Below are 72089 nucleotides of genomic sequence, written 5' to 3' on the forward strand. Positions count from 1 at the left end.
TTTTTCTTGTCCTTTTTTTTTTTCAGCAGATCACCTAGATCATTGTTCTGGGTCATAGAACTATTGTCTCCACATGCTGCATCTAAGCATCGTCAGATCTTGTGCCCTATCGTACACAAGGATACCGAGTGGAACGAGTTTGACAAGGATGTAGACGTTGCCCTCAAAGTTTCAGTAAGAGAAGAAGTCAGTCAGGGTGCCACGATCAGTCCCTCCCAGGTTCCGTGTTCCTCGTTTTCCCTGACTTGTGTTTTTTAGTTCCGTTCCATAGTTTCGTTTTCTCCTCCCCTCGTTTGATTTTCCACACCTGTCCCTCGTTTCTAGTATTAAGTTCATGTATTTAAACCCTGTCTGGATCCCAGTGTTTTGCTGTTCATTTGAATGGTTGCGGTTTTGTGATTGTGATTGTGATTGTGATTGTGATTGTGATTGTGATTGTGATTGTGATTGTGATTGTGATTGTGATTGTGATTGTTCTTCGTGTTTCTTAGCCCTGAGTTTTCCCTGGTCTTTGTTATAGCCTGCTTTCCCTGTTTGCCTCCTTGTGTTTGTTCTGCTAATCATGTATCCCCGTACTCTCTGTGTCGGCTCTTTGACCCTGGACTGCTTTAACGACTCTGATTTTGGATTTGCCCCTATTAAATCTCGCTCTTCTACACACGTGTCCTCCTCCTTACTGCTCAACATTACACAGGGGCTTCAGTTGATATTGTCAGCATCAGCACCAAGAGATTTAGCAAAAAAAAAAAAAAAAAAGCCACAAACACAACTATGTGAAAGTGGTAGGAGGCCCGGATTACCCAGCTCAGGAAACATCTGAAGAGCAGAAGTCTCTGAAATTTTGGTACAGGAGAGGGGGATAGATGAGCCTTAGTTGAGCTTCATAACATTGTAAGAGGGGTGTGCTCATGCAGTCTCTATGTGCACAGAAAAAAGAGCCCAAAACATGACCAGCAGTCTTGCTTAATCCTTCATATCCTTCATGCCCATGGTTGCATCAAGCACTTTGTTCATCATTCTGGCTGGGCCTGGTGGAAGGCGAACGCTCCTCTCACAGAGGATACAGTTGCACGTTGCAGGTACGCAACATGACATGCAGTAGCAGCACTTTTCTGCTATGCAATGTGTGACCACATCACAGCCCCTCTCGCACAGCACTTTAAAGCTGCATTATACAGCATATTGTTAATTGTTTTGTCTTGTATTTGTATTTAGAAAGCATTAATGCAATTTGAATCATCCTAAGTTACTAAAACATTAAAGTGATGTAGAGTGCAGTAACAGCTCACTAACTGGATTCTGTTGGACTTTTAGTGGGTGGCATAAAATGCTGCTGTTTTACCTTGATTTTCATTAATCTGGCTAATGTTTTGTACTGTAATAATATGGTAATACTGACAGTTTAGGCCTATTTGCAAGTTTAGCATACAGTAAAATTAACCACACTTTTTGTGCGCTACCAATTTGTTTATATGTATATGAACACATTGGACCTGCTGCTGTAGGCGGACAGTTTCTGAACAAGCCCATACATATATTCAAACCAGAATGCAAATCAGTAACAGCTGGTTTTTGATATTCGTTTGTGCAGGGAAATGATACAAGGCAGGCAAAATATGTCGCCTATGTTAGTGTGTCTGTGTTTAGTGCCGGAGTGGGCAGATCGGGTACTCTGATCGCCCTGGTATATCTTACTGCAGCAGATGAAGGGAGAGGGAGCCATCAGCATCGCTGCTCAATATATATCACTTGAGGCTCAGCTGGCTTCTCAGGGTGTAGGCTGAGGCACAACCTCTCACCATGACAGAACAGCTCAGCAATGGAATCTGAAGATGAAAAATCTGAAGATGTTTATATTAATATTTATTTTTTCTTTCTGCTATAACTAAAAAACTTATCCATTATGCTACATTTAGAGGATTCTAATTAAATGAATTATACAGATATAGTAATAATCAACAAATACAATAGAATAGCCTAGTCTATAAGCCCCTGACATGTTTGGTCGAGAATGTTCCCTCTCTCTCAGGATTATTAGAATGTGTTCTTGCACCAGTGCATCATGGATTCTTTGCAAGACAAAAACGCCCAGGCAATTGAAAAAGCTGTATATGTAGATTCAGATTTATGTTAATGGTATGGACCCATGTTAGTTTAAGCATGTCAACACAGATGTCAGAACACCTTGTGAGGAACAATGTTCTCCTGCACACTATGCAACTACACTCTATGCTATTCTGTACTTCTTGATTTCAGGAAACAGTCACAGATAATTTTCTTTTTTCCCCTTTCACCCACTGGCCACACATTTCTGGAACATACATATTAGATCATTTGTTTAGGTTTTACAATCTATACTAGTTTTTAGTTACAGATTAAACCAGTTTAAAATTAAATTATCCTTAATAAAGAATTCCAAATTGCCAGATACAATTAATACTAATCTAGGCTTAATGTGAACATGCAACATCAATCAGATCACATACACACTGGATAAGACAGAAAACCACATTAGATAGTGTGTTCATAAAGCTACGGTGCTACGGCATCACAGCATGAGTAATGAACTGAGGGAGTCTGTTTAGTTCAGTTTTTCAAGGGTGCAAGAAGGCAATTATATTTTTATGTCTTATATTGTTGTGGACTGAGATGAACATGCACTGTCCCTTTTTGTTGTATGGCTCAGTTCATTAGTTACAATGTATGCTTGCACTAATATAGATTTTTTTGAAGATTAATTTATTCAGATTGATAATTTATTGGTATTTTTATTATTTAAATAATTAATTATCTTTAAATTAAATGTATAGATTTGTTACTTCATTTTTTTTGTCTGATTTTGTCATGCTTTTACATATTTGTGAGCGTAACTGCTCACAAACGGTTGAAAAACAGTTGAGGGGGAAATGACCTTTCCAGGCCAGAATAAACCAAAAAACTAAAAAACTAAAACAAAAAAACTAGACAAATGAAACAAACAGGTCTCCAGAAAACGACTAACGAAACAATCCGGAGTTGAGCAACTTTTGGGAAGAGTCAAAACGCTCTGACCATACAGAGTGGGAATTGAAATCACCAAACGCCACCAGGCTATAATACATAGTCAAATTGGTTTGCAACGTAATTAACAGGCTGACTGGCAACGTACCGCAAATTGGATGTTCCTTAAAAGAAACAGTTAACCCTTACCCAGTCATACTTTAATCAGTTACAGAGTTTAGTGCATTTCCATCAGGCATTCCATGTATATCTAAAAATGTAGGTCTACACATTTTTTCTTTGGCTATCCTGATATTTCCAAAGGGGATCCAACCCAGTATTAGCAAGGTGTACACAATAAAGAAATCATTCATATTTCAGAATTGATATACATTGCTAAACGGAATCACTCATTAAGCAGTATTATAATAGCAACTGAATACTGGATCTGAAGCAGTTATAGGTAATGTAAATTTCCACACTAAAGTTCACAGTGCCATGTGACAGATCACATTATCAACTGATTAATAAGTTAAACATATCATTTAGGGTCTATGGACAGTATTTCGGACAGTATAGCACCATCTTGCCTGAGAGATACAATTTATTAGAAGGTTTGTCCTAGGGTACAGTAAATGATTACGTATCATCAAATATCTGGAGATCGATATTGAAGACAACTGACAAATAAGTTAGAGGCCTTCTGAATAGCTATAGCTAGTATAAGTAACAGAAACTATTACATCAGGCTCATGTTACAGACAGAGCAGTTAATTTTAAAAACTGGCTAGAAAGCAACAAGAACAATATTGAATTCTTATTTATTATAATATCTATCATTTTTCCAGATCTTAATAACAATAAGTTGTTAGATTTATTCAGTAAGACATCTGAAGCCATAAGGATTAGAATTCTACATCACGGAATCACTCATTAAGCAGTATCATAATAGCAACTGAATACTGGATCAAACACTGATAACGAGAGACTTGTGAAGATACTGTTACAGTGTATAAGTACACATTGTCCGCTATAGTTTACTGAACTGTAGATGGCGCTGTTACTCTACAGCCTCATAAACACATCCTTCCACTCTCGGTGCATCTGGTCAGCATAACGATGACCTGGGGCTCCTCTTACCATTCGTATTAAGACATAGAACCTTCATAGGTTAAATCTAATTATGATCTTGGCATTGGTGTTGTCAAAGTACTTACTGTTTCTGTGGAGGGAGCAGTATCTGATCTTGCTTTTGTAGGAAGCATGCGCTTGGGTGCTTTAAAGTTGAAGCAGTTATAGGTAATATAAATTTCCACACTAAAGTTCACAGTGCCATGTGACAGATCACATTATCAACTGATTAATAAGTTAAACATATCATTTAGGGTCTATGGACAGTATTTTGGACAGTATAGCACCATCTTGCCTGAGAGATAAAATTTATTAGAAAGTTTGTCCTAGGGTACAGTAAATGATTACGTATCATCAAATATCTGGAGATCGATATTGAAGACAACTGACAAATAAGTTAGAGGCCTTCTGAATAGCTATAGCTAGTATAGGTAACAGAAATTATTACATCAGGCTCATGTTACAGACAGAGCAGTTAATTTTAAAAACTGGCTAGAAAGCAACAAGAACAATATTGAATTCTTATTTATTATAATATCTATCATTTTTCCAGATCTTAATAACAATAAGTTGTTAGATTTATTCAGTAAGACATCTGAAGCCATAAGGATTAGAATTCTACATAAAGCTGCTAGAAACTCATTATGAGGTAGGGTTCCTATATCTCCTGATAATAAAAAGTCATGAAGCCTCACTTTCCAAAAACATTTAAGCACATCAGTTCCATTGGGTGAAGCAAGATCTAAAACTTGATGCCTCACTCAGGAAAAAACACATATATACTAGATTTAATGTCATCTACATTATTTCTGAAATGATCAGTGATTAGGGGCCTTAAATATAATTTATTTATGTATTTATTATTAAGTCAATTTGAGCTATGCACTTAAATATTTCAAGTGCAGACATTAAGCTTTTCTTTAAGAAACTGTATCTTGACCCCTCTGTGCTTTTCGATTACTGTCCAATTTCTAACACATCTTTTTCATGAGATTTTTGGGTAAAATTGTTATCCAACAGCTTTGCTCCGCTTTAAGGGCAATGCATTTCAGTCTGATTTCCAGACGTATCATTGTACAGGCTATCAGAATCAGGCTAGAGCAGTCAATGACCTACTGCTTGATTTGGATTACAGAAAGTTTTTATTTTTATTTATTTATTTATTTTTACTGCTGGAGCATTTGTCACTATCGACTTTGATATTTTCAAGAACAGGTTTGGAAACATGGGTTGTTCAGCTAGACAAGTCCTTGCATGGTTTCAGCCTTGACAAGGTGTTAAAATTTTGTTGGTGGAAATAGATATTTTTCAAAGAGTACAATATATTGTCCCAGAAGGTTTTGTTTTAATCTCATTGCTTTAAACATAGTTTGTTGGAGTAAAGATGTATAGCGTTTTTAAGTTTCTCTTGGCTTTGAGAGAGGCTTCAGCTCATTGAGAAACTGCTTGGCTTGCGCCAACTCCTTATGTTCTTTCATGAACGCTTCCTGTGGGAGGTTTAAACAGGTGCTTGATTCAGTTTGTTATGTTTTATTTCACAGTGCTCCTTCCACCCATTGAAACACTGGATTTGTGAAGAAGATAAGTTGCTGTGCTACTGGTAACTGTGTCAAGCTGATATGCAAATAAACTCTCACAGTTCTTGAGACAATTGTTTTTTAGGTTTTTGTTTATTAGTTGTGTATTTTAACCATATTGTTTTAGAAAGTTAATGAAATTACATTGTAACAATTTTAAGATGTTACTAAGAAAAAAATTCCATCGTTAAGCCGAAATAAAACACACCATAGTAAATATAACAACCAGAAATAAATATAATTTATTTCTAAGTCAGTTTGGGCTTTGTACTTAAGTATTTCAAGTGCCTTTTGTATATGCCAAAGTGAAGAGTAGTCAATCTGTAGATTCAATACATCAGTGTATACTTAACCCTCTGGATAAATGATCTGTATTTGTTCTCCAGTATTCACATACCTCCACTGAGAAGGTTGCATCTATATATGAATCTAACCCTATTTTCACCAAGGCCTTTGATTTCTATTGACAGTGTAATTTGTCAGATATTCTGTAGCCAGTGAGTTTGAATAATCATGCCTGTGAAAATTCTTCAGAACTGCTTCACATGTTAATCAGCTTTTCAGTCCACTACTGTTCTCTTAACAGTGGGAGAGTGGCATTAGACAAATGTACATCCTATAATTCTCTGCCTTGACTGAAATCATAATCAGGTCACCAAAGAAAGTATGAGAAACCCATATGAGTATTGGGAGCATTGACCTTTTAAAACATGGTTTCAGTATTTCTTATTTCCACTGAATAAAAAAAGGTCTAAAATTTGCATGAGCCCAAAATGCCCGAGGATGAATGAATGATTCTTGATGCTCAGAAGCTGCTGCTTCCTTTCCCGCAGCAAGCCCAAGCAGTATTAGAAAAGAAGCACAATACATGCAAACTGCTGATAAAGGAGCCAATTTGTTACATGTGAGACAGTTAAAGGAAGTACATGCATGGCAGTTAAAGGAAGTACAATAACAACATATCACAAATGCCAGGAAATGATCAGTGCAAGTCTAATAACATGTAACACAAGCAACATAGTCCTACTTATAGATAATTCTAGGAAAAATCAAGTGTAAAAGTACAACAATAATAATTATGGTGTTTTTATGCTTCACAGATGAACTATGCATAATTTTCACAAAGAAACACAATTTACTATCACTATAGCAGAACACCTACATGGTACAAAGGCTGAAGGAATTGACCACACCAGGATCTTGAACCCAGGTGCTATAGATGGAGCACATGTGCTCTGCCCACTTGACCAAAGAGCTAGCTCTCTGGCACAGCAGTTCACCTTCCTGAATGATGGTCTCCATCATACCACCCTCTCCTGCAGGGACTGACAGTCTCCAGCACACTACAGAATACTAATGTTTTTTCTCTTCCTTTCCCAGGGCTTTTGCTCTGTTTCACTCACACTGGAACACATTGTTACATGTGATCCTACTCCAAGAGGAGAAACTGAACCATGCTTCCATTTGGGTAAACCTTATTGACCAACTGTAACTGAAAACATTACTAACATAGTAGATGGGTGCACTGCAACATTGTGGCAGACCTTATAATAAAACAGGCCTGTATTGACATGTATATTTATTGATGACTGAGTCATTGCTGGCTTGGTCCATTGACTGCCTCAGTACTAGCCAAGCAATTATGTAATAGAAAGATCAGCCAGTGTAAAGTGGCTATCAGCATTGATAAGCAGTAACGTTTGCTTAAAAGAGAAAGCTTGGAGATTGGCTGGTGTTTGTTCAATGTGACAGTATGATCAGTGCAAAGGTAATCCCTCAAAATTGTCACCTTCTATTGATCCAGATATAATTAGCCCTAGCACTGTAACTTCTGTCTATCTGTGAACCACATTGTTTAGCCTTACAATGACCAAGAATGTTTTAAGCACTTGTCTGATGGCCTTCTCTGCCTTTTGCTCATAGTTTTCCTCACAGGCAGTCCAAGCCACTGATTTTGGCAGTGAGTGATTTCACTGTGGCTGGGTGTTAGGCTAGGTAATCCTAAGAATTAAACATTATAGAATGCTAGCAGTATATGGAAAGTGTATATCATCTAAAAAAAGCAGACCTCAATCAGGAAATCAATTTTGAGGAAACATGTCTCATCGGCTCCATACAGGATCTTGCGGAAGGTCATCCACAGCCTATTTCCTTCTGCCTTTAGTACCAGCCCATCCCTGCCACAGTGTTATAAATACTGCCACGGTGTTTATAAATATGCCAGCTGTGCTGTAATTTACTACTGCCAGCAACTGATTCCCATGCTGCCCGTTTAAAAAAAACAGGGTCATCATCATCTTTCTCACTCTGTCATTAAATCGAGCATTCTTACATTGCTCACGTCTGCCTCTGTGCCCTCGTCTGCCCACCCAGGAATCTCACTCCTGCCCTGTTACCAGCTCAGTTCCTGCAGCTTTTCCCAAACACTGGTTTAGTGACATGGCACAGGCACCAGCATACTACTGCAATCGAACCTAAGCCTGATTAAAATGTTTGGAAAAAGTCTGAAATCAATGCCGACTTTGTAGTCCATAGTGTTTGGAGGTATACAGTTCTGATGTCCAATTATGACATTAGCCTATATGGATATGCATTTCATCTGACCTACATGGTGTCAGTAATGAAGCATATGATATGCACACCAAATGTTCAGCAGACTTCATAGACCCTTTCATTTATCAGTGGTTTGAACTGCCTCTCTAAAACTGATATACCAGTAAAGACATGGGGCATTATAAGTCATCATTTACAACACAACATGATATATGCTAATGCATTTATGTGATTACCTTATGTGAGAGAATTAGTGAACACTGGAATGCCTTCAGACCAGGTGACACTAGAGGCCCAGTGACATTACATCTGAACTCTCACAACCATGTTTTCTGTCTCAGATCAATGAACATACGGAAGGCATGTGGGGCAGATTTAGAAAATGTCCTTCTCTAATAAGAAACATTCTGGATTTAATACTGTTATTTTTGCAATTTTATTACTTTCGGGTTTAATACAGACTTTCACTTTGGACCTTGTTTTATGAGTATTACCAGTACTATATTTATATCTGCTGCATCTGGTTCTTTTCTATGGTATGGTATTTAGTCTAAGTGTGATGATGGATTGTTTTGTATTGAGTTTGTGGCTAGTTACATTCCAGTTATCCTAAAGAAGGTATTTCCTCACTTATCTACATCCACCTATGGTGAAAAACCATGTCACTCCGATGTGTCAGCAGGATTCCAGGTGTATGTGTACACAGCTCTTCTGAGAGCATTGAGCACAGAAATGTTGCACTGAAACAGCCATGGCTTTAACATAACGCAGATATATGTAAGTCTTTTTGTTTCTTATGAGAGCCTTGAATGTCTCTGGATTGTCAAATTTGTTGTGGTGGTGCTTTAAGGAAGCTTTTAGGACTTTGGTTCACATATACTGTGACAAACATTATCTTGCTGCATTGCTTTAAGATAGCTTACTGCTCGCATAATTAAAATAAATATCTCTCTTGCCACATCTATTTAAAGCACACTTGAATGTGGATTCAAACATTTAATCTTTCTAAAAAAAACCCAAAAACATTCAAATGAGCTTTTAGCCATTGGTCAAAAGGTGATTGATTAATAAAGAATTATTTCTTAAAATACTCCTAAATATCCCCAAAATGTAATGTTTTTGATTATGTGCTACCAGTCTGCCACCCAACAAATCTGCATTGTGTTTATTGCTAGGTTTCTTTGGCTTGGTGGAACTGCATTCCTTTAACCTAACTTTAAGATTTGTAATTTTTTTGTGAACCAACCTTTCTCTCTCTGTCCACAAAACTGTCTTTTCTCCTCTTCTTTGCCTGACGTACATGGCAGACACTTAAACACCAGCCATTTACAGTAATAATTCATTTGACTTCCTTTGGTGGAAAGGATTTATTTTGGGATTCCAATAGTAGGATTCTTTACTAAATTTTGTTTTGGCAAGAGTAATTTTGAGATGGAAAACCATATGGCAAACCCTGGGGAAGTCCCCCGTGTTGAGAGAGAGAGAGGGAGAGAGAGAGAGAGAGAGAGAGAGAGAGAGAGAGAGAGAATGAATATACATGGTACAGTTCTGAAACCTCTGTATGATGTGGCCAAATGTTTGCCTCATCGCCATGAAACCATAGATTCAACACAAATTTCCTGGCCCAGATGAGAGAGAGAGGAGATTTCCTACAGTATACAGTGGGATTTCTTGGCTTCCATCCTGTTTGGGCGCCCTGAATAGCCTCTTAATGTTTTACATACTTTTGGCATTTTCTTGTATATTATTTATAATGATCCCATGTGTTTGACCACAGTAGTAGGAACTGATCCATAGATTTTGTAGTATTTAATTTAGTCAGACATGCAGACGAGCCTCAGAGATTTTACTCCCACTCTACTCTAACTGTTCTTCCTCACATTTGAGTTCATTATTAGGATATACTATCTAGGGTGCGTCCTGTGAGTCTATATTCCCTCTACAAAACCAGCAGCTTTTTGGATGTGTGTCTGTCTCAGGTTAATGACATCACATCTACCTCTGTAACAAGCAGCCACTGAAAAAGAACCATACTCTGCTAAAGCCTTGCTCCCCATTTTCTAGGTTTAACACAGAGCCTGCAAAATACCAGGTCATCTGTTCCTGTGCACATTAAACAGAGGGTGCTTCATTCAGTTTCCCTCAACAGTGAACCTTTGCAAATGGTCATGTGCTCTGCCATGCTGTTTCAACCTTTATCCCTTTTGATTCTCTCTATTCAGATCCAATAATGCAGATTCCAGCTAAATCAATTATGCTGACACATTTTATTGATTCTCAGAAATGAATGACTTTCACTAATCTGTTCCATTTCCTAAGTTTGTGCCAATTAATATGATCTCTTAAAGTAGAACACATTAAACCTCAACATTCAAGATCTTTTTCACAGAACAGAAAACTCCTCATAAGAGATGCTCCCCCTGCCTGGTTTTGGCATGTATCGAATGAACAGAAGTAAGCCCAACGCAAGCTGCGTTGTTTGTTTTCATGTATTTGTGTATGCATGTGATTGTGTTTGATTTGTTGAATCTCTGCTTCCTACGCAGTGAACAGAATGGCTTTGTGTTATTTTGGTGTATATGTGTGTGTACCTGTGTTTTTGTATTTGATGTGCGTGTGGTTTATGCATGTACATTTTCTGTGAATGGTTTGTGTCTCCAGCAACAGTGTGTTGTGTCTGGCTCCTGGCTCTGCAGGCTGCCCCGCCCACCAGGTGTGCTTCTTAGTGACGGGAGTATGATATGCTTGCTGCAGCTGAGCACTGGATTCCAGGCCATGGACATCGCTTAGACAGGTAGCCTTGTAGGAGCTCAGAAGGTGCTGGCATGTTGGTATAATAGTATTTAGATATTATGTTACTTAATATTTTCTCTTTAGTAAAGTCATCTTAAATTCAGCAATAATCTGTGTTTTACATTTTGTGTACTGAGGCTTAAAATAGTGTAAATACATAAACTCTTATCCTAACATATTCTTATCTTATCCTAACATATTCTCATTATTTACATTTGGCAGGCACCCTTGTCCAGAGCAACTTACTTATTTACAGTGCTTTGTAGTCTCTATCAAATATATATTCTCTCTGAGCAGAGATAAGTCAATGTAAAGAATAATATCAGGCCAAAGCCATGGCTGGAGTAGAAAAGAAGACAGTAAAACTTTTTTAAAGTACATATTTAAGTACATAGTGAGAATCTGCAGTCTTTGCTGGAAGACAGCCAGTGTCTCAGCTGTATGGACAGCCAGGGGAAGTTCATTTCATCACCTGGGTGCCAGGACAGATTGTAAACTGTGATGTAAATTGTAATTTAGAAGATTCCTTTTATGAGTGTGTTTTGTCCTTTCCATATAAAAGCCTCAAGGCTGTAACACAGGCAACCACAGTACACGTTCCAGTGGGAATGTCAGCCAGTTAGGGTAATAGTCCACAGTCAGGTCATGGCTCAGGCAAACTGAACTCAGGCTAAAGAAAAGGCTAAATGGATTCAGAGTTGACCTCTGTATTCACGAACAACATATTCATATAGAAAAAAAACCCAGTTATTTATTTCATTATTAGATTATTAGGTTTAAGGATATTAAGTTTATTTAGAGTAAAGGCTCATTTTTACATGTTTACCAGCATTGAAAGTAATCTGACTGACCAGGCATTAAGCTTTATACTTTGCTGGCACCTGACTACACCTCTAATGTGACCTGTGCGATATTCGGGCTATCATCGTAGATGAGCTCTAGGGTTTTTGATACATTCAGTTTAGTCATACTTATTTCTATCTATTATTAAGTTTCTATATAAAAGAATAGCAATAATAAAAAGTTGAAGCTTACAAAATTGTGTTGAGTGCCAAATTCATAAGCATACTTTTATTGTGTGGCACAAGACTGGAACATCAGCTGAAAACATACAATACAGAGGCCCACTCTGGCTATGCTAGAACGCTCATTCCTGTTCTCAGCAGAGGGACACCTGCAGTCAGACGCTGTGCTATAGAAGAAACATTTGCTGCCTTTGATCGTACAGGTGGGAAGCTCTGTCAGGCAGAAATAGAGGAGATTCACAGAGATGGCATATTGTAATCAACTAAACTGAATGAATACAAATATGCATTATAATATTCAAAAGTGAAGGCTCGTCACACAAGAGAGTGACCGGTTTGCGTCAAATAAAAAATACAGAGGTCAAATAAAAAATACAGAGGTTTTGTGGACTTGTCACTTGAATTAGTTAACTCAGCTGGTCATGCCATGTGTTTGAATTATATTGTGCAAATTACATTATAATGGAATTTTAAAGCCATTTGACAAAAAACACTCTGTAGGTGAAGGTTTGGTGATTAGATTAGAATATAGGGGAGGAACTTAATTAAAAGCATGATATGTACACATACACATACATACACATATACATATATGTACATACACATATACATATACATACATACACATATACATACTCATACATTCCCATACATACATATAGGCATACATACACATGCCTATAAATACACATTTACATACATGTATACATACACATATACATACACATGCAAACACATATACATACATACACATACACACACCACGTGTGTTCCTTAATTAGGGTGAAGCTCTGTCTAGACTATATGATGACAGGACAGTCAATCTGTTTACCAAACCTTTCTGCTTCCTACAAGCACACATAGACACCCACACTCTCTAATCACTTACTCTCTCTCTCTCTCTCTCTCTCAAATGCATACTTGCTTTGACCATGTGCCATTTGACTGTTTAAAACAGTAAATGGATGAATGTGGATGAGTGAGTAAAGCTTTTGTTTTGTTTTATCTACAACTTAGTGGCTAAATCTTTTAGTAGCTGACTCCCATCATATCATCAAATACACTAAACACACACTCTCACACACACCCCCACACACAAGCACAGAATTTTGAAAGACTCTGCTTTTTCTAATTAGTTTGAAAATTTAGTAGTGCAAATGTACATTTCTAGAACTAATTATCAGTTCAGTTATATTACTATATATTTCTTTTTTCCCCAGATACATATGTTGACGTGATCAAAGTTATTATGAAGATCATCACAAGCAAGTCTGCAGTAACTTTAATAGATAAACACATTTAACACATTGTAGTAGTTAATATACTGTGCATATAGATATTTAAAACATAGCAGTAGTTAATATGCTGTACATATAGATATTTAAAACATCGCAGTAGTTAATTTGCTGTACATATAGATATTTAAAACATCGCATTAGGTAATTTGCTGTACATATAGATATTTAAAACATCACAGTAGTTAATATGCTGTACATATAGATATTTAAAACATAGTAGTAGTTAATATGCTGTACATATAGATATTTAAAACATTGTAGTAGTTAATATGCTGTGCATATAGATATTTAAAACATCCCAGTAGTTAATATGCTGTGCATATAGATATTTAAAACATCGTAGTAGTTAATATGCTGTGCATATAGATATTTAAAACATCACAGTAGTTAATATGCTGTGCATATAGATATTTAAAACATCACAGTAGTTAATATGCTGTGCATATAGATATTTAAAACATCACAGTAGTTAATATGCTGTACATATAGATATTTAAAACATCACAGTAGTTAATATGCTGTACATATAGATATTTAAAACATCGTAGTAGTTAATATGCTGTGCATATAGATATTTAAAACATCACAGTAGTTAATATGCTGTACATATAGATATTTAAAACATCACAGTAGTTAATATGCTGTACATATAGATATTTAAAACATTGTAGTAGTTAATATACTGTGCATATAGATATTTAAAACATCGTAGTAGTTAATATGCTGTGCATATAGATATTTAAAACATCACAGTAGTTAATATGCTGTGCATATAGATATTTAAAACATCACAGTAGTTAATATGCTGTACATATAGATATTTAAAACATTGTAGTAGTTAATATACTGTGCATATAGATATTTAAAACATCGTAGTAGTTAATATGCTGTGCATATAGATATTTAAAACATCATAGTAGTTAATATGCTGTGCATATAGATATTTAAAACATCATAGTAGTTAATATACTGTGCATATAGATATTTAAAACATCATAGTAGTTAATATACTGTGCATATAGATATGTTCTCTCTTGCACTGTTTCTTCCCACCTGTCTCTCTTTGTGTGGATGTGTGTGCGGGTGAAAACACACGTGTATTGTACTCACTGTCTTCTTGTGTGTTGTTTACAGCTAACACTTGGAAGGGAGATGATGTGGGTGGGGGGAATGGACTGAGCTGGTCTAGGATCGGCATGCTTTGATGCTCCACAGTACTGCTAGATAAGATGAATCACTTAGAGATAACGCCACAACTATCACAATGATCTCAGACCACAGCAGACACAACATAGTGTGTGTGTTTGTGAACACACGTGTCCTGTAATCCTTCTCCATAAAATAAACATGCAGCATAGTCTCGTGCCTCCCCCTGCATGTTTGTGTAAGTTCAGTGTGGAAGCCTGTCTCAAGCCTCTGCATCTGATTCACCCTCAGAGGCTGGGTGGTCGTCCCATGCATGTAATCTCAAACACACCGACTGAACTTTTGAAAGTACTGTTAAGCGACTTAAGTTCATCACGCTGATCTTATACAAGATTAAATCGTCTGGAATCTTTTGGGGAGACACGAAGAGGTGTTACTGGACCTCTCCTCCACACGAACTAGACGCTCTTGCTGCTACTTTCACTGTCGTTAGGGGTCGTGCTTTGGCCAGAGAGAAAACGCTGTATTAGCGTTTTACACAACTTTATCACTAGAACTTTGGAAGTGCAGCACGGAACAAAATCAACAGCAGCTACAAATGAGATGTTTTGTCCAGCCATCTAGAAGGTCCCACCGATTAAACAGATGATTACATTTACACTTAAGTTTTAGGGGGAGTTGCATTTACGTTAATATTGATATTTCTAGAAAATAACACATTTTCTTAATCACGGCAGAAATTAAATGGCACAGTGACTAGCTGTGTCATCTAAAATCCATTCCTCGATAGCTCCACCTCTGCCCTTAATGCTAGGCGGGTACAATGTACAGGCGCTCCCCTACCTTGCCTAATCCCCGTTATTTAGGGAGTTCTCAGACTGCCACAGGCTTCGCACGGTTCGCTCAAACGGTGGGAATTCTACTGAGTCTTGTGAATGAGATTAAACTCCCGATTGCTATAGCTCGTTCTTTAGGAATACGCGCTATTGAGCATTTTTGTTTTGTTTGTCAGTTAAATACGGCGTGACAAGCAATAAAACAGGTCGCTTTCAAGCGTCCCGTATTTTTCACCCGAAGACAAAAATCACGCCGTGGAATTAATGGAGATTGTGCTAAATAAATCATCACATTCCTTGAGGCGCGACTTTGTTTGTCTCGTACGGGATAATATCTCCTATGGCGTGAGTGCTGTTCCGAGTCGATTTTATCGTAAAGGACCGTGATATCGCCCTTCTGAGAAGAACAGTGGAACACACTTCATCCCTCCCGAACAAACTCGTTTTATAGAAGTTTGGAAAGTTTGGAGTTCCCCCTCCTCACAGCAAACTGGATCTAAGATGAAAAGCCACTGGTTTGCTCTTGCGGGGTTATGGTGGAGCTCTTGTTGCATGATTCTTATTGCAGGTAGCAATTATTTATTTGATAGCAATAACGAGGTTCATTCGAGCCCCATGCATCCGCGGTTATGGACTCGCGAAAAGAAGGAGATGCAAAAAGAAATACTGTCCATCCTTGGACTTCCGCACAGACCAAGACCGCATCAATGGAACGGCAAGTACAACTCAGCACCACTTTTCATGCTGGACCTGTACAACACAATAAACAGCGAGAAGGAAAATGAAGTGGATGGAATTTTAGACCAATATAAGTCGATGTTTACCACGCAAGGGCCCCCTTTACCCACATTTCAAGACAATGCCTATTTGAATGACGCCGACATGGTGATGAGCTTTGTGAATTTAGGTGAGCGCAAAACATTTTTTTTTTTTGTGACGTTTTTCAGTTGCGCTGAAATATTTACTGGAAAGTGTTGGATCATAGGGGTCAGCGGGGGAACATGCGCTCCCTAAAATCCTTTGGCATTTTAATTCCATATAAATGTGTATCACACGTATGAGGTCTAAATTACATCACTCAAGCAAGTTATTCCCAGCTGCTATGTCGCTGTAATCGTCTCAACGCTGAGCGTCAACCGGGATATTTTGCGCACTATATTGCTCCGTATAATTTTAACTGAAGTTTAGTTAAACATTTAGAGTAAGGTTTAGTAAACAACATACACACCTGGAAGTAACCTGATATTGTTTGCATGCACAACCGCGTAGTGTGCCACTGTGTAAGATTAAGTTATGATCGGTCTGACAATATGATCCATACTCGCGACCCTTCACCTGCAGTGAGACAACACAGTAAAATTTAAGCAGGGTAAATGCTCGACGTGGTAGAAGATTTATTAATAGTAATAAGTAGGATATACTGAAGGACGCCGTGAAGGTAACTGCGAATTTCCAGTCAGATACACAGGTGGAACGAGTCATTAAAAATTAATAACATGAAAAAGTAACTGCAAATAGGCTACTTGTGTTTCTCAATACCTGCGTGTAATTAGGAAAACACCAAAGCTCGTCTTTATGAATTCTTATAACGTTTATCCTTTGTAAAAAAGAACACCAATCAGCGTTCGATGCGTGTCTTACACAGTCAATTTCATGTAGCCTAGCCAATTGAACATTTAGCACAGACCTATTGCGACGTTTACGCAACTTTTAAACTACATACTGCAGCCTGCATAATAGCATATACCGTTTAAAATCTGCTCATTTAAATTTCAAATTCGACTATATTCACACATTTTCCAGTGAATAATCGCAAACCAGTATCCGTTACCTTATATGTATAATTGGAGCATTATGTAGATTTTAGTAGGTTGCCTATACGTAGCCTTAGGACTAACACACGGATTACTCGTTAGTTTATTAGAGACTGGAAAACTATTATTCGCTTGCCACGCTGTACGATTTCCTAGGGTTGCCTAAAGCACTAAATCTCCAAAAATAATCCCCCACAAAAGCAGGAAACCGCGACCAAATCTGTTAAATCAGTTTTCCTTGTATTTTAAGATCGAGGAAACTGATTGCGTAAATAACAATCTAGAAGATTTACTTAAGACCTATTATACCTCGCAGTTAATATGCGATTAATGGATTTCAAGAGGAAAACACCTACTGGTATGGCGCCATTTAGGAAAAGTTAGCTCCGGTCGGTAGTTGCGCAACATGATGTAGTTCTAGCTAATTAGGGTTTACTTTGTGGCCATCCGCCTGCAATTCCCTGGGTGTGTGAGAGCGGGGCCTAATTTGGCTCTTTGCCGCAAATAGTTTTTTTTTTTTTCTTTAGCAGTGCGCGTCACAGAAACGCGCAGACCACCCTCTTCCTTGACCTTTCGATCTGTCTTTACCAGGTAGAGTGCTTAGTGTTCTCGCTGTAGCTGGCCGTTCTCCTCTCTAACGAACAGAAAGCAAAGCTCTTTGAATGCGATTGCAATTAATGTTACTTCAGCCAAAACGGGCCATCTGCTTTGGACATAATTCGGGTTTTTGTTGACTACCAGTTGTCGGCCGGCTCGGCCATAGCGCTTCAATGTTTACTTCCTTTGCTCTTTCACGAGGTCGGTGGTCTTGATTGTACATTTATTTACTGATTTGTTTATTTAGGTTTTGTTTCAGGGGTGGGTAATTGCTAGTGGTTTTTAGATGGCTCAGTTATGATCCTCCCAGAGCGCTCATGAGTCATGCCGAACTGCCTGGAGAAAAGGAACATGTGCACTGATGTTTACTGAACTGGTTTTTCATTCCCATCCAAAAAGGTATTGGTCAATAAAACAAGTGTAACGAATGAGACACGTCAGGAACACCTGTGCATATTTTCTTGACTACAAAAAGAACAAGAAATAAGCATAAAATATTTCCCCTATGAAAGTAGACATCCTACAGAATAAAGGTTACACATTCATATGCAGTATGTATTTGTCATTTTTCAAGTGGTAACAATTACAGTTACCCTTTTGATGTTGAAGAGTAGTCTCTCTTTTACACACGCACACGCACACACACACACACACACACACACACACACACACACACACACACACACACACACACACACACACACACACTCATTAAACCTGGTGTCCACTGTCTGAGTGGAGTGCAAAACGTCGTGTGAATCAGCAGATCCTAGTAAATGTCAGTGTTGTTCTAATGTCAGTCCACCTGATCCATGATGGGCTATGCTCTTACCAGTGCCTGTTGAGCTTTTCTTGGCACATGAAGCCTGAAAACACTCCCTGGACTTCTGTGTGCCTATAATGTTGTGTGTTTGCCCTTATTTCTATCTGAGGGGATCTTCCAGTAATCCAGGGAAAACCCTAAAGGAATAAAGCTTCTCTTTGCTTCTGTTCTTTACAGAGCTCATATCACTGGGGCTTTTTATTTAAGATTGTGTTGTGGCTTGTGTATTTCTGGATTGAATGAATCTTCTTAAATTACCAATGAAATGGCCTTTTTCAAAATATAATCCAAGGCAGGTTACATATCTCTGATCTAGTGAAAAATCTCTTTCTCTTCCAACCCCCATCCCCCCCCCAAACTGCTGTTAGAATAACGTAGCTGTCAGTCCTTCATTTAGCACAGGCCCCCAAGACTAAAGCAAAGGTTCCTGTCTCTGTGACTACAAAGCCTATATACACACTAAGGGTAGGGATTTTCTCAGGAGCTTAACAGAGTCTAGACAATCCTGGTTTATTGTTCGCATTATGTCCTTTAGAAAATGCTTTTAAGTTTTTCCTCTTGTGTAATTCAAAAAAGTAATTCAAAGTCCCTTCACATTGTTGATTTCCAAATATACAGTAAGTAATTCATTTACCAGTTGAACATGTACCTGTGGCCAAGTCTGATCAAGTATAATTAGTAAGGCATGATCTAAGAATTAATTGCTGTGCGGCTTTGAGTAATACCGGTTATCCTTTCGGGAAAGACTACCCAGGGACCAAACACAGAGGAGTGCCATATCTGCCCTGTCTGGTAAGAAGGGAGTTAACATGGAAATTAAGGGAGGAATTTCAGCTATGTTGCAGCTCACAATAAAAGAAAGTGGATTTTTGGGGGGGAATGCCTCAGCGTCTACACTGTAGGACATGGCTAAATGGCTTCGATTAAATAGAACCTTTGCTGGGGACTATCCACTGTAATATATGCATGTAAGAAAACATCTTTAGTGCTCATAAAGCAAAATATTTGTGATGGACATGTTGATGAAGACAACATAGCAGTTATGTTTTGTTTACAAACCAACAGCTGAAGCATCCGACAGTGTCCTTGTTCCTTCTCTCCCACTCTTTAGATGAAGTAAACATATTCAGGCTGATTATCTAACCAAGTATGCGACTTTTAGTCTTGGCGCTAACATGTACATACACACACAGAACACAGTTGGTGACCAGGAGGTCAGAGATAAGAGGTCTGGGCAGACGTTCCTGGTTTTTTTTCCCTTTTGTATTGAAGAATGCTTCATATAACTCCATCCCACACCACAGCTGTCTGAGATCACACCAGTGCTGATGCCACAGAGCAGAGGAATGAAGAATGCACAGGGCTCTATGGGTACCTGCTTTACCTGACTTTCATACTCACTTTTTTTTAAAAATCTTGTACTATCAGGTATTGGGTTAGCACTGTTGCTGGATCAGTCCTGCTCAGCACACCTGACTGCTGAATGCTCAGACTCTGATGCGTTGGGTCAGTTTCGCATAGCTGTAACTGAGTTCAGTAAGCACTAAGGAATTATGATACCAGATCTGTACAGAGATAGACACCTCTTATTTTGAGGTGGTTAGTGGGACATGCTGGCATCGAGTCCAAATAGTACATGCGCTAGCTAGCACAGCAGACACCTTGGGGTGAAATGTGGTGTAATGTGTCATACTGTACTTTCCACTATAATTTTTCTAATTCGCCCCCGAGTGATACTTATGTGTTATGATAATGTGTGACAATAAACCTTACACATGGGCAAAACTTAAAATATCAGGTCGGTAGTGATGCAGTATCAGGGAGGATGACCAGAGCTACAAAAGGTATTCAGATGAAAACTAGCATTAACTAACATGAAAACCCCTCACCTTAAGGTCCAGTATTTACAGACAAATAAGTGGAAAAGCAATAAAAAAAGGCTTATGATATAGTTCAAAGGCTTGACAAGAATATTGATAGTGTTTTATTTTAAAGAAAACTGTGATCTAATGAGCACTATTTCTACATGATTTGTCATGGGAAGCTGTGCATTCTAGCTGCTCTGTGTTTGCAGGTACTTGTGAGCCATGGAGAGGGGGTATGATAAGAATAAGTTAGTGAATGTCACTTGTGGCAGAACACTGCATTCCAGCCCCACTCCCAACACATGGATTTATCACCATGTAATAAAAAGTAAAATACAGCTTGCAGAAATGAGATGAAAAGTGAAAACAGCACGGTGGCTTTAACAATAGAGCAGTAAACAAAAACCCGACCTGGGACACAGCAAATGAGACAAAGAGCAGACAGGGATGAATTACTAGTACCAAATTCCTCACTGAAAGATATGAGAAAAGAGAGAAAAAGAGATGTAGATGAACAAGGATGAATTAAAATGAACTTTTGTCCTGAAAGACAAAAAAAGAGAATGGAATTAGAGTTCATATAGTTGGAGATGATATTGCCTACAGAAAAACAGAAATACACACACACACACACACACACACACACACACACACACACACACACACACTATTGTGGAACGTAAGGGCAACTCTATTACAACCAGTATACCAATGACAAGATGACAGAAAAGCTGAATTTTCATAGTTCACAATATTTCAAAAATATTTCTAAAATATTTTAAATATGTTATCCCTAATTAAGCATTTGTCAAATATAACTACAAAGTTTAAAATCAAAGACAATAAAGTAAGTTTAAACAAGTATATGTTAATGTGCATTTCAAATGTTTACATTTCTAATATTCCATTGAACAGTATTCCAAAATTTAAGAATAGACCTTAAAACAGCTGAGTTGGAAGTGACCCCATGGATTAGCAGCCTGTCTCATCTGAACAAGGTGGTTTGGAAGTCTATAGTGTTTAATAATAGACCTGCAAGAAATGCCAGACCTAGACAATTAAAGGCTTTAAACATTATAAACAAGACGTTGTAATCCATGCACAATGTAATAGGAAGTCATTGGAGTTTCATGGGATGGATACAGGTTGATAGACTCTGAATTAACTGGAGATTAGCTAGAGACAGTAGAGCAGGCAGTTAGTAACACTGCAGTAGTCTGATCTAATAGATAAGGCAGTCTGTAACACTGCAGTAGTCTAAGATAATAGCTAAGGCCATCAGTAACACTGCAGTAGTCTAATCTAATATCTAAGGCAGTCAATAACACACTGCAGTAGTCTTAATATAATAGCTAAGGCAGTCAATAACACAATGCAGTAATCTTAATATTATAGCTAAAGCAGTCAGTAACACACTGTAGTAGTCTTAATCTTATAGCTAAAGCAGTCAGTAACACAATGCAATAGTCTAATATAATAGCTAAAGCAGTTAGTAACACTACAGTAGTCTTAATCTAATAGCTAAAGCAATCAGTAACACTACAGTAGTCTTAATCTAATAGCTAAGGCAGTCAGTAACACACTGCAGTAGTCTTAATCTAATATCTAAGGCTGTCAGTAACACTGCTGTAGTCTTAATCTAATATCTAAGGCGGTCAGTAACACTACAGTAGTCTTAATATAATAGCTAAGGCAGTCAGTAGACACTGCAGGAGTCTTAATCTAATATCTAAGGCAGTCAGTAACACACTACAGTAGTCTTAATCTAATAGCTAAAGCAGTCAGTACACACTGCAGGAGTCTTAATCTAATATCTAAGGCGGTCAGTAACACTACAGTAGTCTTAATCTAATAGCTGTCTTTGTCCCTCAGCACCATGTAGCTGTGTTTCTTAAATTATAATATGCAGTTTTAGAGCTGTTACTCTTATATGGCTCGAATGATAAAGCAGCATCGAGGGTTATAGCATGGTCCTTAACTATAGCTTTTGGTTACACAGAAAAAAACATCAAGGCCTTATTTTTAGCAGACCAAGTTAGGTACTTCTCTTTTTATCAGAATTCAGTTTGAAAAATATTCTGCTTTGCATGCAACAATGATCTGCACATGACATATCTTCTACAGTAAAATGGATCTGTTTAATGGCTCATAATTGTTCATTGATCCATGGGAAAACTTTCTAAAAATGTATTTTCTCATATAAGACAAATGCCCAAAATAGAGCTCAGTGATGAATTTACCCCATGGATCAGTTGATAAAGGTTTGGTATCTCAAATGTGCAATTCATCTGGATCTGGAAGGTCATCATCATTTATAGGGGTTCTAAGTATCTTGTTACTATCAGTACCAAAAGAAAGGATGAGATATGGTGTGTGATTACCTTTGTAAGAGTTTAAATAAACTAGGACTTTCTGAGTAACATCACAATGGGCAAAAATGTCTCCCTCAAAGGACCACTTTATAAGTAGATAAAAATTATTTTAATAAAATTTCATAGAATTTTTGCAAAATATATGGTCATATTCTGTTATCATAGATTGTTTAGGAGTTCCAAAATGAGAGCCACTAATGTAAAACTGTACATCATAAATGGTAGCAACAGCCCAATGCCCATCCACATCCACTTGCATGTGGGTTATGACATAGTGTTTAAAATGAACGTGGAGTACATTCATTTTAAACACTATATTCATATGATTTTATACATGCATCTGTAAAATAGTGAAAACTAAAATTAGTCTATGTAGTCTATGGGCATCCTTATCCTTTCAAAGTGAGCAATTTTATACTGTATTCAGTTTTAGATTACCATATTTAATCCTTAACATTTTGACTTGAGTACATCTAAGAAACACACTAAAAAAAACTAAATAAACACAACAGTGTTGATTTAAATTAGGAAACGATGCATTACCTTAGCATATTACCCTGGTCTGGGGGAGGGGTGCTGAAGCATTTTGAGGTTAATTATCCACAAAGACACCAAGAGGACTGAGACCAATGTAACCATATCTGTATTATCCCTGCTAAAATCTGAGCATGTATAAATTTAAAGTCACTGTTGTGTCATCAACAAGAGGAGCAGAAGACTCTCTAGCTCTGTTTCTAACAGTTTTTGCAGGAAAGGTATTTGCATTCATAAGACCGAGGTTACAGAGGTGCTCCCTGTTGACAAAGACAGTCACTATGAGATGAAGATTATTCTCCAAAATGTGGTGTTACACAAACACTATGCCAGATATAGTTATATGCAGAATCCCTTTCTATCCTGAGTGAAAATGTCTATAATGATTTGATCCTTGTCTCTTTAATGGTTGTCTAAGGCCAAATGCCCTACCACGTGCTGGCTGAGTGAATGCTCTTTGTATGACGTGAATGAGATGACGACTAGACTACTAACTATGGGAACGAAATTGCTTGTTAGGCGAGCATAATTGCCTGTTGCATGAAATTGCTGCTGGCAAGTTTGCTCTTTAAAACTTAGCGTAGAGAAGAAAAGTTAACTTTCATGATATATTTAAAAAAAAGGAAAAATGAGATAAACAGATAGAAATGAACTACAGTAGCAGTAAATACACTGACTTCTCAGTATTAGGAGACAGATAGAAGGAGAGGTTATTCTCCCGCTTGTCCTTCTTCTGCTTGTCCTCTTTTCCTCCTCCCTCAACTACACACACATTTCAACTGATGCATCACACTGTTCATACCCACCGCCCCCCCCACACACACTCACATGCACACACAAACCTACAATCTATTCGTCTTCACACACTCTCACATAAGCATGCATGCACACTGACTGACTGTGCCATGGGAGATGTATGACTGCCATGTATTTACTCTGTGTTGACTCTGTCAAGCCCTGAGACCACAATAAATCTAGCGGCCAGTAGACAGGTGAGGTGTCTGTTACGGGGAAGATTTCTGCAGGCCAAATAATTCTTACTCAGTTGAAGACATCCTTTGCTTCACATTTGTATACAAACAAAAGTACTGTGCCATGCCAGATCTTTAAAAATTAGCCAAGAATTTAACTCTTTCGATGTCTTGTAGCAGCATGTGATGAAGACTTTGCTTACTGCACACCCACCAACAACAAATGTCAACATGCTGAATGTTTCGGATTAGAGACACAATTCAAATGTAAGTGTTCGGTCAGTGTACCATAAAGCAATACAGAAGAGTCTTATCTACAATTTAAAAGCCTCTACATTATCTTTAAACAAAAGAAGGCAATGTTAGGAACAGGTGTAAATAGACAAGAGACAGGCAATGTAAATGTAACAAGATCGGGTTTTTTTTCCATATTTTATGAACATAATTGGTTCCTATGCTTCCAATTTATGTATGATATTTTCACAGCTAGCTATCTTAAAGAAGCAGTACACTGCAGAATCAGGAAACAGTCTAGGATCTCTAAAATTATGCTACAAAATGTTATGATTGTTTTTTCCCCCCAAGGCCTGTTTAGTGGACTACAAAATTGATCACAAGATTCTTTTAGGGTTGGACTGCTTTGGTTCAAGTGCTAAGGTGAAAGAAGAGAACACATGCAATCGTATCATTTGCTTAGGCTCACTCTGCTGCTCCACACTCATTTGAGTGTTGAGCTAGAATGCTTCAAAATTGCTAATCTGTGAAACAAAAACACAAACATCCCACAACTTTCTGTGCATCTAGCAACCATTTGTTTTGTTTTTTTTTCACAGAAACAATCCACACATTCCTAGGAAAATTAGCTTAGTGTATCAAGGCTATCTTGGAGATTTCAAATGGACTAAGGGATGAAATGGGAGGAAGGCAGACTGTGATGAGGATAAAGTCAGTGGGTGGGACAGTGAGGGTACTGGAAGGAGAAAGAGAGGGCAGGCTTGGCTGATGTACTTGTTGCTCTGGAATGTTCGCCACCAATATTTTGACTTCTCCTTTGGAAACAGCTGCGTTTCCTTTTTCAAAGATATTTTTTCCTTATTTATCTGATCCCTCAGGAGAGATCTATCTCTGCCGCCTGACAGTGGCTTCCTCTTCTACATCTGCCTCTCTAGCCTGCCCTGAGCTCTCTCCTTCTCTCTCTCTCTCTCTCTCTCTCTCTCTCTCTCTCTCTCTCTCTCTCTCACACACACACCTGTTGCAACACACACAGATCACTCTAGCAGGTCTTCACATAAAGTGTGCAAACAGACAGAAACATACACACACACACACACACACACACACACACACACACACACACACACACACATACACACTAATACACTCACAAATACAAAAATGCATTCACATGCACTTCACCGGAAGAAAGTGATAAACACACGCACGCACACATAACATACACGCTCTCTCTCTCTCTGTCTCTCTCTGTCTCTCTCTCTCTCTCTCTCTCTCACACACACACACGCACACACAAAGTCTAGCTGGAAAGCACATGAACACCCAAAATACTTTCCCTTTCTCTCCTTTGTACCCCAGGGATAAGCCCTTAAATAACATTCCAAAAGGCTCTGGAGGCTAAAAGGTATCCTTGACAGAGATCATCCCAGACTTGGCTGCCTTTACAAGCAGAAATGCTAAAATTAGTAGTGTGCAGTTTCGGGGGTGAAAAAGGAATTGATGTGAATGGAGTGAAAACGACAGTGTTGTCGTTGTGTATGTTTACTTCCCAACGTGTGACACAAACAGCAGAGCAGCATGCGAGGGTCTGTGGAGGAGAGGCAGGCAGGCTTGCCATCACAGGCCCCGTCACACCATGGCGTCTCCCAGGGAAACTGACTGAATCATCAAGAGTCCAGCTGAAGGGAAATAACAAAGTGAAGGTATCTGCTTTTACTGGGCCCCAGTCTGATGGTCAGTGATTTCCAAATAAATACAGTGATAGAAGGAATCAGACTCAATGATTGTAGTGTTTGGCACCACTTCAGAAAACATCAGAGGCACGTGGAGTTTAGAGCATTTACGTTCTCCACAAAGTGCAAAATGCACTTTCATTTCACTGGTGCAAAAACAACACCACCAACAACAAAACATGTTTCTGTGTTTTATGAGAGTCCATATATTTCCCCTATCTGATAATCTATTTTTGTATCATATTATATGTAGACATATCAATTTTCCAGATATAATACACCAGTTTGTGTGATGTTGGACATTGGTTGAGTCTATGTATTTTCATTGTTTAGCTAGAATACAGTACTAATTTAATCTCAGAAGGGAGGTTGGATGCTCTCTCATAGATGTTATATAATGGTAATCTAAACAAGCTAATTAGCGAACTACACCCCCCACAATCCCTCGTTTTCCTCCATCTGCTATTGGAAATATGCGCACAGCTCTGTCATAATCATGACCATGGGCTGGTTTTGTTTGTCTGTGTTTGGATAACATTATTGGTCTCCTAGCGAATGGGTTCAAGCATCTTTGGTGTCCCTAGAGGAGTTTACTTTTTAGTCTGACAGCTCCGAGACCCACAATAAGAGTAAGATCCAGACTTCTTCTTCTGTGAGCATGCAGCACCATAAGCCCGTCCTGAAAATATTTTGTCAGCTGTACTCCCTGGATTGTTATTTCTTTATGAATGTCTCTATATGTAGAATGGAAGGAAAGAATGGGGACTGTTTATTTTCCAGCCCATTTCCTCTATTTTATGGAATTTCCTTTGTATAAAAAGGTTATTATATTTGTTGACAGGTCGTTGGCTTGCATTGGCATGTGAATGAATATGGATGAATTTGCAAAGCCAGCTAAAGAACTAGCAGCTGACCATTCAACACCCAAGACACACAAGGCCATATTGAACACATAGACACACACACACACACACACACACACACACACACACACACACACACACACACACACACACACACACACACACACACACACACACACACACACACACACACACAAATTACAGTGGATAAACTATGTCCTAAATCACAGTTCTTAGGGTGTTGATATATGATTTTGCCTGGCTGTAATGATTTGACATTTGTTACTGATCAGTAAGGAAAACCATACTGCTGTTTAGCATAGACTCATGCTAGTTTCAAGTTTAATATTTATTATAAAATGCCAATAACTAATTTGAATGGTGAATGTTATTACAAGCATATAATAATATAATAACATATAACAAGCAATAGTTTAGCATGCCAAAAACAAACAATAAATACTGTAGAAATATATTCTGGACCTTATTAACAAAGGAACCTCAACACAATATATCAATTAAGCCATGGGCAAAGTCATTTTTTGCACAATCACACACACACACACACACACACACACACACACACACACACACACGCACACACACACGCACGCACACACACACACACACACACACACACACACACACACACATACACAGTACAATAGATCAACAGCTGAATTCCTGCCTGTCGTGTGCGATGAGGCAAAATCTCCTACTGACACACAGGTATGAGCGTCTGACTGGTGGTATTGAGTTTAATGCTGATCCACCTGCAGATAGCTGCTGCCGGGTACAAGCCATTATGACACGGACACTGCGGCCATTCAGGCATCCTTTAGCACAGTCCTTACCCAGCTCCAATTATTCCAATTACTGCAAATCAAATACTGCCCTCTGGATCCTGCACCACAACCTCAGAAATATCTCCAGCTTTCATTTATCCCCAAACGGAATGCTAGTGCTGACAGAACAAGCAGAAAAAAATATATTGTTGGCTCAAATCTGTCCCAAAAACTTTTTAAGGTTTCTTGCTATATAAGAAACTCCTGCATTCTTGTTGATGCTTCTGATTGGTATATATGCAAAATAATGCATACACTGCATTGCAGAATGGTATCAAATCCCAGTAGTGCCATGTGCTATGACAGGGAGCCATTGGAGTATGTGATAGGCAGTGTTCTCTTTCAAAGGGGCAGACTGATTATGGTTGATAACTGACTCCCACAGTAAAGATGATTTTTTTCTCCTTAAGCTCACACTAAGGCATTCAGGGATGTTGTGGTGTTATATCTAGGCATAGATTTTACAAATACTGTGGGATATATGTCATTACCAACACTTTCCATTTCCCTTCCAATTTATGCCTTTCCAGTTTCCATTAGAAATCATAAAGGAAGTTTTAGATAGACCAGGAGTAATATTGTCTTAAACAATTACAGACTACATTGTTTGTTCATTGTTTCTTTGCCCAAGCTCAATGATCCATTCATTAACACTCAGTAGTTTTCTGGCTGTGTGTGCAGCATGAGGAAGTCTGTGTTGAAAGGGGCTCTGATTAGCCATAAACTCCTACACCTTTAACTCACCCATACCAGGTCTGGTGGCTCCTGCAGGGATGCCTTTGATGCTCTTTCCAGTTCAGAGACCTGGATCAGAGCTGGGAGCAAATGTGCAGGGAGCCTGCCTCAAACCCCTGCTGCATCCCAGCTGCTCGGACCTTGAGAAGAACCAAAATGGCTGCCCCATTCTTCAGGGGAATCAAAAATGGATACTTTTCTCTCATCAAGTATTGTTTTTCAATTAAAAAGACCCACTTTTGGGGTTAATGTCTGTGTTCTGACCACACATAGGCATCTCAGAGACCTCTTTAGTGAAGAATGTTAGATTAATGATTCAGAATTCCTGCTCCAATGTCAGGAAGCCAAAAGGCTTAAACAAACATAATAGCTAAATTTGTCTATAAATCTCTGTTGTTAGGTGGTTATAAACTGGGGTTAATTATCATTTGCATTCCTGAGAGAAACAAAAAAGTGAACCCCAAGAGCTTCTTGAGAGAGAGAGAGAAGGCAACCATGGCCTTTAATTATGGAAGCTGGAGTAATTCAAATGTGGGTGAGAGCACACAAGATGTGTGAGAGGGTCCCTCTCTCCCTCTGGAGTGGTATAATGTGAGAAAAGAAGCCTGTGAGAGTCTGAGAATAAATGCATAAACACTTATGAATTCTTCACATGCCTGGTGCTCCAGCACATTTTTACAACTTCCAAATCTCTTGCATATGACCATGTCACATGGCGTGATGATCCTGGGTGTAATTAAATACTTTATTTAACACTGAGATTTCTCTCTTGCCAGGTTTGTGGTAACACATTTTGAATAAGTCTAATTACAAAAGCTCTACCCTGAAGTATATATTGCCTTGGTGTGTCAGTATGATTGTTTTTCTCTTTTCCATGCTTACATCACGTGGTATAAAGCCCTGGTGCTGTGCAGAATATGAACTTCTGTTTCATCACTCCTGATGCCTGCAGGGTAGTGCAGTAGTACATGGATATGGATGGTTTTCTCATTCTCACTCTTCCAGCATTTAAACCTATTTATGAACAATTAACCTTGTTATACTTAAACTATGACATCTTTGAGATTTTGGGTTTGTGTTTTGGGTTATGAATGGCAGTGCTTTCTTTATGACAGCATAAGGTTATGGAAAAAGAGTTTAAGATATTTGCATATCAGGTGAATATAAAATTTTGCCAAAATAATTTTCCTTTTGGCAACAGAATAAAATGTTTAGGGAATTTTCTCTCTCCCCAAACACCTATTTAGTTTACTTACTCCAGTTCAACACAACACTGGCTGTGTGCACACCAACAGAATTCCTTCTCTCTCATGGCTATCCTGTAGTAGTGACATGTTGTAAGCAGTGTATTTAGTTCAGCAGTGCACAGATGGCCGTGACTGGGACCCTCAAGGGCAGAAGGGAGGATCTCCATGATCCCTGCATGCACTAGCACATGCCTCTGCTGCAGTGAGACCTACAGCTAGCTGACCTGGGTCCTCAGAGTATCCACCTCTAGATCACTGGGCTTTCAACTCAGAAGCATAACAAGCTCACGGCGATCTGTAATACATTAAGGCTTGACAACTTTAAATGAGATCAAAGGAAGGATGAGAAGGATGGAATGTGTGTAGAAATAGCACAGGTAAAATCCCTGACATGATCTTTGTGGCACTCAAGCTACGTTGTTTACACACCGGGTACATAGATCTGAAGTATATCTGCAGCAGATAAGCCTTTATTATGAGAGGTATAGCTGCCCCATTTTTGCTACATGAAGCTTGTAGAGGAAAACTGCTGGTAGGATATGTCTTCATTTCATCTGTCTTCTTCTAAATGTCAGATTCTTGTGCATGTATCGAGGATGATATTTTTGCAAATGTGAGCTAAATTACATTGGACTTACATCAAGGACATATCTCCGTTCATAATGTTTAATGCTGTGTTATATATGGTCACACGGTCCTGCTTGAACTCTACTATTCTGTCACACCAGAAAGATATGCCTTATACATGCTACAGGGGAGAGGTGGGTTCATGTCTGGAAATTGCTTACGATTCTTGTTCCTTACTTCAGTTATGATGTAAAACTTTGAATTGTTATTGAATTGTAATGCAGTGCATACATTCTTCTAGCATTTGTTTATGCTGTTTCTACATGGAAAGGCTAATCTATGACAAGGCCGCACATCTCTTCTCTCTCTCTCTCTCTCTCTCTCTCTCTCTCTCTCTCTCTCTCTCTCTCCCTCTTCCTCTCTCTCTCCCTCTCTTGATCTCTCACATTCAGGCATGAGCATAAAACACAGCTGTCTCACCTCAAGCTCTGAGGTCTGCAGTTATTACTTGTTTGCAGCACTTAATAAACACTGTAAAATACTGCAAGAGATGCAATAAATTATAATGGCAATATTGCTGATACAAAAAGAAAGCTGTGCCTGTAGCAAACAGTTTAACACATTCTGTTTTGTTGCATTCTGCTGTGACATCAGGAGTCAATCAGCATCAGGAACTTTCACAACAATTCTACAGCCAGCCATCTGTAAAACTAGCAGCCATTATAATACATTTTACATTTGTTTGCCTACTTTGTAAATGATTGCAAGGTGAGAAGGCTTAACTGCAAATCTAAATACAATTTTTTTTCATTTTTGAGTTATAAGCATTTTATTTTCATATGCATACTTTCCCTTTTTCATGTACTAAGGGACTTGTACACTTTCAAATGTTTTCATTTTACATTTTTTGTCTATGCAACCACTGTAGTGCCCCTTTTTTGTGGAGGAGGTATATGTGGGAGGTGAAAGGAGAAAAGGAGGTGTGTGTTTTTCCCTTTGTGGTTGTGGATGAGGAAAATGATGGGATGCGATATGAATCATATACAGATGACCACACTGCTCCTCCAGGGGGCAAGGTGGAAAACAATTACCGGGCTACTCGGAGCTGCAGTTTGGGCACAGCGCAGTCTTGCTGCGAGTCCTCCACTTCTCCCGCCATCAGGCTGCTTTGTGTCCCTCTTCCTCTATCCTGCAACATCTTTGAGTTTTCTCCTGTCTTTTACTTTGCTCTCTCTCCTTCTCTCTGTCTGGTGTTTTTCTGTGGTAGGAGAGGCATGATTCTGCGAGTAGTTTCCCACAGCTGCTCAGCAGGTCCCTCAGTAGAGTCCCTTCTGTGTCACTCTGTGTGGGCTAACGACAATAGCACAGAGCCGGAGGAGCCAGAGGTTGTACAAATGGAAACACAAAATCGAACCTAATTAGAAAAACTTTTTGTTTTTTTTCTCCTAGGCCTTTCCTAGAGCCTTCTCTCTTTTTTAACATTGTTTATTATTCTCTATACGGATGTGTGCGTTTACATGTACACGATTCTCTGCATATGTTTGTGTGCCCGCCACCTACCTGTCAAACTGTGCCAGTGACCTCTGCTGCAGTTTCTGTTAGTGCTCCATGTACTAGTTCTTCTGTCATCTTTGAAGAAGCCTGAGTTGCTGATGGACTGTATTGAATCTGCTCTTATAGAAACAGCTGTGGTGTGGGAAGTTAATGAAACAGTTTCAGATGCATGCAACAAAGGCCACGACCTGGCTAAGGTGCTGATATAAATAACATCACAATGAGGACCTTTGGAGATTTCTTTCAGTACAACTTAGCACAAGAACAAGGCACCCCTCAGGTTCTGCTTTTGTGGTCTTTTAAATTTCTCCACAGACACTAAATATTAATTAAAAATGCATGTGTTAGGAGTGACGGGGAATGACACTCCCTGAGCAACTTTGACCTCTTTATGCTACCGGAACTCTTACGTAAGGGCAAGGGCCACACCCCTGGTAACACCCAAATCCCTTTAGAGATCCTCCCATGCAACCGCTCCCCCTACATTTATTCCTCAGACATTTTCTTGTCCATTCTGTCCCACTCCCCCCCACCCCTTGGTCTCCCCTTTTTTTCTGTAAGAAGGGAGGGCTGGGGTGGATGTGTGGGCTTCTTACCTCCACATGGTAAAAAGCATGGAAATCCAATCAGTACAGGACACTTCATCCTGGGCTCTGGAGGAGAGGTATCCGGCTGGACATGTACTTATGTGCACCAGGTCTGTGAAACAGAGGAAGGCTTGGTGGTGGCATTTGGTGGGGGAGTTGAACAGGAGATGACAAAGCTGTCGTCTGACTAAAAGGCTTACTGTGGTTACCATACTCCCTCTTTTTCTCAAACTCTGCTAGTGTTTAACTGCATGGAAACACGTCTGTCATGATGGGCTTTGCTGTGGGGACTGCTTTGAACAAATAGTGAATTATCCCACCAGAAATACTGGATCATTATGGCTCAGCAGGCACTCAGCATGTGGCCTCTCTAAGAAGTGGTGCTGTAATATAAATGCATATGTATTCACCATGTGGATGAATTTTAATGGTGCTTAATTACAGGATATGACAAAGTGAGTTCAGAATGTCTGCTAGACATTTACTATGTGAAGAGCTTAAAAAGAATAACAATTTGTTTTTTATTTTGTAAAACTGAAAACTTTCTATATATTATTCCATGTCCCCTTTGACAGTGGAGTATGACCGGGAGTTGTCTCCACACAGAAGACACCATAAGGAGTTCAAGTTCAACTTGTCTCAGATTCCAGAAGGAGAGGCAGTTACGGCAGCAGAGTTCAGGATCTACAAGGAATGTGTGAGCAGTGCTTTCCGCAATGAAACATTCCTACTGAGTGTCTTCCAGGTGGTGGGGGATCATCCAGACAGGTGAGAGAGTTATCTGATTGTTCACAATGTTAACAATTTTATGCATGTCACCAAACCATGGTATTCATACTGTGTTAGTACTTATGTATTTAAACATATTTATCAGTATGTGTACTCCATAGAGATGATCTTGGACCCATTCTATATCTATAGTACCATTCTATATCTGCTATACCAGGTGAGATTCAGGATGGTCAGTTGGTCAGTGAGCTTAAAAGCTGAGAATTGAAAGTGCAGCCATCTATTGGCAGATCCTTTGTCTTTCAGTGACAGGCTGTAGCAGAATTAGGCAAGATTTTCCCTTAGCCCAGGAGCTGGGTGAATGTTTACAGTAGAGAATTTGTGTGGATAAACATTTGCATGATTTCTTTACATGCACTGTGATTATGTAAACGTGACTGTAAATGAGGTCAAAAGATGAGAACTGCAGGTACTGACTGCCTTGGATACATGGAACTCACACACTGAGCGATGGTAGTCAAGTCAAAAAGGACTTGTGCCCCTTTGCCATTTTATTCTTGGTTCCAACTGAGCTGGGCCATGACTATGAAGCAGGGCATATAAGAGCATATAAGAACACAAACAAATTTTGTGGATCACAACTGCTCAATCTGTTGTGTGAGCCAGTGCACTGGGAGTTCAGCACAGAATCAGGGCATGGATGAATGGTCTCCAACTCAGTTTTCTTCCACGCACTTCCATGCCATAACCACAGTGCCTGACTGAATATAGTTCATTTACATCCAAAACAGAACCAAGCCAAACATGTCAGAAGTTGACATTGTGGGTGGAAGGAGGGATGAGCTCCATGAATCACACCAGCAGCATGATTGGATGTTGTGTCCACTGTCAAAAAAGTGACCAATGAGGTGACAATGTGTGGTTAGTCATCAGGTCACATTTTACAGGAAAGCAACCAGTGTGCTCCGAAGCTGAGCTTGACTCTAAACTTAACACAATGCAGATTTCTGTTCCCAGACTCTCCTCTGGGTGCATTTTACTATACAACAAAAGATGTCTTAAAAGGTACTTTGCATGTGCTAATCAGAGGGAAAGAAAGGAGGAAATTATTTAACTGCTCAGTTGTGAAGCAGATCTCAGATCTCAGACCTTTATCATAAGATTTGGTTTGTTGGGTGGATCTTCTCTATTTAACAGGATTGAGGTTTTTGATCCCTGAACCCACAGTCAGAGTCTCTTCTGAGAAATTAGTAATTTAAAAAGGCAGAAGGCATAAAGGCAGAAGTGTATCTTATCTCTATAACTATAGCTTCATTTGTTTTGTATTCCGTAGGCCTACCATTGTGTTTGCAAATTCCAAACATGTGGCTCATAAAGTGGTTTTGCATATGAACAGACTCATTTGTCAACTTTAACAATATAATTACTTTAATTACAGACAATGATGTTTAATAAGCATGCTTAGCATACAGGATAGAGCAAATTGGTGGACAGACTCTGCAGAGACAGACTCTGCAGTGTGAGACACCAAATGACTTGGTAGACAAGGTGTTGATATGGGTGCGCATGTCATGGATTGTATGGCTGTGGGCGGGTTGATTTTGCCTACCTCAGCATTGTGCTGGAACTCAGGACCAACTCAGGATTGCGCTGCAGTTTAGTAATTATTTAATAATAAATACAGACTGATGAATCATGTTACAGTGTCTACTCGCAGGGGCATAGCACCTGTACATAGTCCCAGCAGAAATGAAAGGAAAGAACACTGAGATAAATGAGCCATATCATGGAAGACACAGTCTGGTAATATTTATTTTCACAACAACAGAGAGTACACCTTAGACACCAAAATTAATTTACTTCTGAGGTTTTTATAGGCCCCCTCCATCTAAGGAGGGCTAATCAGATCCACCATTACCCACTGCCCCTGGCAACATGTAGGAGGAAAGTAGTATAGAAAGGGTCTGTTTAACTGTTACTGTATATAGTAAAATTAAACACATTTTAAAGTAACTTTTCTGGACTAAAGTGGCAGGTAAATTTCCCCCATTGAAAGGTGCATTCTCTAAATAATGGGTGATTAGTTTTAAGACGTCTATACTAATACACTGCCTGGCCAAAAAAAAGGTCACCACCTGGATTTAAATAAGCAAATAGACAAGAGCCTCCCATTGGATAATTACTGCATGGGTGATTATGTTTCAGCTGGAAACAAGTTATTTAACTCTAACTGATGCAGTGAGCAGCTTCTCATTTGTTAAACAATCATGTCGAAAGACACATCCTGTGGTCATGGAAAAGATGTTAATCTGTTTCAGAAGGGTCAAATTATTGGTATGCATCAAGCAGAGAAAACATCTAAGGAGAGTGCTGAAACTACTAAAATCGGGTTAAGAACTGTCCAACACATTATTAAAAAGTGGAAGGACAGTGGGGAAACATCATCTTCGAGGAAGGAATGTGGTCGGAAAAAAATCTAGAATGATCGTGATCAGCGATCACGTAAATGTGTGGTGAAATCAAATGGTAGAAAAACAACAGTAGAACTCAGGGATATGTTTATTAGTGAAAGTAAGAGCATTTCCACATGTACAATGTGAAAGAAACTCAAGGGATTGGGAGTAAACAGCTGTGTAGCCTTAAGAAAACCACTTATCAGTGAGGCTAACCAGCAAAAACGGCTTCAATTTGCTAGGGAGCATAAAGCTTGGACTCTGGAGCAATGGAAGGTCATGTGGTCTGATGAGTCCAGATTCACCCTGTTCCAGAGTGATGGGCACATCAGGGTAAGAAGAGAGGCGGCTGAAGTGATGCACCCATTATGCCCAGTGCATACTGTGCAAGCCTGTGGGGGCAGTGCTATGACCTGGGGTTGCTGCAGTTGGTCATGTCTAGGTTCAGCAACGTTATGTGTCCAAAGAATGAGGTCAGCTGACTAACTGAATATACTGAACGACCAGGTTATTCCATCAATTGATTTTTTCTTTCCTTATGGCACAGGCATATTCCAAGATGACAAGGCCAGAATTCATTGGGCTCAAATTGTGAAAGAGTGGTTCAGGGAGCATGAGACATGATTTTCACACATGGATTGGCCACCACAGAGTCCAGACCTGAACCCCGTTGAGAATCTTTGGGATGTGCTGGAGAAGACTTTGCGCAGTGGTCCAAATCTCCCATCATCAATACAAGATCTTGGGGAAAAATTATTGCAACTCTGGACAGAAATAAATGTTGTGACATTGCAGAAGCTTGTGGAAATGATGCTACAGTGAATGCATGCCGTAATCAAAGCTAAAGGTGGTCCAATGAAATATTACAGTGTGTGACCTTTTTTTTGGCCAGGCAGTGTATAAGGCACACTTCTTTATTGTCTTCTTCAGGAACCTCATGAAAAACCAGAGAATTATGGCTGTTAGCAATGTGTTTGTATCTGTTTCCAAACCACACTTGTTTTTATATATGTCTGGCCTCCTAATATATGGAAAACTTCTACCAAGCCATATGCAAGGCCAATCTTGTCTAAAAAAAAGGTTGGATAAAACATGCCAAATGGCCAAAATCATTTTAAACTGCAGCCAATGACCATATACAGTGATATGTTCAATTTAAAAAAAATACTCTTGTTACCTCCAACCTTATCATTATAGTTAAATTTGGAGTTTTACAGTAGGGTTTTTAGATGCTTCTGGACCGCCTGCTTCCAAAGCCGCTCCTTGCCAGGTAGGAGTGGCTAGCCAGTAGAGCTGACTAGTATGAGTCAGCAACAATAGAGCTTGCAGAGGACTGGGACAAATGCTCCACGGAGGCATTGGGAGCAGCTCTAATTAGTGCACAGTAAAGAGGGGATACGGAAGCATGTCTGCAGGGCCATTCCTGGAAGACCTGCATGCCAGCGCACTTTGAAGTTGCCCAATGAAGAGAAGACATGCTGCTGACCAGCATAGCATGTCATTAGTGTAATGAGGACAGGCCTCTCGGTAATGGCCGGAGCAAAGCAGACGCGCAAGTACACGTGTAGTCCTGAAAGGTGGGAAAAAGAGGCAGAAGGTGTTGAGTTACATTGGTATGCAAGGGTACATGTGAAACTGTCAGGTGCAGCTATAATAGGGGGCAATTTATTTAATGGTGACACGCTTTTTGCTTTAGTGTTCCCATGTGTGCTTGTAGCTACAAGTTATCTAAGATCAGTTTTCATACCTGGAGACTACAATCAAGAGGGACTAAGATGGACAGATGGCATGAGAGAACAAGAATTATGCTGACCTTTTCCAGAGTGGATCAATGGATGAAAACACTGGCATTTATGAGCTAAATCACAAAACTTAGCTGCAGTTGCATAGACAGTAACTGGCATTTTTTTTTTTTGTTGTAGAGATGCAGACCTGTTTCTCTTGGAGTCCCGCCAGTTGTGGGCAACAGAAGAAGGCTGGCTGGAGTTTGACATCACAGCCACCAGTAATCTGTGGATAATGAGCCCCAACCACAACCTGGGTCTGCAGATCAGCGTAGAAACCAGCAGTGGTAAGATGCAGGACAGAATCTGACCTAGGTTCAGGTCCTGCAAAGTTGGAGTGTGTGTCATACCTAAAAGCATCAGCAAACCCCACAGCATGCCTGAAAATAAGAGATTAGGCTTCTCTTCCCCACATAATTAGCAAGCCCATCAGGGTGATGGACAGTGTGCAGTGCAAATAACATGGGGAGTGGTTATCAATGCTGTTCCCAGACCAAGAAACCTTCCAGTGTGCATTTTTCATGTCCTGGTCTAACGCACTTGTCTCAAATCATGAGGTGATGACCAAAGGTCTCCCTGAACTGAATCAGGTGTGTTAGAGAAGAGGAGCAATGTGTAGGGCTTGGGTTCCACAGAACTGGCAGTGAAACTGCAAAACTACATCCTATAAAATATTCATTGAATGACTTTAAATGTGCCACTGGTGTGTGAGTTGATACAGGGAAACATTTTTGACATGGGCTCTAAAAATGTCTTAGGCTCTTTAGCTGTCATATGATGTGTGTTTCTGTCTTGACAGGCCAGAACTTTAGTCCTAGAGAGGCAGGACTGGTGGGCTGGAGTGGAGCACTGGAGAGGCAGCCCTTCATGGTGGCCTTCTTCAAGGTGAGCGAGGTCCACATCCGCACAGCCCGATCCACCGGGAAACGCCGGCAACAGAGCCGCAATCGCTCCACTCATCCACAGGAGGTGCCAAAAGGACCAGGACACACAGGTCTGTCACAGAAACGCTACTACCTATACCAAAATTAACTCTCAGATAAGGCTTAAAAATTATACGCAGGTGTCTTCCTCATTTTTTGATACTTCCAAGGAATGCTTATCTTAGCAATCTCAAACCAAAGAGTAGTTTCAAATGTTTAAGTAAACAGCTCACCACATCTGTGACATGCTGTCATTCCCAAGCACTCTTATAATGACTAGATTTGTAATGAGTAATTTTCCATGATTTTTCTCAAGAAGCCATAGGGGAAGTTGGAGAAAATCAGAAGGAAGGTACTAAGGAAAGTATTTGGGCTTGGCTTCTAATAGGCAATTTGTTGCTGCATGTGAAACAATTACAAGTGTGTTACAACTAAGGTTCAAGAGAAAGACCAGCCCTTTTGCTTTCATGCTCTTTTGTAAACACGCTTGACCCTGACGTGGTTTTATTCCAGATACTCCTTATAAACTATTCTCATCTTATTTTTTCTTGTCTTTAGTCTACTGCTGTCCAACATTAGAAAACTATCTTTCTTAGGCTAACTGACTTCCATTCGCACCTGTCATTAATTATATATATATATATAAACTCTTTATTTACATTTAATCTTTATTTTTAATGTAAAAAATTTTTTTCTATACATTTACATTTCACAGTGGCTGCATAGGTATGTACTTATTATAATAGTATCCTTGGAAGATATGAAATCATTGAATTTTTGTGAAGAATGAAACACAATTCCTTCCACACTTCCTTCCTGTGTTTTGCTTCTCTTTTCTTTTTTTGGTGTGATATGGCAGAATTGCTCAATGAATTGTGTGCATGTTAGACAATTGCCTCTTGGTACCAGACTGGTTGGGACAGCCGTTGGCGGAACAGCGGTTGAGGTCTAAAGCCAGAGTCTCTGTTTCTCATTACATCACAGCTTTGAGGTGGTCTTTGTGTTATGTGCAAGCTGGGCTTAGGAAGGAACAGAAGGCTTAGCGCTAATACCCATTTGATTCAGCACTAATTTAGCTAGCATTTGGGAGCTCAAACCATATTGGCCCTGGAGGTTAAACATGTGAACATGCATAGTGAGACACATTCATGGACATTATTGACTGATTTGAGCTTCTACAGTTCCCACCTTTAACAGAAAAAGAACATTTCACCATCAATGATAATTTATTGGCTAATTTTCCATTCAGTCTGTTATTTAATTTCTCAACAATGTTCTGACAGAATTAGAAGGACCTGGGTAGACCTTTAGCTTTGCTTTTGCTAAAAGGAGCATTCAACTTACATTCTAAATCAATAGCATAATTGTTAACAAGGACCTATAAGCTGGCCTGTCACTACTTCTGAAATCTAAGTACTAAGTACTAGTACATATGCCGGACAAAACTCAGGTAACCTGTGTATGTGTTCACTCTTCAGACTGTACTTCAGACATTTTCACATTGATAGCTCAATAAGTAATCACATCAGTCTACCCAAGCCAAACAGTAGTGGTAAATTTCCAAAACCTCTAAACCTTCTATTCGATGTGTTTTTGTCCTGTCCTATGTAATCCAAAATCAGTCAGTAGTCTCAAAATGGCCTACTCCACTTGGGATAGCTGGAGCACAAATATTTAGATTCTGAGCAGGAAGTTATGAGACCCATGTGATAGCAGTCCTTCTGTTACTCTATTGGGCTGGCATATGGTTCCAATACCACATCACATGTGATGAAGGCGCACTGTGACATTCTGCACGTTGTGCATCTTCCCCATATTGAGATTCACTAGTGAACAATAACCCTTTGTTTACACTCTTTTTTCTTGAATGTTAAGGCTGTTCTTTTGGAACCACCACTGATGCTTTTCTCCGTTCCTTGGGCTCTATTCCCAGTCTGTCCTGACACAAAGGCATTGTTTAGCCTACAGTTCAAGCTTCGGCTCTCTTTCGCAACTTTGGGTACCTAGAAAACAAACAGAAAAAAGAACAGCCAACACCTTCAAAGATAATAATGACCGGTGTGCCTTGCAGTATGTGCTGGGCTGACCCTCACCTCAAGAGACGTTAATGACCATCTTGCATTACTCAGAGTGCTGTTCCTCAGCAAGACCTGTAATTAGTGCTGGGCCGTCATTAGTTGCTGTGCTAAAGCGCTTACGGGGCTAAGAGTATTGCTTGGAGAATTCTAACACTCGACCGTTCATGCTGCAGGGTTTCAACTGGGCCACCCTCCCAGCCTCTGCCTGATGTCCCTCTAGTTATTCCTTTTGTTTACCGGCAGTGTAATTAGACATCGCCGTGCTCCAGAGAGAGGCGCTTAATAAGGGCAGTGATGAAAGACAGGAAGAACGATAAACTTTACATAGACACAGAGGACAGTAATGTTCTCTTTCAAGTCTTCATGGGAGCAGGCGGGAGAGAAACGGAGACCTTCCTCCCTCTTCCTCTGTGGCTGCTGGGTATCACTCGTCTCATTTGTACATATGATATGACATCATTCCTACAGTTGAGATATAGTACTTGTGTAGTTGGGAGGTGGGGATTTTTTTCTTCTGAATGCCTGACCAGCCACTTAAATAATTCAACCCTTAATATGTGTAATAAAAAGGTCTTCATCAGGCTTTTCATTTTTAGGGGTTATATTAATATTTATTTTGTTTTTATTGCCCATTCAAGATTTCTCATTCTGGAGAGTGATTCAAAGCCATAAACCAGGCCTAAGATTTAACAGGTAATAAAGATACCATGAAAGATAAAGATAAAGTTACCATGCCTTATCACTGAGTTGGAAAGGTAAGTGTGCTAAGCAGGCCTGCTTTCCCAGGCTACGGCTATGATGGGAGGGGTGTGCAGGCTGGGTGTACAGCAGCTATGGGGAGGCCCACAGGGCCCAGCTCTCAGCAGTAGCTGTGTGGCATTAAGTTTTTATGGGCAGGAACAGGGGAGGTGTTTTATGGGGTACCACAAATCTGGCCTTTACAGTCAATGAAACAGCACACTAAATATCTGCTTTATTTCTCTTAAAAAACTCCCTGGCTGTAAAAATTGGCAGCAGTAACAAATAAAATAGTAGTAGTAGTAATAGTAGTAGCAGTTGTGGTGTGTGTGTGTGTGTGTGTGTATGTGTGTGTGTGTGTGTGTGTGTTATTATATGTTTCTCCCCTGGTCAGTCATTTAATTTGAGGTCCATTTCTTTCATGCATGCCGACATTAAAATCACATACAAGCCTGCTACTTTAGAGTACACATTCCCACAGAGTATGTATGTGAGAGAAACGTTTTCCTATTATAGGGCCTCGGATAGGTGTTTATCTGTGTGTGCGTGTGCACTGAGGTGGTAGAGCAGTCTCAGCCTATGATTTGGATGGGCGTAGATGGTCTAAGACTGTAAACTCCCACGTAGAATGTGCTCAGATGGGGGTTGGTGTGAAACTGCAGAAGCACGGAGGATCAGAGGGAAGGCCGTCCCCGGGGTGCTGCAAGGCGCCTGGGGCCACTCCTACTGGCCGATTTATCTCAGTAAATATTTCCCTTGCCAGGCTGGACAGAAAGAAACAAGAGGGGGTTACTTAAGGGACTGCAGTTTCATACCAGAGGTGCTGGATACAAACTGCAGCTGAGACATTTTACCACGGAGAGCCTCTAAGAGCCTTAATGTTTCACTGTGTTTCAGACCAGTAAAGACAAGTAAAGCTTTTACTGTCACACACAAATGGGGTTTCAGTATGATGAGTGAAATTTGGGGCCTTCAAAAAGCATAACTAAGCTAAAGCTCACTGATACATTTTAAGTACATACCAATTAAGACATTTCAAAATCTTTGTTAGCTTTAGCATCAACCCAAACCCCAAGGAGTGTTTTTCTGGCTAATTATATATGAAACACATTTAATATTCCTGGAATATGAAGTGTGGTGGAAAACATCACTTTAGTGTCGATTTTTAATTTTTTTCTTTACATCTTAGAACTGCCATTTGTCAGTGCAGTGGGAAGACGCCTTTGCTCCTCTCTAGTGTGTGTAATCTGTGGTCTGCCAGGACTTGTCGCTGGTTACTGAAGTCCAGGCTTGCAGAACATTTAAGCTAGGAGCGCCAAGCCTTCCCTCCTGCAGAGATTAGCAGAGATCTCAGACACCTTCCAGTGTGGACATACTGACATTCTTAATTAGATGAGTCACCTGTGGTGGATTAAGGGTGAAATTAAATTTTGACCAAAAGGGAGATGTTGGAAGAGCTCCAGAATCAAGGATCAGAAACGACGCTACATGAGCTTTTATGCATCTCACAGGCTACAGCAGCACTTCCCTCATACTATGGATAACATATATATCTAATAGTTAACATATCTTAGAAATGGATTAGAAGTGGATTAGAAGTATCTTTTACTTTGTTAAAACCATTTTTTTTAAAATTATAAAGCCCTTCATGCACTGAAGCTGATGTGTGTTAGTGGAGGAGGGGCACAACAGCATGCAGCACAGTCTCAGCCTGATGAATGAAAACCATTGCAGTAGAAAGTGCTCACTACATGCCACTGACTACATGACACCATCTAACCACTGCAGCAGAAAGTGCCATCTTCTACTGACTCTGTGACATGATTGAATTACTGCAGGGGCAGCTCAGCAGTTAAAGTATTAGACTTGTAATTAGAAGATTGCCAGTTCAAGACCCGTCACTGCCAAACTACCACTGTTGGAAACTTGCACAAGGCCCTTAAGCCTCAATTGTGCAATTTGTACTCAGCTTTGTATAAAAGTGTCTGCTAAATGTTGTAAATGTAATGACTGCATGACAGAATCTCAGAGGCAGGATATGATGTGGCCCTAGGCAGAGGGGTGGGAAACACCTGGTGTGTGTGGGCATCAGCATGAATAGTGGACTGTAACCTTACATAGTGGACTGTAGCATAGCTTCGAGTCACTGACTGCACTGCACTCTGCTGCTGACTCACATAATGTAGATCTGAGGTCATTCCAAATGTTTATGGATGGAAATCTGTATATCATAGGTTATGGTCCAGTTATGTATAATGGTCACATAATTATACGCATATCACTATTGTGATTTTTGATCTACCCACATGAAGGCAAAGCTCTTTTATTTGTAAAGTACTAAATTCAGTTGGCTGACATCATAATGCCTTTACAGTTCTCAATTAGACTTCTCATTAGTAAAGGATTAGTCACTTTTCTGAAACAAAAACGAACACTGCATTCATTCTCAGGGCCATTAAGACTGTTTTAGTATGGGAATACTTTTCAGTGTGTTGTTTGTGTGTATGTCTGTGAGTGTGTACTTGATCAATCCCACTCTCATACAGTGACCTGCCAATCTCTCAACTGACTGAGTAAATCATCTGTAATGCCAGCCCACGTGAGCGGAGGTGGCGACTGACTCTTCGTGTCCTGACTGTGAGTGCTCTCACTCACAGGCTGGCCATAGCTCAAAGCACCACGCAGTGGTGCTGAACTGTTGCTGAGGTCTGTCCATGTGCTGGAAGGCCAGAGCGCTCTTTTCTGGGTGGGGACATAAAATAACAGGAAGTGACTGCGTCTGGTCTAGGCTGATATCATATGCCGGGCTCTCCCTTTCCTTTCTCCACATCTCTCCCTTTCTTTTTATTTTATGAGTAAGAAATAAACTTATTTCTGCCATCTTTTTTTCTTCTTCAGATTTCCCCCCCCTAATGTGCTAAAAAACCCCAACAGAAATACAAACTAGCGGCGCGGGCTGATGGATGGCGGGTTCATAGGGCATATGTGCACAGCAGACATCAGGGTTTTAGATCAGGACTGAAAACAAAGCCAGAAATGACCTTCAGTTCTGCGCATGCATGGGCACATGATCATACCATAATTGTCTGACATGACAGGGAGAAAAGCTGCCTAAGAAAAAACTCCACTAACACAACCACAGAAAAATAAATGCCTCTGTCAGCACGTCAGTGTTTGATAGAAGTCTCTCTGGAAATGGATTCGTTAATGTATTTCAATAATTTTTCTCTAATTTTTTGTTGATCCTCTATTGAAAAAGTCCAATTAATTCAAGATATCTATTCAGTTTTTCTAAACGAAATAGCAACATGTTTGAATCGGATGTACATGAACTAAATTTAGAGAGCCTGCTTCATGACGCTGAATTGCATCCAGCCCTGTGGTTATGAAGTTAAAAGCTGCCCAGGCCTCTCTCAGCCTGCTGTGGGAGTTCATGAAAGTCTTCTCACGCCTCTTTTCTCTCCCACCAACAGATTATAACAGCAGTGATCAGAAGACTGCATGCAAAAAGCACGAGCTGTATGTTAGCTTCAGAGAGTTGGGCTGGCAGGTGAGACACACACCCACACCAACATGCAGGCTCATGTCTGAGATCTGGCGTGAGCATAAACAAACACAGGGTAGCTAGCTCATGCCTGTCCAAGTCATTTTAACATGGCTCAACTAGCATGGGATAAACATTCAGAAAACCCAAACTTCTGCTCCGATCCAGTCATTTTAGATCTGAGCTGGTCTTTCGACTCAGCCCAACTTTTTTTTCTTCCTTCATTTATTGGAAGGACTGGATCATTGCGCCCGAAGGCTACGCCGCTAACTACTGTGATGGAGAGTGTTCGTTCCCGCTAAACGCTCACATGAACGCTACCAACCACGCCATTGTACAGACACTGGTAAGTTTGGCTAAAGTTGCCTCCTTAAATATAGTCACCTTTAACAGCAGTTTATGTTCTAGAGCTTGTTTCTTCAGACAAAAAATAAAACAAGCTTAAAGAGCTTGTTATGCGTTTTTCTAATAATACAGGTGTTATTGGCTATTACTGGCTAAATGACTGTTCAAATCACGCACCTGACAAACCAACACCCTTCTGTACCTTTCGCTTTCCAGTGCATTCGGTATGCTACTGGGATTTGGACTGATTCTTGCTTATTACAAACACAATACAACACAATTTTCCTTACATGGCATGTGGAGCATAGACGCTTCACACAAGGGCACATTTTTGACTACGCTTTTATGTAGTATATGGGCTTATATAACTACTACATGCAAAATTTATATGTATAGTTGTGACATGATGGCAAAAAACAAACGTGCATTTCAAAGATGCGAGGAGGGACCCAGACATTAGTCCTCATAGGACGCTAATGCAAGGTGCTGGTGGCTGGAACCTGTGGGTTTAAACAGGCGTGAAGGTAATGACGGACAGGTGTATGCGACGGTGAGTGCGAGCGGGGGAAAGATTGGGACGCGTGATTGGTGTTTTCCTGTCTGGGTGCAGGCCGGGGCGTGACATAAGTAAATGTAACGAAGCCGGTCTTTGATGTCTGACCTCCGGAGCCCGTGTCCCTGTTGCCGGCAGGTCCACCTGATGAACCCGGAGAACGTGCCGAAGCCGTGCTGCGCTCCCACCAAGCTGCACGCCATATCCGTGCTCTACTTCGACGACAACTCCAACGTCATCCTGAAGAAGTACAAGAACATGGTGGTGCGCGCGTGCGGTTGCCACTGACGGCGAAGACGCTGCGCCAGTTACCCCCCCCCCCCACACCACCACCACCACCACCACCACCCCCCGCCCAGCGGCTGCAGCAGTGTGCGCGTGTGAGAAGTAACAAAGGGAAGTGCAGTGCGTAACAAAGTGTCCGAGGTATGCAAGTCTGAATGCTGTCGCGCGCGTGCACGTCGTCCTCCTCAACCTGGCCATACTGGATGCGGGACTGTTAAGGACTGTGTGAGGAATGTGCTGCTCTCCCTCTCGTTCACACACAGTCCGCTCTCATGTGCCACCTCCTACCCCTGCTAACTCTGGAAGCTATGGACACCGAGACCTGAATATAGACAGTGCCCAAAACGTTGAAATGTCACAGAAACATATTACCCAAAATACATTCTATATTTTATAAAGGTATTTATTCTGTATTTGACTAACCAAAGCTTAATATCGCAGACTGTCGAATTCTAATAACATCCTGATTCATTCACATAAATCTGGAGACATTTGGTCTTCCCTGTTCTCGATCACCTGTCCACCCATCCAAAAGTGAAACAACTGAACTTGGTTGAACTATTTTAGGTCTTAATAAAACAACTTATTTTTATTCTCTCAATATTTGCTCTGCACTACCTGTGGTTTGCTTTAGTCAGCCAAAGAAAGTGGTTACAGGCATCAAAAGAACCAAAACATAACTATTATTCTGAGAGACTGAACTGCTCTTTTATTAGCCACACTTGAAATACAACAATTCTATCATTTTTCATGAAACACCTGCTTTTGGCCTACTTACAGCCTGAAACTCGACACAAATGCAGTAAGGAGGTACAGTTCATCTCACATGTTTAGCTAAGCTGCCTCCAAAAGACCTGCCTCAGTCTGTTGGCTCAAATGTGCTTCTGGTTTTCTAGCGGTGTTGTCAATATTTACTGTTTGTTACTCTTGGTTGTCAAAATACTTCACATGCAATTCTGACTGAGCATTGTTCAGTGGTACAAGCATAAATTCCAACACAATGCAGAAATGTTTTTTGAAAACAGCCACACATCATATACCTCGTGAACTGCTGTTTATATATTTCTTAATCGTGTTTAGATGTCTTGTTTATCTGTATTTTTTCTAGGTTATTTATTGCACTTCTTGCAAAATATATTTTAGTGAAATGTAAACTACAGTAACAACCAAGACAGCTGTTTTTGGGGAAAAAAAACAATTTATTATGAAATTTCTATTACAAGTTTAAAATTTTTAACAACAACAAAAAAACAGCAAAAAAAAAAAAAAAAAAAAAAAAAAATTCACAGGCAGTGTGTAACTCTCAAAAAACAACAAAAAAAACAGCTTCAAGCCCATCATCCAAGCCTTCACCCTGTTCCTCTGCAGTCTCCCTGCACCGTCAGCCTCCCATAAACACTGCTTCCCTCTCAGTGCTTGTTACTCTTTGTTCTTTTAGAAAAAAAAACAAGAAAGAGCATATCAGGGGGAGACTAAAGATTCAGGAAGAGAGAAAGGTGTGGGTTCAGCGTGACCATACACATGTTCACAAGGATCTGCAAAACTCCAAACACACTTCCATGATTAATTCCATGATTGGCATCTTTAGTTACTCGTGTTGGGTCACATGATGCTGCGTTCATATACACCTGTCTTATACAGAAAAATGAAATCAGGACTCCAGAAGACCTCATGCACTGCACAATTCTGTGTTATTTCCCTGATCAAATCCAACTGACCTTGCTAAGGAGCAAGATTAAGTAAAACACACTGCGCCCCCCTCCCCAAAAATAAGATTGTGCCAAGCATGGATTTCCTAGGACAAGGACTACAAACTGCTATACTGTGCTATAGGTTAGCCCATTCTATAGTATAGACACCACAGCACAAACCAGTCATGATTAAGACAATGAGCCACATGGAGAAATTTGGTGAAATAAACTGCATTTTCCCGTGCCGTTAAGAACATGTATACAACTCTTTTATGCAAGACAAGAACACTGAACAAAAAGGTACATTTTGTAAATGTAAAGACATTTTGCAATGAGGATGACCAAAAGGTGGAAAGAAAAGGTGGAAAGGAGGAACATATGGTCTTTAGAGTTTTAAAAATGTTCTCCCTGAGAGCCAGGCCACAGGCTTCTTCTTACAGTAAAAATAGACCAGGTTGATTTTCCAAGCACTGTAAACATAAAGGCCAAACTGTGCCTTAAAAAGCAACTCATTTTCTAGTTGCAAAACTCTTCCACTCTCATACATGGTGCAATAATCTAAAAATTCAGTGATTTTAAATGGTTAAAAAAAGACTATAATCTTATTCATCTTTGTGTCAAAAATATAAATGAAGGGTGGGTGTAATCAGAGTTTCTATTAATTGAAAAACTGGGTGTCAATCACAAGTACCATTTCCTCTCTATGGTCCACAAAGTGACAAGAGCTCAAGTGAAACCAAATACATTCATATTTCATCTATGGATAAACAGTAATTGCTCTCACTGACAAGGCATTGGGCAAGAGTGGAAAGAAAGAAAGAAAAAAACGTGCTTGTGTACATTTCTCCCAGACTGGGATTTCATTGATGAAGATGCATCCTTGCCTTTTGGAGGAAAACCATAGGAAACAAGGTATCGGAGCAGGGTGTGATGGGTAACAGGCGGAGCTACAGTTCGTCTCTGGCCTGCTTCATCACAAAGCTGTGGAGGCCCTCCAAGTCCCGCCCCCCATTATACTCCTCCCCTTGCTGGCCTGCCCAGAAAATCAGCAATGTTGGGTATCCATGTACCTAAGGTGGAGAAAAGAGTAAACTTTATATATATTTGATAAAAGGCTGATATGCAGGATACTACGCAACACAAAGTACCACAGCAACATTTCACCATTTTTAGCAGTGAATATTTCTTATAGAAGTAGAATGGATATGGACCTTTTCCATACCCCAAAAGAGTCAAACTCAGGAGGACCAGAGCAAAGTTTGAGGTTATATGGTTCTAGCATGCTCAAATAAACTCATAAAAAGGTTAGGAATGCATGTTTATTTACTGCTATTCATTTCTTTTTAAGCTCTAGCAGGCTGGTCAAAATGTGTAATGTGCAGATGTGCAAACACCACGATCAGATGGGAAAGCATTTGTTTTAAAATACACTCTCTACTTCTTGGAAGTAAAGACCGTCCTGATAGGAAAAGCAGTGTTACTCATAATTGGGAGGAAATACGGAGGCAGATGGGTCTGTCTGGGCACAACATGCAAGTGTTAATGGGAAAGTATTTGCCAAATGTCCTTAAGCGAAGGCGAGTAAACTCTGAGAGGTCCTCTCTCCCCAAACACAGTTTAGACTGGCCACAAGTATACCCTAAAGGAGTTCCATGAGTCATTGCTAAAGAAAGACTGAACTGAAATGGTGGAAATAAATAAATGAATGCGCCAGTACAAGGTTCCTAACAGGTCAAGTGCACAGTACTTATTCAGTGGGAAGCTCATTTATGGAGCTTTATGGATGACTAATAACATTATAGACAATAATATATATACGCCACCATACAGTCAGTATGGTGGGGGAAACATTGGAGATAACAGAGACAACAGTGGATGACTTACCGAAAATCTGTTACAGAGGGTTCTCTCAACAGTGCAGTCCACTTTAGCAATCTTTACATCCATCAGGCCTGGAAACTCCTTCTTGGACAGGTCCTCCCACACAGGGGCCAGGTTTTTACAGTGGCCACACCTGCAATGCAGCCCCACACACAGCAAACATCAGAGTCCAGTGGGTGAATAGGAGACACAGGGCTCATTTACTCAGGAAGTAAGGAAGTGCTTGAGATGATTACAGGTCCTGATAGAGCAATGGTCTGTCCTTATGTGCGTTTGACTTAGTTAAAACCTTTCTAACAAAATTCCATTGAGCATAATTTCATGAACTGTCTGAAATAGATACATAGTGCTGAGGAATGTCCATAAATTTAGAGTGTACAGTGTTTACACAGAGATTTTGCACGTCTGGGTATGAGAAGCACTAGAGAAAAGACAAAGCACAGTAAGAATTTGATGTATGGAGACATTTTTGGTTATGTTTATGTTGATGTTGATGTTTAAAAGACATTAGTAACAAAAACAAACTCACTCACTCACTCCTTTTAAAACTGAAAATACAACTAGACTGGGCCTAAAATAATCTTGCTGAGACCTTTCCTAAAAGGGTATGTAGATTGTACATAAAGGTTAAAGGCCTAAAGGTTAAAGAAGTGGGCTTTGGACTGAAAGGTTGGTGATTCGATCTCGTGAACCCACAATAACCACGGCTGAAGTGTCCTTGAGCAAGGCACCTAACCCACAACTGCTCCCTGGCACCTCAACAGGTGGATGCCCACTGCTCGGGGTACGTACATGTGCTGGGTTAAATGCAGAGAGGAATTTCCCCAACTGACCAATAAAGAGTACTTCTACTTCTGACATTACAAGCAATAAATATGATGGGACAAACAGTGGCATTCACTATGAAGTCATACAGTCCAAGCAGCATCTGAACTTCAGAACAAAGCTGGCCAATTTGTCTGAGAAGCACTTACCAGGGAGCATAAAACATGATGAAGGAGACACCTTTGGCAACAACCTCATCAAAGTTGCTTTCATTGAGGACCAGGACACTGGACTGACAAAATAAGGAAAACAAAACCAGCCAACCAAACAACAAAAATGTAAGTCATCAATTACAAACACATTCATGACTTTGAATCTACTCATTCAGTAGCCTGCCACTGTCTCTATCTCTTAGTCCTGTGTGTCTTTAGATGCAACTGTCAAATATGGGAATCTCACAGCAATTGAAGGCTGCAAATTAATTTGATTATTTTTTTCTCCCCCAAGTACAGTGTTACTTCTGTATATCACTAAACATAAGGCAACAAGACAACACTGAGTTTAGTCTACATGCTCCATATTTAGGAAATTGAACAAGAAAAGGAAAAATTAACATTTATAAGGCTATAATTGAAAATACAAAACCTCAAACCATTGGGAGAGTCTTATTTCACACACTCAGTGCTATAAACAGTGTGTGTACATATACTCTATAAAATAACGCATGCGCATACACACACGCGGACACAAACACACGTGGACACACACACCCCAGCAAGAGGAAATAGCTAGCCTACCCATAATTGCTACTTGACTACTGGGATGCAGATTCATGACTGCAGGCTAGACACTGATGACAATCTGACTGTTCAAACATCTGCCCAAGCACTCACTCCCCAATCAAACCTCTGTGGAGCCAGACAATACCACCAACTCCTCAATCTTAACATGGCAACTTCACTTACAAAAAAGACTACAGGCCAAACGTCAAATAAAATCCCATGACAAATTCAGAGTAAGTTCATTGATGTCTCTGGCTGTCTTTTTACATTAAAGTTAGGCAGTATTCATTACAGTACTAATTACATCAATTTATGATTGATGATATAGGTAATTGCCAATTTTAGCCATTATTGTGAAATTATTGTGTACAGTTAAGAGGCTAAACAAAGCTAGGATGGATTGGATGTTCCTACAGTAGGAATGATGTCAAAGCTGCCAGTGTGCAAAAAAGCTGACAGTGTCAGTCTTACTTTCAGATACAGTGTTTTCTATTTCAAATAGTTTTACAGTCATCTAAATCTAAGACATTTATATATTAATGGGTGTATCTACAAAAATGTAGGCTGGTTAGCCACACACTTCATTTCACGTCACGTTAAAGCCTACCAGATATCTCTGTCTCACACGCACGCACACGCGCTCACACACTCACACGCGCGCACAACCTCATCTTTAGCAGGCTCTGCAATCAGGGGTAATTCACTGGTCTTTGTGTCCTCGGGATCAGGCTGAGCCTTGGAAGCAGCAGCAGCTAAGAGATTATCTACAAATTCCTTAAAGGACTCCAGATCACGCTTTCCCCTGTACTGATCCACCTACAAACCAACAAACCAGATCAAAGGTTAAACTCTCTAACATACTCCATATAAAATAAGTTTGGCACTTCTGTGAAAAGGTTTTAGATTAAATTTTCAACATTTCGTTGCTGGTAAATGTCTAGGAAACAAATAAAAACAACACAAATACAAATTAAAGCTAATTTAGAGTTTGAATAAGTTTTGATTTATGAAGTTGGTGTATTTGAGCACAAAGGGCACCATTACAGCATATGAGACTTAAAATGCGGGTGCTGGTATTGTTGATTAGCGGTGGAGGTTGGTTAACTCTATTGGAGATATAGCTATGTGAAAATGTAATGCTTGGGTATATTTTAATTGTTTGATGTCATTCTTTTAGTTTGGCATTTGAAGCTATTTGGATGTAGGGATTATTTGTAGTTTTTTTTATTAACAGGTATGAAAAGCAGAAATGCAGCTTTGAGTTATCTGTCTGAAAGCAGGAAGGTGCTGGATTTACATTACTAATAACATTGCAATAGCCTATTCATATGCATTTCTAGCCACAAAGGAATGGTGTGCTTGAAAATTTAAATTAAAATTTGAATGTTCAGAGGCATTCCAGCACTTTACAACTGGTCCAACTGGTACATAACCAATATAGAACTAAAAGTTCAACTTGTCTAAAATGAAATTAGCACAACTTTCAGAATTAGTGAATGTTTGATGCTTGCACTTGAAAGTGCCAACTGTGAAAAGCTTTTAAAAAATCTGCATATTATTATTAGAAGATGAACTTGTTGAGCCAACTTAAGAATAAGAATCATAAGACTATGAATAGTGAAGGAATACAAAACAAAGATACAGATACTCTGCTATGAGTTTGACCACTACAGACAATGTTTTTTTTATATGTAAATGAAAATGTTTTTATTTTTCTGGCCATATCAAAATTACCCACTCTGTACTGTGTTGCTAAAAATATGCATGTAGAGAATTTAATTATTCTCTTAAAAGTTATGCATATCTATATGAAACACAAACATATCAGCTTAACCCAAAACACAGACAGCAGCATCAAAAAGGTAATTTTCAGAAATGACTTCCAGTTTATTCAAAGTGCATGTGCTCACCTTTTCCCCGTCGGTAAAGAAGAGCAGTGTGGGGTAGCCTCGCACCTGGTTCTCTGAACAGATCTCATAATGCTGAGTGCAATCCAACTGAAGCAAGCAACCAATGAACCAAAAACAAGAAAACCAACCAAGTTAACCAATCTGCTAAACAATACAAGTGTGGTTCTTTCAAATTCTTAAAATAAAAATGCAATATATTGTAGTAAAAGATGCAGAGACAGTCAAAATCACAGAGTATATTCTCTCTTTCTGTCTCCACACACACACACACACACACACACACACACACACACACAGACAATGGTGACTTTATTAGACACCCATCTAGTAGCATATTGGACCTCTTTGGGCCTTCAGAACCACAGAAATTCATTGTGGCAGATTCCACTAGATGTTGAAATTGTTCTACAGGAATCTTGGCCCAGATGGATGGGATAGCTTTTCACAGTTGCTGCAATTAGATAGAGGGAGGCACTGACATGCCCTTCTACCTTGTCTCAGAGATGTTCTATAGGATTAAGATCTTGTGACTGTGAAGGTCAGAGAAGTAAAGAAAACTTGCTGTCAGGTTCCTGGAACCAATCCAAGTCTATATAACTCTTGTGGTATTGTGCACTGCTGGAAGTGTCCTTCTGCCACAGGGTAAACAGCTGCCATGTTGAGATGAACTTGGTCAGCCACAATGCTTAGGTAAACCCTACTGCCTCTACTGTGTGCCAAGAAAACATGTCCCACACTATTACTCCACCTCCACCAGCCTGAACTGTTGACACCTTACAGGAAAGGCTCATTGATTGCTCATGATTGTGCACAACTCAGCCTCCATACACGGAAGCTCCGATTGTGAAAGGGTAGGTGTCTCTAATAAAGTAGCCATTCAGTGTATATATAACCAAATGTCACCAGATTACTGGCTCCATATTTGCAATGCTAACAATTATGCATTGGGCATACACTTTTAATGTGAATCAGTTATGACACAGTACTTAATGTTATTTATTGTTATTTAGGCAGTTCTGATCAATTATGCAACACCATGTTTCAATTTTCTTTGAACATCAGTGCACCTACATGACCAGGAGTAAAAGTTACATTTTGTTGACACAACAGTGTGTACCATGTACCACAATTTGACAACCACGCACTTAAGATAATAAATGAATAAAACAATAATAAGGGGGTGGGGTGGTAGAATAAAACTGTATAAATATAACAATTTTATACCTTTAGGCATACATAAAAGGCCACTCATGTGAAAGGAAATCTGAGATGCCTGCAATAACCCACTGACAGTTCTTCTACTGCAGGTTAATTGGCCTTGATTGATTATGTATAAACATGCAATGTAATCAAGTGATTTTTCAGTTTAAAGCTAAAACATGGTAATGATATGCTCCGGAGCATATGCAGGCTACCAGAAACTATAACCTACAACTGGGAGCGGGTCTGATGGTTCTAAAACTTCACTCACCTTGCCAATCTTGACCAGGTCAGAGTGTTCAAATGTGGTCGCCAGCTGCTCCCACGTGGGAGCCATGGCTTTGCAGTGGCCACACCATGGTGCAAAGAACTTCACAAAGTGAGAACCTGGAAAGGAAGAATCGGTGTAAAAGAATCAGTGCTCACTACACTTCCTAACAGCCGGTGAGATTCAGTGCTTGCTACGCCACCTCAGCACAAACAGGGACAGATTTCCAGCTCAAATTCTGAAACGTATCAATCATGGTATCAAAGACACATTCCTCTGTTGATAATTTTAGGTACATTTAACTATAGGGTTTTGTACCCAATTGTAGTAATTTAACCTTATAACAGACCCTTCTACTGCTCAGATTGTTAAGGCTAATGAGTGCATTGTCAAATGACCACCAGAGCATGATTACGTCGATTTAAATCATAAAACCACACACAGTTTGTGCTTCACAAAAGGAGCCAACAGTGTCCCAAGACTCCTTGCATCAGAGATCTATCCAGTATCCACATTCCTGTTCACTGTGCAGTCATTACATTCCCAACTAATGAGTGAATCAAGAAGCTTTCATCTGTTCATAGTACAGTAATATTTGAGTTAAAGGAAAGTGGCGCTCAGGTTAAATATGACTAGCACTTGCCTTAAATGTTTTTGGTTTTTTTTACATTAAAAAAAATAAAATAAATAAATTCAACAGTTTTAGTACAAATAAATCTGCTTTTTATCCGTAATGAGAGAAAACGTGCAACAAAATAACAGCCTTTTTGTGAAACACAGATTTAAGAGAGCAAAACTGTGTCCTTAGTGCAGTCATTTTAAACCATATAAAAGGGGAGGGGCTTGTAAATGAGGGTGATTCATAATTTACAAATAACAATAATAAAAAAACAACAAAAAAATAAAAATAAAAAATAAAACCCTATAAAGGAAAAAAATAAATAAATAAAAATATCACTGATTACTTGGCCGGATTACATGGTGCATTCCGGAAGGAACAGTTCTGTGGGCGTCAGGAATGTCTCACGCTCCAAAAAAACACCACAAGAGACGCAAAGGACAACCATTTATGCAGACTGACCATCCTGCAGTACAGGCCTCTTTATCTACTGCTTAAGTCTTTATTAATTTTATTAACCCAGGGCTTAACAGTGACTACACGTTACTCCAGAAAGCAGGATGGAAACCACAGTGGTTTCAAAAAGCCACTAATCAAATGCACATCTGGCAAAAGAACTGAAAGAAGTGGTTTCAGGGTTCAAACTGGAGAATACCAACATAGTAAACTTAGTCAAAGTAGACAACATGAGGCATTCTCAGTTTCACACACCAGTTTTCAAAGCAGTAAAAATGAAGCAATAATAAGTCTATGTTTAAATGCATAATTAAACATTTGAGCTGTGCTAACCCAGACACCATCTTGAAATAATTTTTTTAACTGCTTGTGTTTTTTTGCTGAAACACTGTAGTTATGCTAACTTTGGGGTATGTTTTCAGAGACCTATTTCAATTTTAAAAAGCAAATTTTGACCAGTTACTTTTACAGTCTATAAAGACTGGTTTCTGGTTGAATACCTTTGGAGATGTGCGCTTTGAAGTTTGTTGCAGTGAGCTCGTACATGCCCTGCAAGGGCTCTGGAACTTTGGGGGGCTCTGGCTCGCTCTCCGGCTCCTGGGTGTCATGCAGAAATCACAGACAGGCAGACAGTAAAGTTTTAGTATTCTCATTCATGTTGGATTTGCTTCAAGAACAAGTACATGTCCATTCTGAGGTAGTCACTGGCTACTACCCATTGGTGATGTCAGAGGAAACATGGCACTATGATTACAGAACACCTGTGAATTAGATCCTAGTACAAAATACAAAGCCCCCCCCCCCATACCAGTCACAAATATCAAAAGATTTCCATGCAGTCCTTCTGCTGCTCCTAATACAATGTTCAGTGTGTGGCTCTGCAGCTCCTGCTGTACCTTTAGAAGGATTTAACCTTGCCATGCCTCAGCATAAACTCTTGTTTGGGTGGGGCTACAAGTCGCTGTTATGGTTCTGTGCTTTACCATGGGTTCCTCTTGAAGAGTTTTGAGCATCCAGGACTCCAGGGACTGCAGGTCTCGTGGGCCCTGGTACTTCACTGCCTCCTGCTCAGGCTTAAAGAGCTTTAGCCTACACCACAAACACACATGCATCCAAACAAGAAACGAGATGTTATGCTTTCAGATGTGGAATCTAAATCCAAGGACTTAAATAACATAGGTCCTGCAACTTAGCAACCTTGTCTCTCCCCCTGCTCAATAACATTTTCAGCATTTAGCATTCTTATTCAGAGCGACTTACATACATGTATCAGTATGACAATATGTGTGCTCCTTGGGAATGTCATTCATTTACATGTTTACCATTTAAAAGAAGCAGTAAGTCACTTTTCCATTGAGTCGTCTGTTTTAAAACACTGACAACTAGTGAGCTGGATGTTTCAGAGGTTCAGTACTAAATCTATTTTAAAAACATGGCCTCCATGTGGGGGATCCACTTTATGGAGCATAAACTGGTTCATTTGAGGTTTGCAAAGCACTTTGATTCTTCAGCTCATGTGAGCTGTAATTTATAGAAAAAAAAAGTATAAAAATAAACAATCCATTCATAAATATTGGTTTAGAATTTTTGGTGGTAAAAATGTCATATTGCACTTTTAATAAACATAAAATTGATTTTTAAAATACACAGAAAGACAGGCAGACATATCAAGAAAAGTCTCATGCAGCATCTTTAGCATCACAGTGGACTGGTGTTGATGTACCCAAGAAAAGTTAATTATTCATCAGTAAGTAATAAACACAGGAGACTTTGAACTGCAAATACATGAAAGTCTCCTGACTGTATTTAAATCACACCTAAGCATGGTTCCGCCCATGGTACAACCCCTATATCAAAAATATTTGCGATGTAAATAAAATTCTAATAAACAGAGAAAGCAGTATTTGTAAGTTTACTTTGATTTGTATTCAACCAAAAATTTGTAATAAAAATCTAATAACAAGATGCTGTGAAACGGGATGATGTTAAACATGCAAGGCAATCGTGTAGTAGAACAGCTTTCCCCAAAGTCAAACTGGTAAGATTTTTGGCATTTCACTCTTTACATTATACAATACAAATGAAAAGATTCAACAATTCCAGTCAAATCTCACTGCATAAAGGGCAGGGCTGCAAATACTTCACAATGTGTGTGATCTCAGATCCCTGAGACATCACCGTCTTACAATCCGCCATTGCATTTGTTACGGATATCATGGCATTTATCACTCAACACCATTCACAGATGCAAATTAAATTTACCATGCGAAGAAGAAGCCATACAACACTGGAGAGAAGCATCAGTGAGCTCGCTGAGCTCGATCTCTTCTGAGATGGACAGTAGTACATTTGAATCAGGTTTTGTGGTCTGATGAGTCATCATTCCAAATAGTTAATGGAAAAAACAGCCATTGTGTTCTTCAGGCCAAAGAGGTCAAGGACTATCCAAACTATTATGGTATGAAGGTGTATCAGCGAGCACAGCATGGTTAACTTGCAGGGCACCAATAATGCAGAGAGATATGTAATTTTCTAGCAGGACAAGGCCAAACCACATTCTGCTCAGATTACAACTGCATGGCTGAATAAGCAGAGTGCGAGTGATAGATTGGCCTGCTGCAGTCCTAACCTATCCCCAATTGAGAATATATAGCATATAATGAAATGCAAAATATAGCAACTAAAGTCCTATTTAACTGCTCAGATGAGCACCTGCATAAGGTGTTCTGTGGAAGAATGAGGGGAATTTCCACTTGCTAAACTTAATGAACTGGTGTATTCAATGCAACACTCTTAATATGTGTTAAAAAAGAAAAGATGTTACACAATATGAAAACACTCGACTGTTTCAAGCTTTTTGGACTGTATTGAAATAAAATTTGAAATGAATGTATATTTTCAAAACCCAATTAAATTCAGCAAGTAAAACAATATTAAAATGTAATAGCATTTCCTATACAGTACATCATGAAAATAATTTCCAAGTTGTTTTAAATAACATTTCTTACAATGTTCCAATTATTTTTCAACTGGGATTTTACTTTAAATGCTAAAATGCTAAAGCACACCTGTGCGTACCTCTTGTCATTACAAATGAAAATGAAAATCGCTTGTTGCATACTGGCATCATGCAAAGAGAAACCTCTCAAGAACATAGAAGCATTAGCGCTTACGTGGGGTATCCACGGATTCCATGTTCACTTGAGCAAAACTTTGTGTCCTTAGTGCAGTCTACTTTTACAACATAGGCTGGGGGAGACTCCATACTGTTGTATTTATCTGCCAGCTCATTCCATGTTCCCTGTAGCCTCTGGCAATGACCACACCTGTAAAGGTTAAAGGACAGGACATTATGTCAAAGCACTGCCAGGACATGGACCTTAAAAGAGTTAAGTGATATTATGGCTTACTATAAAAGGCTAAGATGCAACTTTAAGTTTTATTGGTGAACAGCAATTCTCTACCACAACAATTCAGGTAGCTCATTTAAAACCCTACAGGAGCTGCACTTTCAGGTTTTCCTAGTCGGCCACACCTAAGTATAATTTGTGAAGATCTTATTGATAAGTTGGTGAGATAGATCGTGCGTGAAGAGATTAGGTAAAAACGAGCGGGACAGTGCCAAAGAGAAAAGAAGACTTTTCTCAAACTCGCTGTAGCCCAACTTCTTCTTCACCGTTATTCTGACGATTGCCACGTAAGCTGAAACTTCACATCGTGAATAAATTGTGAACCACTGTCCACAAACCTTCTTGATTAGCTGACCAGCTGCAGCTGCTAGCTCGGATACTATTTTAGTTTAGGCTTTCAGATAACATGAAGACTAGTTACAGATTCTAAAATATCTTAAGACTAAACGATGCAACAAGTCGATGTTACTATAACTTATCAGTAAAGGCCGAAGGAGATATCTATAGCTAGTATAGTGTAGCTAGCACAGTCATCCAGCAAGCAGCGCTAAGATAACCTGCTAGCTAACTATTTTGCTTTTTCTCGTTTCTGGTACCTATAATGGACAGCTAGTAAACCTAGACAGGTTTAACATGTCCTTTGCCAACTGTTAACTGGGAATTACAGCCTTGAAGCACAGATTCAAAATCAGGTACACAAACAATGTTAGATTACCACATCTGATTAGCTAACGCTAGCTAGGTTAGCATTTAGTTGCTGTGAACTCTAAACGTTAGTTATCTAGCTAACAAAGTTGAAGATGTTTCACTTTACCACGGTGCGAAGAACATCACAAAGTGTGGAGCAGTTGTGATGGCACTGTTGAACATTTCCACCGTGTAAGTGTGCTTAGCATGTTCATCTTCCTCCGTGTCGTTGTCGCACAATATTGTACAAAAGAGTAATGCACTGTAAAAAAACCTTATCAAAACTGGGGACATTTTAAGTGTTTAGAGAGCCACGAAGCCGGTACGCTGATACTCTGATGCTCCGGGAATGAAACAACTTAGCTAGCCTACATACTTTACACTCCATCCGCTAAGGCAACGAACCAATATACTACAGGCGATACGTAACTCATCCTTTACCGCTACATGACGAGATAACACGACACTTACTACTTACAGATCTAATATCAAACAGACACGCCCTCTAACGCGCGCGAGAAGTTGGCAAGCGACGCGCGCTACGTCCGTCAGGCGCAGTGATGTCCGAAGGCTTTCAAAGAAAAAGCGCGTGCAGTTTAATGTCCTTTTCAAATAAAAATGCGTGCAGAAAAACGGACCGTTATTTAATTCACATTTCCAAAACCCAATAACAATAAACAGAAAACAAGTAATTTTTGTTTACATTGTAAGAAATAAGAGGTACAAAGTGAAATTTTTTTTATTGTATTTCTTTGCAAAAAATAAAATCACAATTAGGTCTGCATTTCTTTTTAATGAACACTGAAGTTTTCGCTCACAAGGGCAGTGGTCAGGGCAACTCCAGGCGCATTTTGCTCGCTCTTGCTGTTAGCAGAGCTGTCCAATAGCTATCTGCGACTACGCTCACGATTGTAATAGATGTCCCAAGTCATGGAAACATACAAAAGAAGGAATATGAGAAGTTAAAGAAAAAATGCCAGGTACCAAAGGAATAAATAGAATGTTGAAGGTTAGCACCAAGGATGTCCCAGGGGTGATAGGGGCACTTGGGGCTGTGACTCCTAAGATGGAGAACTGGATCCACCAAAAATGCTGCGCTGAACCTTCTAAGCATGAGGCACGTCACTTGTCCTGTATTTCTGGAAACCTTGTGTGTACTTCACTACAAATTTGACTCTCTCTCTCTCTCTCTCTCTCTCTCTCTCTCTCTCTCTCTCTCTCTCTATATATATATATATATATATATATATATATATATATATATATATATATATATATATATACACACACACACACCTGTAAATTCACATTTAAATTCAAACTCACTCAATTAGGGATTTCATAAAATCTAAATGTCCATAACTCTGGTGATTGTTTGACATCAAAGTCATATTGTCCTAGTTCAAATAGTTCAGGTCTGTCTTTGTGGTCTCATTGCTTAAATATGCTGCGTTGTCCTCCCTGTGCTACTTTCTTCAGGATATCCTTAAGGAATCTATCACCAGTCTGTAGAACAGCTCAGAGCATTGACTTTTTTCCCCTTTGGGAAACCAATTTGTATACCTACACCACAGTAAACTAAGAATTTTTTTTTTTCTGAAAGAGAAGGGAGATTATAATACGTTTTCTTTTTATATAATATTCAGGGTCAAAGGAAGTGATTAATTGTGAGGAGCGGATGTGACCTGAAGTACAAGCCACCTTTCATGGGAAAATCCAACCGAGAGTGGCTCATGCCAGTGAGTAGTTATGGAAACTGTCTGATACAGGCTTTCATCTGGAGTGGATGGACACAGCTATGGTTGGTTGCCATGGATACCTGTGTTGTATTGGGATTTTATGTACTCCTTCTGCTGGAAGCGTCAGTGGAGGCCAGGATGCAGCAGAGACCTGCTGGAATTCCTACAGTCCTCCCTTCCATAGTGGAATACTTTAGAGCAGCAAGTCTGCAAAAGGCCTTGCAAGTTTAAACATGCACATGCAGGCACATGCAGGCACACACACACAAAGAGGGTATGTATGGCTGCCTTTCGCTTCTGTCTTTAGTTTTCACACCACACATTGCTGATGTCTTGTGATCTGATTTCCTTGGCGCCTCTGGGCCAGACGAATTCTGCTCCTGCTGCAATGACGACATGTCATGGATGTGTGGATCAAGTTTAATCTTGAATGCCTCTGCTGCTCTGTAGCTCCAAGGGAACTGAGTCCAGCCCCCTCAGGAAGCTCATTTTGACAAGAGTACTCTGCTTTGGCTCATCCACCACATAAGGTGTGAGGACTGGCTGAGAAAGCTATTAGAAAAAGACCAGCAGGGATGAAAGAAGTGTAGCAATATACAAGAGCTCTTTAAAAAGGAAGCTCTCAGACCTCTCAGGGGGTTGGTCCTGAAGAGAGAGACATGGAGAGTAGGGCTGTGAAGCCTATTACTAGCGTAAGAGCTGGTATTTGGAAAGACAAAATAACTCATGTGAAACCATGTTAGCTGAAGTAGCTAGCCACAAACAGCTTCAGTGATTACAGTTATTAATTGTTACCTTTTATGATGTATTTGTTGGAATGATGAAAAGATTTGGTCTTTTACTTTTAGACTTTAATAGTGGTCTTCAAATTCTTGATTTTTCCGTTATGTTTGAGTATCAATAACTAAAAATGCGAAAGTTTTAGCTCTGCAGTTCTGTATAGCACTAACGGAAGGTGGCTTCTCATAGAGAAACATGATGGTGTTGTCAGTGTTAAGAAAGGCAAAGCTACCCATTGACCTCAGCTTTTGGGAAACTCTGAGCTTGTCCCTTCTTTGATGCTGTTTGTGCATACTGCGAGGCGTTTAGGCAAGCCTACATTGCACTGAGGTTTGTTTTTTTATTTTCCCCTTGAAAAGAAATTACAGATGTTGTCACTTACTGCTCCCATGGAAAATGACCCAGCTTGGCTGAAAGCAGTGAAACTGGGCCAGTGAGAGGGGGCCAAGTCTCCAAACAGATGCACAATGTTTTTCTTAGAGATGATTTGTTCACTGCTATGTATTGATGCTGGTCCAAGTATATTGACTCTGCACTGCAAAATGCAGGTGATCGAAAGAGTCTTCACAGCCAAGACCAGGTGTGCTTGTGTGGAAGAAGCATACAGCAGTTTTTAAGTTTAGGGAATGTATTGTGGTGTGTGTGTGTTAGAACAGTGACTTGCTCTTTAAACGTGCACAAGAGGCAATGTATCTGTGCCCTGTGTTTACATGTGTGTTAGTGGAGAATTTTTAAGGAGCCTTGTGTAGTGCTTGCATGGTTTTGTCAAAATGTAAATCATTATTTAGCCATATAGCTCCACAGAGCAACACAGTGTAGTGTTAGGTTTTGTGTACTGTTAATCTGTGACTATTGCTGTGTGTCTAGCCTCATTGCTTCAAGGAGCTGGCCCTCACTGTTCCCAGGGTCAGGCCATTAAGTGGCTGAACTCGTGGAATAATGTGTTTTAGTTGGCCAGAGGGCCAACAGCAGGTGCAGTGAGTCTCAGCCCCAAACTGGTGCTCCTTGCAGCCTTGATCTTCCAGCCAGAGGGGCCCCTGTACTGGTGGATCCAATACCACTTCTGCTCCAACACAGCAATGACAGGCTGGCTGCATTGCTCCAATACTACAGGGTATATCAAATATATCATAAGAATGGTGGATCGTATCCACATGTGCATTAGACCATGAAATAAGCAAATCCTTGCCAGAGCCCTATGCAGAATGAAGAGCATAAAGCACAGCTAGATATGCTTGTTGCTGCTGTTTGATAACAGCAAAAGCATGAGTTGTAGATGGACAGCATCAATATATGCAACGAGAAGCCACCACACTTTGCTGCTAGCACTAAGTGTGGGCCCAACTGGCAATGCTCTATTTTTTTACATACCACTTATCCACTTTCACTACATACATAATGAGAAATAAATGTTTTGAAATCCTCATTTTTGCTCCAAAGTTCCGCTTGTAGCCAGTTCTACATGGGCTTTAAATGTTTTTCTACTACTAAAAGGAGATCCAACTACTTTCTGAGGTCCGATAAAAATAGAATCATATTCTATTCTATAGCTTTCATAGCTGTGCTGTTAAAAATAGAATATTGGCATAGAATACAGAACTATATAGAACAGAATTCTGTCTACAGAATTTAATCTTTTGTATCTATACGTTTTCTATCGTTACGATTTTCTAATGTGACTGCTATTTTAGAAGCAGTACAGTCGGCCTCAAAGTCACCCTGCGTGCTTCATGTCGTTGCTGCAGCATGGCACAGGCAAGCCTGTGAGTCACGCTGTAACCCACAGCCCTTCAGCATCGGGGAAAGTCATTAGACTTCAGCTTCAGCAGAAACCAAGGCTCAGCCCAGACTGTGGAGATTAAAAAAAAAGGTGAAGGAGAGAGGGATCAGGAAAGCGTAGATCGGGAGTGACATGGGACTACTCTGGAAAAGCCCACACCCAGAACTAGCTCTGCCAACACCGTTAAGTCTCTCTGAGGGAATGGAGACAAATCAGGACACACACACACACACAAACACACACACAGCGTGTGAGAGAGGAGGGGAGAGCCCCTACAGGTAGCTCCTATAAAGACAATGATGAAGAGACTGACAAAACAGAAGCTGAGATGACTTCATCACACATTGCTTTCCTTTCTGTTTCCATCATTGCTTTTTAATGTAGGGGAACGGTTGCATGGTAGCAAATACAAGCTGCTTGCTGGGCGTGTGCTGACACACATGCAAAACCCCAACTGATTGATTTATTGCAAAAAGAGGGCTGTGTTCAATGGGCCCCGAAAATGTTGGCAAAACGCTTGGCTCTTGAGGCGAGCGCAAACACCTGGTCACAGCCATCCACACTGAAGTAAAACCTTTCCAACTTAAAATCCCATGGAAACATGGCTTCTTTCCAAACCTGTGTGGGCGTTAGTTATTATTAATAACTTTAATGTTATGATGAAAGAGGTGATGGTAAGAGTGGAAAAAGGTGAACATAAAAACATGGCTTAAAAGCATTAAAAATCCAAGCCAGACTGAACAGGATCACAGAGATCCACCAAAATAATGTATAGTGCATCTGGGTAAGAACCGTTCCTCCAGAAAGCAGAATAACATGGGGGGAACAGAGGATTATACCTTGTCTCCTAACCTGACAACCTAAATGATTTGTTCTGAGGAACAGGAAGTGAGGTACTAGTCACCATGGTGATTGTATAAGGTTCCAGTAGGCAGGCACCAGTCCTTGAGTTATCTTTTAACATTTGTTGTATGTTCTATGATTTACTGCCTTAAGTCTGTACACTGACAAAGGACAGTAAATGATAACCAACACTGACGATTGGTTTCCATACTCTTTTTCTGATTTCTTTCACAAAACGACATCCATTATCTGATAAGGTCAAACATAGACAAAAAAGTTTATGGTGGATGCTAATCCAACGGTGACTATGGCATTGTATTCAAACTTGAGAGTAAGGTAAATTAACCTGACCATGAACAGTCAACAGACTCACAAAAGAAAAGAGCACATCATCCATGGTCTTGTATCAGAAATGCTAACACAATAGGCTCTGCATTATTTAGGAAGTTCAGTAAATGAAATATGTTAGATATGGTAGCCTACTGATACTGAAAATATGAATACAGAAACTATCTGGGTGAAATGGTACAGAGTTTGACATTTGCATCTATGGCATTTAGCGAATGCTCTTTTCTGGAGCAACATAGAAAACTGCTTTAGTCATCTACTCAGAAAAGTATCCTTAGTAAAAATAGGTTAGAGTGTAAAATAACTGAGATACTGCCAGAAACATGTGTCAGTTCTGAAATCTTGATTGAGAGATACTGTACAATACCATGCTTTAGAATACAAGATCTCTTTAGACCTCTGTCTATGATTTCAATATCGCTCCATCAGTGATTTTGGAAGACTGAGTAGAGTAGCTAACATCAAATTGTTGTTCTGAAATGCCTTGTGAATTTAATGAAAACACTGGCACAAACCCCCACTTATCTGCAGATGGTGTCTGCAGGAATGGGGAACTCTATCGAGGGGCCCCTGGCACATGGTCTAGACATTCCTCAAGATCAAGACAACAAGATCAAGACATTTGGTAGTGAGTCTGCAGTGGCAGGGCACTTTCTCCAGCCTGGCTGACCATTGTTAAGTGAGAGGTCGAGGAAGGGAGTTGTTGACACTACCCTTAGCTGTTTTCTTATGGACGAGGCACAGTGAAGGGGTTCTGTCTGGGCCAGTAAAAAAAATACTTCCCCACTCTCACAGAATCAGCCTGTGCTGCCATGTTTACACCTAGAGTGGGAGGTCAGTGGAAGTCATTTACAGGTCAAGGATGACATATTGACAGTCATACAACCTTTAGTGATTTTGTTTAGAATTTCTTCGTAGAAACATGTTCTTCATTTTTCCTTTCCTTGCTGGAGTTTTTGCTTGGATGATCAGAGGTGCTCACGGAGATCTTACCTCACTGCACCTCCAGTAAAAGTAAGAAAAAAAAAGAAAAATAAATCTAGTCCTTTTATTGGTGCATGGTTGGCAGACTTCACTCAGATGGATCCCCCTTCTCCTAGTGAGCTCTCATGAGGAACATTTGCCAGTGCCAAAGAATTCACATTAGCACCTGTTTTACTGTGCTCTCAATCCCCATCTGCCTGGCCCCTGTGGAGCCATAAGACGGGCTTATTAACTGTGCAGCGCACCCAAGCTGCTGTTTTCATTTGTGGAGGGCAATATCGGAGCACGACGGCTATAAAGAGGCACAATAGAGAGAAAACAGTTGGCACAGGATGGAAATTCAAACCCTCGTAATGAATAGCTGAAAATTAATACTCTCACTTACACTTTGTAGTGAATAATAAGAAACCCCCCCCCAGCTCACAACCCCCATGCCTCATCGCTAAGATGATGAATGTGGTTTTAATTTAGCGGGTTGAAAAGTGCGCCCCAGGCAGTGCCCAGGGCCTCAACAAGTTTCCAGAGGCTTCACTGAACTAGAGGGTGAGGTTATTGTTCCTGATGGTGTGAGAATAGCATGAACAGCATGAACTCTCTGGCCCGAGAGCACTGGAGCAGCCTGCCTTTTCTTCTTCACAGAATGAGACAAGGTGATAAAAGTAGCAAAGAGTCAGGGGACCCAGCAATACAGGAGAACAACCGGGAAGCAAAGGACTACCATTTCCGATCTTGGAAATGGGGTCTACTTTTCCATATCATTAAAGCAGGATGAGAGATCCGAACCAGAGGCTTGAGTCCTAGATTTGCTTGGCATTTGCACCTATAGCTGTCAGCCGCATACAGCGCTCGCCACGAACATTGACAACCCTGGTAAACAAGTGCAAAATAGACTGTTAAAAATTGTATTGCATGCCCTTTAGATCTTTCATTCAAAATATTAACAAAAACATAACCTGTATTTGAAGTATAGTAATTGAAAGGAAAACCTAAAATTTTATCAAGAAATATATATTTTTCTCAAATCTATGTTTGCCACAACTATGGAATCCCTGTAAGTTCTTATGAGAAAAATATAACGGATATATTGTCAGCTGTATTTTAGGTTTACCATAATTAGGCACTCTTAAATGGTCATATTTTATATTTATACCCCTGTTTCATTGTGACATACATATGAAGTGACTAACAGGCCAAATTCCATTAGTCATCACTTCGAGAAAGACCAGAGAATATAGAAATGATGTGCAACAAAACACTGCGCTGCACAAATGGATACAAAAAATGACTAGACAGCTGCAAATTCCCATTTCCGCTATCATGGCAATAATTAAGAAGTTAAAAGAAATTGGAGATGTTAAGAATCTGTCTAGAAGAGGATGCCTTTACTGAATACCTGCACAATGAGGAGGATAGTTTGAGTGGCCAAAGAATCTCCAAAGATCACAGCTGGGGAACTGGAGACATTAGTTAGTCTTTGGGTCAGAACATCTCCCAGACTATAATCAGAGATCACATACATAACCACATGTTGTTTGGGGGGTTGCTAGAAGAAAGTCTCTGCTGTCAAGCACCAACAAACTCGAGCGCCTACAGTTTACCAAACGTTACTGGAACCTTGACTGGGACCGTGTTCTATGTTCAGATGAGACCAAAATAGAGCTTTAAATAACTATGCAGAAAAGTACCTCATCCCCAATGTGAAGTATGATGGTGGATCTGTCATGATGGTTTTCTTCCGAAGGCCCTGCACAATTTGTTTGGATACATGGTATCAGGAATCTATCAAGTATCTGCAGATATTAAATCAAAACCTGACTGCATCAGTCAGGAAGCTTAACATGGGCCATGGCTGGATCTCCCAGCCTGATCCAAAGCACACTTCCAATCTCAAACAAAAATGGTTCATTGCCCACAGAATCAAGGTATGACCTTCCTAGTTTCACACCCTCCATAAAAAACCTGTGGAATGCGCTGGACAGGAGAGTACACAGATCCCAGATGCCTTACCTTGTGTGCTCCAGTCTTGTTAAGCATTATAGGAAAAGACTCAAGGTTGTGAGAATTAAATGAAGTGGGGCCAACAGTTGTGGCACACAGAAAAAAAAAAAAAACTATTTCACTATGAAATTAGGTATTTTTCTTTCCATCATAGTACTTCAAATAAATGTCATATTTTTGTTAATATTCTGCTGTATTATATGGATGTTAATATTTAGGTATGTGTTCCAGTCTTAGTTTTCTGCAAAATTTAAAAAACTTTAATCTCTGAAGTTAGTTAACACTTAAAATGGTAAATTAGGTAGTGTTAAATTAGGTAAAAATTAGGTAACCTAATAAAATTAGGCAACACTTAACAGTGCACAATAATCAAGCGTCTCAACTCACCAAGATGTATCATAACAAATGCCCAATTCACACTTTTGAAGCTGTGATTGCACTGGTGTTCGTGCAGCAATAGCAAAATTTTATGGCCAATGCCAATTCAAATTCACAATCGCTGCAGTCTGCAGTCATGTACGCCTAAACTGCATATCTTAAAACTGCTGACATGCAGTCCTCTTTTGAACACAACTTTGTTGGAGGGCAGGTGGAGCAAGCAGAGTCGTTGATCATGTGCCTAATCTCCGCGCTCAGCTCTGACAGGCCAGTTCTTTCTGCCCTTCTCCTGTACGATTTATGTTGGCAGGCCACTGTGGTCCCTGAGCAGGATCACCGCGCTCCCTCCAAAACAGGAAGGACTCCGGCGACGCTGATAGGGCTTGGGTTCCTGGAGTGCTGCCGTGGCGGGTCCGGGGTCTGATAAAATTCCCCGGCAGTAGACGTGCTCCCAACTGCCCGGCTCCCGTCATCCCGCATGGAAGGGCCATCTTGAGGGGGTACGAAGCAGGAACTGGTGGGGTAAAGGTGATGGAACCTCCAGCTGGGGTCAGTGGGCAGAGACGACGTTGCCTCTGGCCCGGTCAGGCCCACCACTGTTGCCGGCTATCCTCTGCTTCAGCTGCACTCCACTACAATAAACAGCCTTTTCATTTGAGGGGCTCTGAAAAAGACTTAAGCATTTCTGGTCTGGATCTGCTCATTTGATGTTTCATGTCGAAAAAGAAATTATGTCACATTAATTTTTTTAACCAAAAGGATTGGTTATATTGGTTATACTGTACACATAAACAAAATGTCCATCAAGCATTAATTACTCTCCAGTAACACAATGTGGCATTATTGAATGAGACAAAAAAATAGTTTACCAGACATCTTTGGATTTTGAACTCTGACAGACTGACAGACACTATTAAACAGGTGAAAGGGTGGTCACATGCTTTGTTTAGCCAGTGACTTCATATTTGACCTTTCCATGGACAGTGGTTGGTAAAGCAAAGCTGCGTGTTAGCACACAGCGGGGATGAAAGGCCCCTTGTTGGGGAAGGAGTGCTGTTTCTGCTGTGTCACTCTATTAGAAGGGGTGAGTTGGTTTTACTATTGCAGAGATGCCCAACCAGATAGTGCACTTACACTCTGCTTCACCTCCAGATACCACTTCCCCAGCATGCGTACACACACACACACACACACAAAAAACTGGTCCACTTACTAGATAATGTACAAATGAGAACTATTCAAATAGCCTGCAGATTCACAACACCACTGCACTTGCGAAGCAAATAAAAGATAACAGCACAACATTAAAGGACAATACAAATGCATTAAGCAAAACAATTTCATGAATGAACTTTGGAACTCTTGTTTGGAAAAAATCAAAAGCTTACAGGTCTGTAGCAGGGAGTCTGTTGGCCTCTCCAGTTACTGCCTTTCAGTCAGTTCTCAAAGATGACAGAAAGGTGCATTGTACACAGAGAGCAGTACAGTACTGACAATTGCTAACATATAAAATAGAACAATAAAGTGTATGATTGCATATTAATTAAATGATCCATTATGTGACTTTATAGATCCCAAGTTGTTTCTTTTTAATCTGAAACATATGGTTGTCTACAAATTGGAGTTAATCAGTTTCAACTCAACCTTTACTGTCTGAGAAGTTATAAAAAACACAGCAGTTGGAATGTTACAACTAAATCGTTTACACACAAGCACATGGATTAAACCTGTATTACATTCCAAGGGCAATTTCAACATGGAAAACTAACAATCGGAGACCCTCTTTAGTATAATTCAGTGATTTGATTTATTTGTCATTGCTCATTACAAGAAAACAAAATGCATTTGGGAGCGCTGTACAATGACTGATTCTGTGCTCTGATGATTTTCAGAACTGAGAGGGTTAAGGGCCTAACAGTGGCTGCATGGCAGAGCTGGGACTCAAACCAACAACCTTGTGCTAGCACAAAGTCCTCCAAAATAGGCTACCGGTGGATTTGTTTTAAAGTTATTGGTATACACTCATGCTTTAATCCATCAACTTGGCAATATATTTCAACAGGCCAAATATTTCATCATTCATTAAATCACATTACATTTCTTCTATCCACCAGCTCACTATTGTCAGATGCAAAATTTAAAATTCATAAATACAAAATTTTAATTTGAAAATTAACTCCCACTAAGGAGCTTAATTTTACAGCCACATTATATAGGACAGTCCTACTATGCCATATACAGCCATTGTAGTTCAATGTAGCAAAATTAGGACACTGGACCTTTTCTTTGTAGTCATCTGCAACAGCTGGAGAAAGCTGCAAACTAAAGTTCTGCTGAACAGCTCTGGTAATAATCAAATGGCATTTTAGTAATCTAATGCGATGTCACATTCTTGTGGTGTGACTCGTCTCATCTCTGCTCTAAAAATCCTTAAAATGTTTTTTTTTTTTTATGAGCAGACACACAAGCAGGCTTGAAAACAATACTGACCAATACAGGACAATACATTGGCTTTGATTTGTTAAAAACAACCATTTTATCGTATTTTAAAAAAGGAAAAGAAACAATGAGCTAAAGGTTCCATTAACATACTCTGTATTCCATTATCATTTTATACACACGAACAGTTATGCTTGGGCTTGACTGATGTATTTCTCAGACTAAATATCCAATATGATACCAGACATTTTGCTTTTTAAAAAAAAATCAGTATACATGCCATCATGTTTACTTGTCCTGACCACACGCAATTTAACGCACTTGATATTTTACATAATGTAAAGACTTGCCTTATAAAGCATTCTTAATGTGACATTCAAATACAGTTCCAAGTCTAACCTGGAAACCAGTAGGACACGTCTATCTCTGGGAGTGAGGTTTAATACAGCCGCCAGTAATCAGGGTTTGAGGAAGACCTTGTGGCTTGGTGCCCTGCTGCACAGAGAGGCTAGCAGAAGCATGCCACCTCAGAACCAGCACTCGCAGGTACGTCAGAAGTGTGAGAACTTGGCGAGGTCCTTCTCCATCTCGCTGTACTGTGTGCTGAGTCTGCTCACGGCTCTAGCATGCTCTTCATCCACCTCCTTCTTCAGCTGGGCCTGCAACCTCAGGAACTCCTGCCAGTCCTCATTATACCTTTGCATACACTCCCGCAGGCACGTGTTCTACACACACACACACACACACACACACACACACATTTCTGCATGTCCCAAAACAGTTATTAGGTAAGTACAGTCCCACAGTTTGAATTATTAAATTATTTTAAATCAGTTCCAAAACATCAGAATCATGGAATTTCCAGGGAACTACTTATGTTGCTGCAAATAAAGGAGCACAGTGACTGATAACTAAAACTGACTCACTGAATTTTGTTGCCTTTGCAAAAGCTTGTAAAGAAACAAAAAATAATAAAACGTTGTTCTGAACACCCAGGCCCCACTGCTGCCACGCCAGCTA

General features: G+C 39.9%; 3 protein-coding genes across 3 annotated transcripts in view; 1 reads left to right on the forward strand and 2 right to left on the reverse strand.

Annotated features, from left to right (window-relative positions):
* Positions 1-15300: 15300 nt before the first annotated feature.
* On the forward strand, positions 15301-46714 carry bmp6 (bone morphogenetic protein 6). Its single transcript, XM_027013639.2, has 7 exons — positions 15301-16245; positions 33255-33447; positions 37784-37932; positions 38445-38639; positions 44858-44934; positions 45164-45274; positions 45965-46714. Exons 1-7 carry the CDS (start codon positions 15840-15842, stop codon positions 46112-46114), a joined length of 1281 nt encoding a protein of 426 aa, XP_026869440.2. The 5' UTR covers positions 15301-15839; the 3' UTR covers positions 46115-46714.
* A 1972-nt stretch (positions 46715-48686) lies between these two features.
* On the reverse strand, positions 48687-60238 carry txndc5 (thioredoxin domain containing 5). Its single transcript, XM_027013628.2, has 10 exons — positions 59908-60238; positions 58857-59009; positions 56667-56772; positions 56184-56280; positions 54612-54727; positions 53141-53227; positions 51897-52046; positions 50658-50740; positions 49687-49816; positions 48687-48872 (listed from the first exon to the last, which is right to left on the reverse strand). The coding sequence occupies exons 1-10, from the start codon at positions 60072-60074 to the stop codon at positions 48750-48752; spliced, it is 1212 nt and encodes a 403-aa protein (XP_026869429.2). The 5' UTR covers positions 60075-60238; the 3' UTR covers positions 48687-48749.
* Positions 60239-70413: 10175 nt separating this feature from the next.
* bloc1s5 (biogenesis of lysosomal organelles complex-1, subunit 5, muted) overlaps positions 70414-72089 on the reverse strand; it is a 3769-nt gene continuing 2093 nt past the window's right edge. Inside the window, exon 5 of the mRNA XM_027013601.2 lies at positions 70414-71794. Within this exon, the coding sequence (XP_026869402.1) occupies positions 71621-71794 (174 nt within the window). The 3' untranslated portion in view covers positions 70414-71620. The remainder of the gene's footprint in view (positions 71795-72089) is intronic.

Source organism: Electrophorus electricus, chromosome 5 (assembly GCF_013358815.1).
Source record: "Electrophorus electricus isolate fEleEle1 chromosome 5, fEleEle1.pri, whole genome shotgun sequence".
Taxonomy (NCBI): domain Eukaryota; kingdom Metazoa; phylum Chordata; class Actinopteri; order Gymnotiformes; family Gymnotidae; genus Electrophorus; species Electrophorus electricus.

Excerpts from the sequence above, each read along its gene's own strand:
- bmp6 (XM_027013639.2), top strand. The coding sequence starts at position 15,840 with ATGAAAAGCCACTGGTTTGCTCTTGCGGGGTTATGGTGGAGCTCTTGT. Across the intron at positions 16,246-33,254 it reads GATGAGCTTTGTGAATTTAG|TGGAGTATGACCGGGAGTTG; the intron begins GTGAGCGCAAAA and ends CCCCTTTGACAG. Across the intron at positions 44,935-45,163 it reads TCAGAGAGTTGGGCTGGCAG|GACTGGATCATTGCGCCCGA; the intron begins GTGAGACACACA and ends ATTTATTGGAAG.
- txndc5 (XM_027013628.2), bottom strand. The coding sequence starts at position 60,074 with ATGTCCCCAGTTTTGATAAGGTTTTTTTACAGTGCATTACTCTTTTGT. Across the intron at positions 59,010-59,907 it reads GTGATGTTCTTCGCACCGTG|GTGTGGTCATTGCCAGAGGC; the intron begins GTAAAGTGAAAC and ends TAACCTTTACAG. Across the intron at positions 53,228-54,611 it reads ACCTGGTCAAGATTGGCAAG|TTGGATTGCACTCAGCATTA; the intron begins GTGAGTGAAGTT and ends TGCTTGCTTCAG.